This window comes from Gossypium hirsutum, chromosome D05 (genome assembly GCF_007990345.1).
Source record: "Gossypium hirsutum isolate 1008001.06 chromosome D05, Gossypium_hirsutum_v2.1, whole genome shotgun sequence".
Taxonomy (NCBI): Eukaryota; Viridiplantae; Streptophyta; class Magnoliopsida; order Malvales; family Malvaceae; genus Gossypium; species Gossypium hirsutum.
This window is the reverse complement of record NC_053441.1, coordinates 12,423,076-12,494,104: the sequence shown is the minus strand read 5'-3', so window position 1 is coordinate 12,494,104 and position 71,029 is coordinate 12,423,076. Positions and strand designations below refer to the sequence as shown.

At 33.1% G+C, this 71,029-nt stretch overlaps 7 protein-coding genes, 1 long non-coding RNA gene and 1 pseudogene across 13 annotated transcripts; 7 read left to right on the top strand and 2 right to left on the bottom strand.

Moving 5' to 3' along the window:
* The first annotated feature begins 10,690 nt into the window (after positions 1–10,690).
* LOC107906030 (RING-H2 finger protein ATL3) lies at positions 10,691–12,646 on the top strand. Its single transcript, XM_016832871.2, has one exon. The coding sequence runs from the start codon at positions 11,418–11,420 to the stop codon at positions 12,306–12,308; it is 891 nt and encodes a 296-aa protein (XP_016688360.1). The 5' UTR covers positions 10,691–11,417; the 3' UTR covers positions 12,309–12,646.
* A 3,029-nt stretch (positions 12,647–15,675) lies between these two features.
* On the bottom strand, positions 15,676–21,795 carry LOC107906031 (pumilio homolog 23). Of its 3 annotated transcripts, none has more exons than XM_016832874.2 (11): positions 21,678–21,795; positions 21,156–21,323; positions 20,713–21,069; positions 20,187–20,489; positions 19,484–19,651; positions 18,602–18,745; positions 18,239–18,358; positions 17,881–18,066; positions 17,098–17,246; positions 16,667–16,849; positions 15,676–16,346 (listed from the first exon to the last, which is right to left on the bottom strand). In XM_016832874.2, exons 3-11 carry the CDS (start codon positions 20,824–20,826, stop codon positions 15,968–15,970), a joined length of 1,746 nt encoding a protein of 581 aa, XP_016688363.1. In that variant the 5' UTR covers positions 20,827–21,069; positions 21,156–21,323; positions 21,678–21,795; the 3' UTR covers positions 15,676–15,967. The 3 variants fall into 3 exon arrangements, with proteins under 3 accessions (XP_016688363.1, XP_016688362.2, XP_016688361.2); XM_016832873.2 differs by having other exon boundaries at positions 20,713–21,076; positions 21,688–21,790; XM_016832872.2 differs by having other exon boundaries at positions 20,713–21,076; positions 21,678–21,789.
* A 9,617-nt stretch (positions 21,796–31,412) lies between these two features.
* LOC107902709 (pectinesterase-like) lies at positions 31,413–34,987 on the top strand. Its single transcript, NM_001326922.1, is given in 2 exon segments — positions 31,413–32,469; positions 34,296–34,987. Coding segments are annotated over 2 exon segments (1,749 nt in total).
* A 4,183-nt stretch (positions 34,988–39,170) lies between these two features.
* On the top strand, positions 39,171–41,976 carry LOC107906032 (pectinesterase 3). Its single transcript, XM_016832875.2, has 2 exons — positions 39,171–40,455; positions 41,101–41,976. Exons 1-2 carry the CDS (start codon positions 39,372–39,374, stop codon positions 41,778–41,780), a joined length of 1,764 nt encoding a protein of 587 aa, XP_016688364.2. The 5' UTR covers positions 39,171–39,371; the 3' UTR covers positions 41,781–41,976.
* A 2,041-nt stretch (positions 41,977–44,017) lies between these two features.
* Positions 44,018–49,731, top strand: LOC107906033 (alanine aminotransferase 2, mitochondrial). Its single transcript, XM_041093799.1, has 15 exons — positions 44,018–44,510; positions 45,339–45,389; positions 45,673–45,723; positions 46,178–46,243; positions 46,328–46,389; positions 46,686–46,764; positions 46,847–46,951; positions 47,031–47,141; positions 47,413–47,550; positions 47,643–47,717; positions 47,821–47,941; positions 48,053–48,207; positions 48,594–48,668; positions 48,990–49,193; positions 49,417–49,731. Exons 1-15 carry the CDS (start codon positions 44,316–44,318, stop codon positions 49,531–49,533), a joined length of 1,605 nt encoding a protein of 534 aa, XP_040949733.1. The 5' UTR covers positions 44,018–44,315; the 3' UTR covers positions 49,534–49,731.
* A 145-nt stretch (positions 49,732–49,876) lies between these two features.
* Positions 49,877–51,817, bottom strand: LOC107906036 (uncharacterized). Of its 3 annotated transcripts, XR_005913904.1 has the most exons (6): positions 51,421–51,817; positions 51,164–51,252; positions 50,758–50,852; positions 50,570–50,666; positions 50,317–50,375; positions 49,877–50,235 (listed from the first exon to the last, which is right to left on the bottom strand). It is a non-coding gene; the product is annotated as an uncharacterized lncRNA (long non-coding RNA). The 3 variants fall into 3 exon arrangements; XR_005913903.1 differs by having other exon boundaries at positions 50,758–51,252; XR_001686650.2 differs by having other exon boundaries at positions 50,570–51,252.
* A 3,751-nt stretch (positions 51,818–55,568) lies between these two features.
* Positions 55,569–56,853, top strand: LOC107906035 (protein LURP-one-related 11). Its single transcript, XM_016832879.2, has 3 exons — positions 55,569–55,920; positions 56,027–56,266; positions 56,351–56,853. Exons 1-3 carry the CDS (start codon positions 55,693–55,695, stop codon positions 56,483–56,485), a joined length of 603 nt encoding a protein of 200 aa, XP_016688368.1. The 5' UTR covers positions 55,569–55,692; the 3' UTR covers positions 56,486–56,853.
* On the top strand, positions 56,489–60,419 carry LOC107906034 (translation initiation factor eIF-2B subunit alpha). 2 transcript variants are annotated; one of them, XM_016832877.2, is made up of 5 exons: positions 56,489–57,384; positions 59,118–59,270; positions 59,386–59,527; positions 59,702–59,943; positions 60,081–60,419. In XM_016832877.2, exons 1-5 carry the CDS (start codon positions 56,908–56,910, stop codon positions 60,285–60,287), a joined length of 1,221 nt encoding a protein of 406 aa, XP_016688366.1. In that variant the 5' UTR covers positions 56,489–56,907; the 3' UTR covers positions 60,288–60,419. The 2 variants fall into 2 exon arrangements, with proteins under 2 accessions (XP_016688366.1, XP_016688367.1); XM_016832878.2 differs by having other exon boundaries at positions 56,732–57,384; positions 59,705–59,943.
* A 5,224-nt stretch (positions 60,420–65,643) lies between these two features.
* Positions 65,644–68,529, top strand: LOC107906037 (subtilisin-like protease SBT1.5; annotated as a pseudogene).
* The last annotated feature ends 2,500 nt before the right edge of the window (positions 68,530–71,029 follow it).

Sequence of the window (71,029 nt, the reverse complement as noted above, 5' to 3'; positions counted from 1 at the left end):
TTTATTTATTTTTCTACAAATTATATTAAATTTTAAAAAAATATTTTATTAATTTTCAATATATCTTAAAAGAGGAATATTTATTATCATTATTATTCCCATAATGTATTTATCTTTTATAATATTTATTCATTTAATATTCTGTAAATTCAATAAATAATCATTCGTTTTGATCATTGTTATTCCATCCATAATACCATTCAAGCTATTTGTCCAACACTACTAACTTATGTGGTGCAAATTGAGATTAATCAATAATTCAATCAATAACACTTTTGGGCTACAAGTATTAGTTCACTCACGAGTCATGTTTTCTCTATAACCTTACTTCTTTAATTGTTTTGTTATAAAATTATTTCGTTGACTTAAATATCAAATATAAATTTTATCATTTTCTAATTTACTTTCACTTTATGGGAATCCAAAAATATTTTAATCTATTTCCAAACTTGATCCATAAACACTAAAAAGAAAAGATAAATATAATAATAGAATTTTTTTTTATCAAAATGAACATTTTGATAATTAACTACTCAACTTTATATTGCTTGCAAGAAAGAGTATTAATATGAGTAAAATCTAAATTTAAGATCTTAACCTAAATTTTATGTCACAATCATCATTGTTAATATGAAACTGCATACCCCTTATTTATGTCACAATCATCGTTTTCAATATAAAATTGAATGTCTCTTACTGATACTAAATACAAAATATTTTAATTATATTTTAAGCTATCAATGATATATTAAAATCGTTAATTTAACCATTAAATGACACATAAAAAATTATATGACATAATTTAAAATGAATATTTTTGAAAAAGTAAAATGTTGCCGCATAACAAGTTTGAAGACCAATTTAAAATGAAGGTCGTAGTATAGGGATGTTTGGTGCAATTAACTCAAAGAAAGAAAATATGTAACACCCCTAACCCGTATCCATTGTCAGAACAGGGTTATGGAGTATTACCAAAATAAACAGATTAAATACAGACATTTCATATTATTATTTAACATTCATGCCAGATACTATTCATAAAGTCCCTTATGAGAGCCCTCGAGGCTCAATTTTCACTTTAGAATCGAATCGGGACTAAATCGGAAACTCAGAGAATTTTTCATGAAATTTCAAAATTTTCCAATGTGCATGGGGCACAAGCCTGTGTGGTCAAGCCGTGTGGCTCACACGGCCGAGTGACAGACCCGTGTCTCAGGCCGTGTGGCGTTTGAAATAGAGCACACAGTCGTGTCCCCAGCCAGAGTAACTCTCTAACTTGCAATTCATTTAGGTGCAAGAGTAAAACGGCCAAGCCACACGCTTGTGTGCCAGGCCGTGTGAAAATTTTTGAGCATTCCGTTTTAAAATTTTAAGTTGCATGGGACACACAGCCTGTGTAACAGCCCAATTTTTAATGGTATCGAAATTAGTGATTTGGGATCACTAAATCCGATAAGTAAGCTTGAAATTTTAATAAATTAATAAATTTGGGTCAAGTTTGAATTTAGGTGAATTTTGTGATTTAAAAAGAATTTAGTTGGTAAATTGGGTCTAAAACGAGGTATCGAGACCTCGAATTCATAAGTCGAGCCATAAATATTTTTATAAATATTTATAGAGTGTCATTGAGTTACTATAAAAGTTTCGTTAGAAAATTTTAACGTTTGGATAGTCAATTAATTAAAAATGATTAAATTGAAAATAGTGCAAAATTTGTTAAATTGTGATTAAATAGTTTAAGTGACTAATAATGAGGGATTTAAAAGGCAATTAGGCCTAAAGTATATGGGCTGGACGGTTTGGGCAAGAAAATCAGCAAGAAAACAAGGAGAAATAAGGGAAAAATTGGAAATTTTGCAAATTAAACATATAAAATAAAGACAACATTGAAAAATCTAGAGATATAATCATTTTTCTTCAGCCAAAATGCCATAGGAGAGAGTTTTAAAGCTGGTTTTTCATATTTTTCATCATGTAAGTTCAATTCTTGCTTTTTCTTTGTAATTTTTCATGGTTTGTGACTTTTACAATTAAGTCCAACTATTGAATTGATTTGTTTTTGATTCTATGAATGATTTTGAAAGTTACCATGTGTGAGTACTGGAATTTTAATTTATGATGAATTATCATAGATTTGAAGCTTTAATTTTATTATATTATGATTTTATTAAGTGAATTTAGTAGAAAATGATTTTTAGGACTTAATTGTGAAAAAGCTAGGAATTGGGGTTTTGTGATGAAATTATGAAAAAAAGGTTGTATAATAGCCTAAAATTATTAGATAAAGTGTTATTTGAGGAAAAAATTAGTTCAATTCAAGTGTTAATTGAGTAGGGACTAGATTGTAAAAACTGTAAGTTTTGGGGTAAAAGTGTAATTTCAAAAATTGAAGGGCATAAATTGTGAAGTGAATTAGTATTGAGTTATATGCTAATGAATGGAAAATTTTATATTATAGATCAGGAATTTGAAGATAAATGCAGAAAAGAGAAAGTATCAAAATAGTCTCTGAACTTTTACAAATCCTACAAATTGGCCCAGGTAAGTTCATACGGCTGGATTTTTATGATTAATTGTTAATGTGGGAATGATATATTGTATCAATTTGTATATTGTTGTTGAATTATGATTATGGTAAAAATGAGAAAAAAATGAGATTGTTAGTTTAAATTAAGGGATACGCAGGATTGAGTACATACGTTCTGTAATCAGTGATGAATTAACGAATAAGCCCATGGTGAATCCATGGAAAATTGTGAAATGTAGGTATGGTGTTTCAGTGAAGAAAATCATACTGAGTTGTGAAAAGTAGGTATGATATTTCAGTGAAGGAAACCATATTGAGTTATAGCATTGTAAAATATTCAAGCAAATTGTGGTACTCGGGCAAACGATGTACTCAAATCCGTAAGACGATCCTTAATTTGACAAGTATTTGTAAGTGCAATTGAAGCTAAATGTTGGAATATAAGTTGATATTTGATATTGAGCTCAATTGAGTAAATTCATTGTTTGAAATTGTGGTTGGGAGGAAATGTTGTATTATACTTTGAAATTTCATGAATGCTATGGTATGTTATTTTATATGAATGTTATTAAACTGAAATATTTGTGAAAATATAAATGTTTGAATAAAAGTTCTAATTTAGTGGAACATTGGATTGAAATTTCATAAATGCTATGGTATGTTATTTTACCATACCTGCTTTTCACAACTCAGTATGGTTTTCTTCACTGAAACACCATACCTACTTTGCACAACTCAGTATGGCTTTCTTCACTGAAACACCATACCTACTTTTCACAAGTTTCCATGGATTCACCATGAGCTTATTCGTCAATTCATCACTGATTACAGAACGTATGTACTCAATCCTGCGTATCCATTAATTTAAACTAACAATCTCATTTTTTTCTCATTTTTATCATAATCATAATTCAACAACAATATACGTATTGATACAATATATCATTCCCATATTAAAAATTAATCATAAAAAATCAACCGTATGAACTTACCTGGGCCAATTTGCAGGATTTGTAAAAGTTCAGAGACTATTTTGATACTTTCTATTTTCCGCATTTATCTTCAGATTCTCGATCTATAATATAATGATATGTTGTATCAATTCGTATATTGTTGTTGAATTATGATTATGGTAAAAATGAGAAAAAAAATGAAATTGTTAGTTTAAATTAAGGGATACGTAGGATTGAATATATACGTTCTGTAATTAGTGATGAATTGATGAATAATCCCATGGTGGATCCATGGCAAGGTGTGAAACGTAGGTATGGTATTCCAGTGAAGAAAGCCATACTGAGTTGTGAAAAGTAGGTATGGTATTTCGGTAAAGAAAACCATACTAAGTTGTGAAAAGTAGGTATGATATTTCCGTGAAGAAAACCATACTGAGTTATAGCCTTGTGAAATATTCAAGCAAATTGTGGCACTGGGCAAACGATGTACTCAATTCCGTAAGACGATCCTTAATTTGATAGGTATTTTTAAGTGCAATTGAAGCTAAATGTCAGAATAGAAGTTGACATCTAATATTGAGCTCAATTGGATAGATTCATTGTTTGAGATTGTGGTTGGCAGGAAATGTTAAATTTTTATTTGTTTATTAATATTGTTAGTGAAATTTTGGTAAGAATTTATTATGAGCCTATGAACTTACTAAGCTTCCTGTAAGCTTCCTTGTGTGTGTTTATTGTTTCTTGTAGATTGACATATATATTTATTTTTGGAGGATCGGATCTACATCAACGATCACACTATCCAGATTTACTCCGGTATATTTTGTTAAACAACTTTTTAATTTATATGGCATGTATAGGGAGCTAGTCAGTTTGTGTGTATTCTTATGATATGGCTAAGAAGTAGCAAGTAAATATTTGATAATGACTAACTATTGAATTGACTATATAAGAATGTGTTTTGGTATTGTGTATGCTTAAATGATAGTTAATGAAAATAAATTATAAAAGAGTAAAAATTTGCAATGGAACAGTTTTTGGAGAACAGCATTGATATGATTTTGAAAAATCATTAAAAATGGTGGAAATTGATTTAGAAGTTGAGTGAGATATGAAATTAAAGATGAATGAGTCTATTTCCTCATGAAAGAAATAGAGTAAGCAAAAGCATTGTATATTTTTAGATATTTTAATTTTAGTGAGATAGGGTCAAAATAGATTTTGAAATCCCCTGTTCTGAATTTTGAAAATAATTAAAAATTGTACAGAAAGAATTGAAAGTTATAATTTATATGTCTAGATTTATTAGTGAGTTTATTTTCAATAGAAACAAACGAGAATGTTATCCAAATTTTGTACAATGAGATAATTAATTTTCAGTGAAGAGGGGTCAGAGCTGTCGAATAGTGAAATAGGGAGACTTTAAAGAATAAACTGTACTAATTGGATAAACCAAAAATTTTGAAAATTTTATGGTAAGAATATATATGAGTCTAGTTTTAGGAAAAATTACGAATTTAAATTTCAAGTTTCTTAACTTGAGTTATAATCAAATTAGTGACTGTTGCACAGGTGGACAGTTTTATAGTGAATAATGAAATGAATTGTTTTAATTTGTTTTAGTATTTGAAAAATTATTAATGTTCCTGGTTTGGACTCGATTTGTTTCTATTGCATGATTTAGGGTCTCGAGATTCCTTTTTATGGACATATTGAATGAACGTGAGTGAATTAATTTTTTGTAAAAGCAAATTTTTATGCTTCGAACTAGTAAGTTAAGTTAGGTAATGCCTCGTGCTCGACTCCGGCAACGGTCTCGGTTAAGGGGTGTTACAGAAAGCTCTCTCTCAAACATTATAATAGGAAGCTCATTGAGCCTTGTAACGGGAAGCTTATTCGAGAAATATAACGGGAAGCTCACAAAGAGCCTATAACGAGTAGCTCCAAAGAGCAATTAACGGGTAGCTCCGAAGAGCAATTAACGAGATGCACTGAATAACCATATAACGGGAAGTTCAAGTGAGCACTAACGGGAAGCTTGAAAGGGCTTGTAACGGGATGTTCTTTCAAGCTACGGTACGTCCGCAACATCTGCATGAACACTACCATTTCGGGAAATAGAACCCTGTATCCATCGAATCTCGTTATCCAAACGGGACTTATTTATTTATCAGGAATTTTCAATTAGAAAACCAATGACATACACATATATGACATTTACACAATTTACATATTCAACACTCAATATAAGCGTATAAATGTACACAATTAAGTTACACGAACTTACCTCGACAATTGTTCGTGACTTATAAACTACTAATCTGATACTTTTTCTTTTCCACGATCTAACTCCATTTTTGATCTATCCGGATCTATACAAGTAAATTTAACATCAATTTAATATAATGTACATTCAATTCAATCCAACTCACATCTTAGGCAAAATTACCAATTGCCCCTATACTTTTAATTAATGATAATTTCGTCCCTAGGCTCGGAAAATGAAATTTATGCAATTTAATCATTATCCCAAGCCTAGATATTTTCATATATATATCAATAGAATCCCATGAATTCCATGAAATTTCATAATTTTCCATGAATTCAACAACTTTTCAATTTAATCCCTAAATCATGATTTCATCCAAATTCCTTTAATAAAATACCTTTAAATATCCATCAACATCTCAATTTCATCATCTAATAACTAAAATTATATAAAATTATCAATGGTGTCTTCCAAAACTTTCAACAAAATAAAAAACTAATAAAATGGTTAGTTGGACCTAATTGTAAAAGTCCCAAAACATAAAAATTTCAAGGAAAGAGCAAGAATTAAACTTACATGAACCAAATATTGAAAAAACAGCTTAAAACCTCTTCAATGGCTGTTTTATAATTGAAAAATGATGATGAAAATGTTTAGAATTTCAATTTCCCTTTTATTTCATTTAAATTTGGCAAAATTTATAATTTTGCCCTTATTTCACATCAATTCCTTGATTTTCTAAGCTTATGCTGCCTCAGCCATCCCATGTGGGTCCAATTGCCCTTTTAGTCCTCCTTTATTAACTATTTAGGCTATTTAATCACTATTTCTTTAATTAGTAAGTCTTGTACAATTTTCAATTTAGTCCTTTTTAATTAATTAACTACCAAAACGTTAAAATTTTCTAACGAAACTTTAATACTACCTTAACGACACCCCGTAAATATTTATAAAAATATTTACGGCTCAGTTTATAGGATCGAGATCTCGATACCTCTTTTCTAAATCACTTAACCTAATAAAGCCTTATAAAACACAAATTACTAATTCCAAAATATTTTAAAAACCATATTTGGCTCGTAAATATTAAATAATAAAAATTTACTAGCTTATTTTCTAGATTTGGTGGTCTCGAACCACAGTTTCTGACATCACTAAAAATCGGGCTGTTACAAAATATGGTAAAATATATTAGGATTATAAATTGAAATACAAATATTGAATTGAAACATTCTGATAATGTAACTTAATTAATCTGGATTACGTTGTAAGAATTGCCAAATCTTCAACAAAATCCCTCAAAGTGAACTACACCTAATGTCATCAAACAAATAGTAAGTTTACGTTGTGGTTATTTATCTTTAAAAAATTATAAAATGTTCATTGAACTATTTGAAAGTTTCCATTTAAGTCACTAACTATTTGAAAGTTATTATTTAAATCACGAGGTGGTTAAGTTATTTTTCTTATAAAGTCTAGCTAAAGAGCTCTAAGCGACAATTTAATAATGAATATATTGGATTAGTACCCATTAACAAGTAGAAGAGCATACCTTAGATTTGAGTCAATTTGACGATTAGTGTTAAAGGTCAGATGAAGAAAGTTGTTTGGATTTTGATTTGCTGATTTGTGACATTAAAAAATGTTTCATGAAAAAAAATTAAACTATATAAGAGAAGGAGAATGAGAGTTTTTTTTATTAGTATAGGCAGTGTAAACAAAGAATACCATATAATAGCAGTTTTAATAGCTCAGTGAGTTAAATGAAAACCTTTAAATATTTTAGTGACCATTTTGTAACTTTTTAAAATTATGTGATCAAAATATAAAGCTACTAATAGTCTAGTGAGCTTTAGTGTAATTTATCCTCATAAGAACTTTTCAATTTGCCTTTTGCGCCGCTGTGGTTTTGACTTTTGACCCGAGAAACTTTTTTTGCTTTTAACGTTTTCTACCGCTTTTTCTTTTTATTTATCTATTATTTATTTACTTATTTCCAACTAATAGCTCTTTAATTGAACAAACCTAGAAATCTAAAGATTAGATTTGAAATTAGGATCTCCTTTCATGATGTAAAATGGTGGGTTCTAAAGATGAAAGGTAAATAGTAGATTTTTGTTATTGAAAATAATATAAGTTTTTAGTTTTACAAAGTAAATAAAAATATGTTAAACATACATGCTATTTTATTGTAAAATTGAAAATTTATAATAAAGAATAAATATAGAATTTTTATAAGATAATATGATAGAATTCTATAAGCGAATTAAAAAAAAATCAGGTCAATTCTTATTTTTTTACGCATAATTCATAATTATATTTTAAAAACGATCCATTTATCCACGTCAGTATTTGTGTTTTACAACTTGATGTCATCGATTGGTCATGATGAGGAGGAAAATCATTGGGTGTTCATCATATTGTCTAGCCTTAATTTTCATTATTTTTGGGTATTCTAAAATGTTGAAAGTTTAAAAGCCCCAAATCGTGGACAAATCATGGTGATTACTAGATTGTTTGATGTGGCAACAGCGGTTAATTGCACGCCGAACGCTCTCATTACTTTCCTCTTCTACAAACAAAAAACTAAACCAATTTTCTAAATGTTGGAATGGTTTTGGAACTTGATTGGTTTCAGGTCCCATTCCTAAATTTGTTTACAGTTTATTAACCCCCAAGACAACATCATGGCCTTAGCTGTTATTACACTGTTCTGGAGGTGGATTATTTAAAAAAAAAAAATCATTTTGGATACATATATATAAACAAGTAAGTTGAGTTTTTAAATTTAAAAGCTAAACATCATTTAGATCAAGTAATTTCAAAACCTGAATTTTATGATATGCTTAAAGATATTAGTTGAACATTCAAAATAAAGTTTGAATCCCGACTTTCTCAGAGCTTATGAAGGGTGGCTAGAGATCTAGATTTTAGTTGTAAGATGGTGCTTAACATTGTATTTCAAGTCAATGGAATTCAAGTTTGATGAATTAGAAAAGTCAAATTAAAACTAAGCATGCCAACTTTAGGTTGGCTGAACATCTTTGATTTTTCTTCGAAGCCACCCCATCATTTAAATCCTTGGCTGGGAGAAAATGAATTGAAACTCCATTTGCATAATTTTCGTAACCCATGTGGACCATACGAGTAACCAAGTTTCAGGGTAGTTATTTTATTACTCTGTGTACTTCACCATTTACTCTTTTTTGTTGATGCCCATGCACCGGAGTAGAATTCTATTAATTTACTGCTGGCTTTTGAGTTAACAAATCTTTAAAACAAGTTATAATTACAACTGTATATCAATAATGCATTCAAATCACTAATGCTATGCTAGAAGAAAACATTATCAAATATGGTATAAATTTTAATATAATATAATATATATATGATGAGATTTGAGAAAAAAATAAAATTCGAAGAGGTTAATCCATACATAATTTACTCAAAATAAATTTTGCACTTTAAATTTTAAAATTTTCTGAAGCCTCAATTTTTTTTTAGTATTTTTCATGTCTGTTATTCGAAGGTTTATGATTGTTCCTCTTAATAATATCGTCTCTACAATTAAAATCCGATTTAATATGACTTACTATTTCATCCAAAATCTAAAGTTGGATATTAAACAGAAAAGAACTGCCCTTTTATGGTTTTTTTTTTTCTGTTGAACGAACTTATGTTGACATGTGGGATAAGATATTTTGTTGCCGAACTAATTGCTCCGAAAAAATAGGGTTCAAAAATGCAATAATTTTGAGTGATACTTGACCGAGTTAATTGTTGCCCTAAAATTGACCGATTCAACTGGTGAAGCCATAGGATGCGGGTCGGCGCTGCCCCTGAGAAGGGTCGTCGCAGTCATAGTCGTGAGTTAAGTCTTGCACTTCAAGTTGGGGTTTAAGACTTTAAGGTTGTTAACTGTTAGTTCACCAATGCTCCAATTATGAAGTTTTTTTTCTTTATATATATAAATAAAATAAAATAAAAAGTGATTGTAATTGGAGGATAAATAAATTAGTTAATTAAATTTGGGTTTACAAATCAAATAGATTATATTTAGATTTGACAAAAGACTGTATTGTTTACTAGTCAATGACACAACCAGAGTCAAAATTTCTTTGTTCATAGACAAAAAACAGGAAGAAGAAGAAGAAGAAGAAGAAGAAGAAAACGCTGACCGTAGCTTTTCTTGTAAAACTTGTGGACGTTATTTGTTTAAAATCACATAAACAAATTACTTTTTGGTTTCTCCATTGTAAAAATCAATGGTTGGTGCGCATAAATTTGACTTTGAGTCCTCCCCACTTTTTATGTTCGCCATGACTCACGTAAAATGGATTTGCTTAGACGAATCGTAAAATGGAATTTGATTCTATATATAAACTAAATAGTATTAAGGTGAAGGAAAAAATGGTACCCTTTTAATTGAGCATTAACTATACTTGAGAAAATGAAGAATGTGAGATAAGAGGGTGAAGAGATGATGGAGAGGCAGTTTCCCAGAAATTGACTTTGATGTATGGAATTGACATATGATACTAGTAAAGTTGAAAAGAATGAGAGAAAGGTAAGATGTAAATAGAAATGGAAATTTTGTTGGTGGGAAAGAGGATCCATTGTCAAAAGAACCAGTATCTGTGGTGAAGTTTCTTCTTGTTTTGGATTATTCCCCAAAACAAATGAGTAGTAGTTTGATGACCTTTCTCAACACCAAAAGTTTGAAAAATATTTTAAGTCACAACAAGAACTGGGATTTTTGAAACTTTGAAACTTGGGGTGTCATGTAATGGCATGAAATTTCTTTAAAATGTGATTAAAGCTTTGATAAAGACAGGATTACAGTAATTTAGGGAATACTTTATTGTTTTACCCGAAAAGGAAAAAAATAAAAAAGAGGAAATGGTAGAATACAAGTGCCTCATACGAAGCCAATCATGTTTAAAGGTCATTAACAAGAGTCATAAAGTTGGACCGAAGAAGCGTCATCTTCTTCACGTGTTGCAGCTCAACGCCCTCTGCCCAACTTCTCTTTAGAAGGCAAACTTTTTTTTTCCTCTTCTTCTTTGATTCTTTCAGCATCAACTAGTCCCCAAAGTGGACGTTTTCTTTTGGGGATCCCTTCTTTGAATTCTCTTCAAACTTGTATCTACATTTTCCTTAACCCTCTTTTAAAACCCCACTTCTCCAAGTTGCTCTCCATTGCCTCTATTGGCTTCAGAATTTGAGCCCATTTTTTTTTTCTGATTTGTAGTTTCCCTCATCTTTCTTTCATTTCTCTATTATATATTTGATTACTTTGTTTACTTGTTTAATCCCAGTTTGATTAAGAAAGTTTATACCTTTTCCCATCTGGGTTTCCTTTCCTTTGCTCAGAAAACAAAATCTCAGTTGAGTTCTGCAGTTTTGGACTCTCATCTTTCTTTTTTAGGCAAAATTTTACTTAAAACTCTCGTTTGGGTATCTCTCATTTTCCCCAGGAAACAAAAATCTCACTTCGATTCTTCAATTCTTTACTGTTTCTTTTATAGTTGGATCTTATTCGTTTGCTTAGTAGAAGCAGAAAAACCAGTTTTTTTTTTTATTTTTTGCAGAATTTCACTCAAATTCTCATCTTATATACTCTCATTTCCTGGAAAGTTAAAAGCTTTTTCGTTTTTTTTTTCAAGTCATGGATAAACCCGGGTTTAATGAATCAGCAGCGGTGGCAATAACAGGGAAAATCATGATCATAGCCATAATAATTCTCTTCGTAGTGGTGGTTTTCGTGCTCTTCCTTCACCTTTATGCTAAATGGTTTTGGTGGCGCATCGAGGAACCAACTCCTCCTTCGGCTTCACGCCGCCGACGTCGTTTCGTTTTTGCTCCGGGGCAAGATACTGCTCATCCTCTGCGAGCAACAAAAGGCCTTGATCCCACAATCCTTGCTTCCCTTCCCGTTTTAATGTTCCGCCAAGAAGACTTCAAAGACGGACTCGAATGCGCGGTCTGCTTGTGTGAGGTTGTAGAAGGAGAGAAAGCAAGGCTGCTCCCTAAATGCAACCATGGCTTCCATGTTGAGTGCATTGATATGTGGTTCAAATCGCACGCCACTTGTCCTCTTTGTAGAAACTCTGTTGTTAATGCTGAGGCTGAGAATTCTAGTTCTGTCATGTCGAGAGATGAAGCTGTTAATGTTCATCATCTTCAGTCTCCTTCACATGATGGTTTGGGTTCTGGGTATTCGACAGATTCTCCTAGTTTTCCGACAAATGTGTTGTTTTGGGGTGATCATCAAGGTCAGGTCAGCAGCGGCGGTGCCAACGTGGAAGAGGGTTCATCGGCATCAGCATCAGCATCAGCATCAGCTTCTGGTGCTTTCGCTTCGTCTTCAGTGGCATCGGGTAGTGGCAGGCAAGAAGGCATGCTGGTGATTGACATTCCAACGAATGTGAACGAGAATTTCCCAGAGGAGGAATCAAAGTCACCAATGCCAACAAGATTGAGGTCTTTAAAAAGGCTTTTAAGCAGGGAGAAAAGGACGATCCCTAGCAGTTCAGGAAGCAGTTCCATTGATGTTTAAAGTCACAAAATTAGATGATCAGAATGGAATCGAGCATCCCTTAAGAGTGTTGGAGGTCTCTAGGGAACCAATGGCTTTGCTCAATGATGTGCATTTTGAAGCATTGAAACTAGTGTACAAAATGTTGATAATTTTTGTTACTTACTGAATGTTTAGAATAGGTGGTGGGTGTTAATGAAGAAAAGAGTGGGGGGCTTTTTCTGCATTTGAAGGTGAAAGAATTGATCTTCTCCGGTCAAAAAACAATTTCTTCTGTTGGTGAAGACTTTGTTTTCAGTTTGAATTCTTCTACTGTAAAGCTATTAATCCAATTTCTCAATATATTTTTTTGTTGCTTATTTATTGTCCTAGTATTGATTTTCTTTTTAAGATTTACCGACTATTGGATAGAATGTTAATATAAAAATGAGGTGGGAACTGGAAGTTCAGCTCAATCGATTAATTGAGGAAACAGGAGAGAGGGGTCAATGGTTTTACATGATCAGCTGAGTTGCTGAAAGTCTTAGGGATCTCAAGTTTGGTATGGAGTAGTGCAATTGACTTATGTGATGGACAAAGGCTTATAAAATTAACGAATGCCTGGTTTCATGGGATAAGGTTTGAAAACCAGTGTAGCAACTCAATTAAGTTAAAGGCTCTAATGTCTCATTCTGGTAGACATATACCGACATTTTTTTTAAGGCTGTTTTCAGTCACAACACCAACTCAAACTTTCCCTTTCACATTCCTACAATATCATGTGCTTTGGTTTAAGACACCCTTTCTTTTTTTAGTATTACCTTTTATTAGTTTTTGATGAACAGTCTGCATGAAGGCAGAGTAAACTTATGTTATAGGCATATTATATTATAAATAAGGCATTTTTTTTTGTTTCGAGATTTATGATTATTTTTTCAATAATAGAAAATGTGATTGTGTCTAATAAGTAGCTTGGAGACAGGGGCGAAGTTAGAAAATCTTTTTTAGGGGTCGAAATTAAATTATAATTTTTAATAGCCTATATTTTTATAATTTTTAAAAGATTAAATTAAATTTTTTATTATTTTTAAGGACGGTCAAAAGTAATTTTAACTCTATTAAATTTAAATTTTTAAATTTTTAAAATACGTAAATGAATAATTTTTCATTTTAAAAGGGTCGGGCTCCCCCCACCCCTAATACGCCACTGCTTGGAGGATAGTGTAAGTTAGGTGAAAGTAAATTGAGAGCTCCTTTATCATAGTGAACTGATCAAATTAGTCCTACTATTAAACAGATAAATTTAGTCTATATAATATTAAAAAGAATCAAATAATACCAAATTTTAAAATAGTGAACCATTATTGTTCTGAAAAAATGTCATTTACTGATCAACATAGTAAATGTTTTTAATGTTTTTATAGTTTTATAAATGAAATATTTTGTTTGGAGTTGAATTGCAATTGAAAAAAAATAATTCTTTATGTTATTTTTTAAACAGAGAATAATAACTCTATTAAAATTGGACTTATTTGATTCTTTCTAATATTATATGGGCTAAATTGATAGATTTAATAATAGAGGACTAATTTGATCAGGTCCCAATAACAAAGGGACCTCCCCGGCAAGTTCTAAATTACCAAACACAGAAACGTATACAAGAACCAGTTTAGGCAGGTGGGGCGAGATTTTGTTGGCGAATCTAAAGCGGAAGCCCCAAGGTCAAATCTTGTGTAATTGATACACTATGTCACCAAATAGACAAAGTCCATGGTCGTTGATATGATAAAAGATGGTAGGTTGGTGAGTAAGTTACCTCAGTCTCTACTTGTGGGGTTTGAGAAAGATGGAGAGTGGCCCTGATGATGGACGCCGGGGGCGGTGTATCGGCTCCCCTGGTGGAATCACAACCTTTAGTTGGCTTGGAAATATTATGACCATCCACAGGATGGGAACTTGTTTTGTTCCCAGTCCCACCATGACAAGACACTACTTTTCCATGATCTCCTTTGCTTAAATCCTTGGATCATGAAGCTGACCGCTGGAAGTTTATCCATTCTTTGAATGTTGTGTTCTCTTTTAGAAACTGATCAATGAGGTCAAAGGAAGCTAAAACCAGATAAAAGTAAGATAACCGACAAACACATATGACAACTTCTATTGGCAGACAACAAATCCTATAAAGATCATTATATAGGAGTTGTGATTCTGAAGCATCTTAATTCAGAACAAATATGTTTTTTTGTTCCTTCTTTCAGTAAGAAGTGAAAGATTCGTCTTCTGTCAAAATCAGGGCAGTTTTTTTTGTTGCCAAAGAAAACTGTTGTGTTTTTTTACCCGTGAAAAAATCAGCAGAAGGATCGAATTCACAGCAAGCATTTATGTATCACATGTACTGGAGATTTGCTTATGGTTTCCTACAAGTTTAAAGGGATTAATCCATTTAGATCATCTCAAACCTGTTATTTGGTTGAATACTATAAAAGCATAAATGAACAATTTATGAAGGCCAGAAAACAAGGAAAAGTGAAATGGTATAATATGCCCACCGACAACCATGTGATTTGTTGGTAAAATGCTGAATTCTTAGTTACATTGTTCAAGGATCAAATTCAGCAAAGAAAACAAATTTACTATATGTCAATCTCTAGAAAGAAAAGTCAGAAGCATTTACATGCGATTGCCATGTAAAGTACAGCAGTGGGGTAGATTTACCCCCTGTATTAAATTTTGTAACCTGTTAGGTAATACCAAAATCTTAAAATGATGCTGCAAAAAAGAAGGTAGCTCGCCAGTCAGCTGTGCTAACCAACTTTTTAACCAAAGAGGAAAAACAGATCTAATGAACGGAATGTAATCATAAGGCCTTGCCCCTAATTCAGGTACATTTGAAGAGGGGATATTTACATTTCATTGCACCTGAAACAGACCATTACGTGACAGATTTATTTACAGAATCTAAACTTGAAACCCCAAACAGCGGCTACCTTCTTTTTAAGGGTTTTAGTCACCATTTTAGCTGAAAAACCATCCAAAACGGAACTTAAAGAATCATGTAATGGAGAAAATGGAAAACGGAAAATGTAAACTGAGTCCAGAGAAAACATACTACATTTTTAAAATGATTAAACGAGCAAACTCTGGGTTCCAACTTGGAAGAGACCTCCCAAGCTATTCAAACCCTATACAGAACAAGTAAATTTTATAATTCACGTAAACAGTTCATGCCTTCGTACCAATCGCAGCTTCCCTGTAGATAGATTATTTAAATATAAAGTTTTTTTTTTTCCCACTAGGTCCAACCCTCCACTTTTAAGGAGATAAATGAAGAAGATAACAGGATCTCTAAATCATTAATTCTTTTTCTATTTAAATAATTTCTTGTTGCATTGGCTACTAATAAGAGTCATAGCTTAAAGAGAAACATGTATTGAATCCCCTTTTGGTACCGTAATCTGTCAATTTCTATTGCCAAACTGCCATAATTTGGTATAAAATGATAGGATACAACAAGAAAGGTTCCCACTTTCCCAGGAAGGTTTATGTTTTCTACCCTAACCAAAATGCTTGGCACACCCAAAATTTATCTCAACTTGGAGAATGTAAACAGAAGCAAAATAGCTTTCAGTCTTAGCCTATAACATGATGCAGCTCAAGTCGGCTATCAGAAACGTCAGCAAAACGCATTGTATCCTAAACGTTCAAATTTTCAGTCTCTGGTTTGAAGCATTGTGCCGTTTCTTATCTGGTGTACTGGATGAGAGAAAATTCTTTACAGCCTTTTCTATTGCCCTGTTAGAACCAACTGCATCCTCAGAGGCCACATCTCTTTTTCTCTTCTTTCTTCCTTTCTTCTCTGAAGAGGTATCATCAACCACGGAAGTGGAAATGAGAGACCCGTCTATATCTTTCTTTATGTTCAATTCTTCATGCTCTGATGTGTCCATAGAAGCATTATAAAGGAGTTTGTTACTTTTTGTTGATTTAGATTCGCTAGAGCCAAAGGCAACAAAGAATTCATTATAGGCTGATTGTTTTGATGCTTGTTTTGACCTCCACTGATCAGGTTTGGTAGCATATCTGTCATGATGGAGCAAAGATGAAGAAACGTATGATACAAATAAAACACAAACGGCAACATTTCTTGAAGAATGTAGCATATAGATGGGACAACATTTTTCCATGGAGCAAACAAATATGTGACAGATGAATCAAACCTCTAATTCAGTAATCTAAATAAACAAATTAAAACATGAACAAACAATTGAAATTTATTTTGTTTTTCCTATCAAACTTGAGCCCAAACTAGTCTAAGCTTCAGCATGCATTACATTTTAGCCTGTGACATAACAAAAGAATTAATCTCAGATTACCAGACCAGCAAACTGAAATTTACTTACCTGTCAATATCTAATGTCCTAAGCAGATGCGGGCCTTGTTTGGTCTTGGAGAGTTCAGTTCGTACAGCTAATAGTTCAGAAGCTATGGCTTCCCTTAGTGACAAGTTACCAGCATTGAAGCATCTTTCAACAGTAAAAGAACCAGATAGGTTCATTGCAAGCTCCCCAAAATGTCCACGTAACCTTCATAGTTAACAGAAGCACTGGGGTCATTTACATTTGATCATGCAACAAAATAACAGTTGGAATCTCAGGAAAGCAGAATATTATTCCATTTAGAAAAAAAAAAAAGGGCCAGGAGGCCAGGGTTTTTTTTTTTGGTGCAGACAAGTTCCATTGATGTCACATTAAACCAATGGACCAAATGAAACAAACACCGAGAAGAACTTCCATAAAAAAAATAAAACAGCTGAAGCAGTAGCTTGACATACTTCACAACTAATCTGCGCTTCTGCTTTGTTGAAGCATCTGAAGCAAGAAATGCTTCGATAACCCGCGCTCCTCGAGCATCTTGAGCTGCCTCAAGAACATGCTCAGCGTCCATGGATGTAACACTCAGAATATAAGGCTGTATCCATTCCTGTAAACAAGAAACAAGAGATAGCATACTAAAGTTAGAAGCCAGATATTCACACTTTTGTTTTAAGTAACCCCAACATCATAAAGATTTCTCAAGTTCCAAAAACAATCAAGATACAGATGAACTGATCATAACTAAAGTATCATATCTCTCCTCTGTAATGCCAGATCATATTTCTCACTAGAATATCTTGTTCGTCATTTATGATCAAACTAAAAACACCAACATATAGGACATTGGTTTAGAACTGAGAAGTTTTAGTGAGTAATATCCATTCAATTCAAGAATTCAAACTACAACCTCTAATCAGTCAAATCATCCGGTATTTCACCTTTCAGAAAATTTCATTTAAAGATGATCAAATCTGCTTGAGTATCAGGCTATAAGCTATATAAATAATTTCCAGCACTTACTGTTTAGATATTGCTACACTAATAAAAAAACTCAGCTTAAATTTTGCAGTACTATTACCATATACACACATCTTAATCAGAAGCTTGAAGCTCACAACTTTAGTTTAGTTAATGCAAGCAAAAGTGGCAGAAACTTACTGATAGCGCGTGATATATCTGAGGCCAATAATTTAATTGGATAGAAAGAGAATGATACAACATATTCAAGAAAAGAAACATACACTTTGGAATTTAAAAATAGCCTGCAGAATCAAAGAACCCATAACATGCATCTTAGCACCGCCAGGCCAGCTCCAACTAGACTTATCGTCATAGCTGAAGTAACCGTCAAGAAACAGTATCCGAGGAACAATGAACTTGGAAGTCTCATTTTTTGAACCAACAGCGGTAGCAAGTGCCTCGCAACACTGAAAAAAAAAGAGGGAAAAGTCAACAAGGGTTAGGACAAGACATCTACATCAAAGGGAAGTTTTAGTATGATATAATTTCCATTTAAGAGTTCCTGCCCAGCTGTTTCTGACTCACATGTACAGAATTACTAAACAGCAAGCATTAAAGGAATGAATCTAACTACCAAACCTTATATTCATGAGTTTGAAGCCTTTGACAAGCAGCAATAAGGGAAGCAATAACTCCTGATCTCCCCATTCCGAGAAGATCTGCAAATTTCAACCCAAGCTCTTCCCAGATCAGCTCCATCTAATAGACAAAATCAAGGGAGGTTTTTTTCGAATGTCAGAACAGAGCTTAGCAACACATCTAGCACCAGAATAACCTCCACAAACTGAAGAATTAAACAGCAGTCAAGGAGTAAAACAATGACGAGTAAATATATACCAATAACAGAATTTCATAGATGGAACACTAGCATCAATTGCAGTACCTTATTTCAACAAATAAGCATTAACCTAGAATCTTGTAACGCAAATAAAGAATACGTACTTGATCTTTTGTTCTTGCATGGGAAATTAATGCTTGAACAACAAAGTTTCCACAAGGATGGGATGAAAGCTCAAACAATGAATTCTTCAAAAGCTTTGTCAACATATTATTATACAGGCTTTCAGGTGCGACCTCCAGAATTACCTGCATTTTGCAGAAAAAGGAGCTAAGACCATGAAATAAACAAAAAAGAAAAAGCGTAAAGCAGATTATTTAACAGCAACAAGCAAAATAAATGATGAAGTGAGGAATCAACTGCTTTTTTCTCTGCTTCATCTTTTATCCAGTTGTGCTTCCAAAAGAACAAGACTGTTTGGAGAATAGATATCACAGTGGTAGCAGCTCTTGAATCTTATGTGAAATTAGTATAGCAGGAGTGATGAAAATATCCCACTTCACTGCCAACTTTAATCATCGATTAAGGGGATTTAACTAAAAGAAAAGGAAAATTTGACTCATCTAGAACAGTGTCCAGACAGTTCTAACTACAAGAGTTAACCTGTAGCCTTGCAATTACGAGCAGAAGACATCTCTTGGAATGTACTTTATAACAAGCGACAACATTAATGACAACCAGAGGTTTATGAATAATATAATTATGAGGCTACAAAGGAAATTAGGTGCAAAATTTTATGTTTGTGTCTTGTTTTTTTAAGACTAAAGTCTAAGATAGCATTGTTATTTGGGTTCATATCCTTGAGGAGCTAATCAAATGGCTGCCTTCCAAATTGCATTTTTATGACAATGGTTCAATTCAAATGCAGTAACACCTCAAACATATAGAGATACGAACAACATTATGATACAGAAAAAGAAAATGTTTCATAGGATAAAATATAAAGTACTGCATAAATAAACTATAATCTATTAGAAGTTGCTTACTTCCATTAAATGGCTAAATGCGGGTTCTTTCATTGATTCTACAGTTTCACCAGCAATGATCATGTCAATGAACTTTCCTTCAGCTAAATTTTCCTTGTTGCAACCAAGAAGAACTGGAATTATGTGCAGCAATTCTTGATCATTCCCGGCTAATAACTTCAAAGCTGTCTGCCAAGTGAGAAGAACTAAAAGTTCAGTGGCACGTCAATTCATTACATTAAAACCTCATTTAGAGAAAAAACACCCTTCAAGGACAAGGGTAAGAACTTGAAAACTCATGGAAAGGCTACAAACACCCAGCAATCCATCAACACTCCACATCGCATAAAAAGAGAATAAACAAATTAGTCATATGCAATAGACAATGTTTGTCAGAATCTACAAGAAAAATCAAAAGAAGTAGACAAATTAAATGAGAAATTACCCGAAAAATGAGAAGTGTCATTAAGTAGAATGCAAATAATGAAGTTTCAATAAACCAATTAATCCAGGAATTAGTTATCATCTTCTGCAACTCAATACATGGTTGCATGATCCAATAATAGATGGAATATCTTAATACTTATCTAACTGTGCTCGTCAACAGTGCAAAAAGCCATAAGGCAAGGGAGTCTACACTTACAGATTGCTTTTGCACACCTGACACTATATAGTAGTGACAAAATTAAATAATATAAAATAACTGGAGAAAACAAAAACATGCCTGCAGAACCAAACTGCTATACTGATCAACTTGTAGGGTCTTCATATCTTCTTTTGTACAGTTCATCATCCCTGATACAAGAAATTTCAATAAACTTGGAAATCCTTGCTGGAGGTGCTGGGAATCATTCCCATCCAGGTGAGATACTTTTAAATTTAACCGCTCTGCTAGAACTTTCGATCCCTTTGCTCCATGAAACTCTGGGGAGTCCAGTGGTACTCCTTTACAGAGACAAAGAAGACTTCGAAGAACGTGAGATCCATAGCAATTGCACATTAAATCAAGGGGATTGACAACAATAACCTGAAATGGATCAAGGAAAGATTCAGAGCTAAGTAGCAAAATTTAGCACATTATCTTAGTTTGCCTCCACCAAATAGAGTCTCTTGAAATATTTAGTTGTATCTGCTAATACACTGAAAAGAAGGGTATGTCAGGCAGGCAAGGCCTCCAGAAGTCCTATAACAAGAATATGCGACAGAGTTTGTTTCATTTGCCATTAGAGTACAAATCAAATACTTGATACCTTGCATATCATTTTCAGAGTCTCTTCAATAATGGTGTAGGCTTCTGTGTCCTGAACATGCCTGGCTAATGACTTAAAAGCTGTCTCAGCTACATGAGAACCAGACCTGTCCATTGCAATAGCAGGAATGATATTTGCACAGCCTCGAAGGAAACTGCATAGATTGTCCAAATTACAGCCGTCGAGTAGAGTCTGAAGAGTATTGCTTATGATATAATCTGTTGCTAGTTCAAATTCCTTTCCCCTAGCTTCTTCAAGAGCATTACCACAGATAACTGATCGCTCCTCCACATCCACTCCTTGGCTTTCAAAAAGGTTTGCAATCTCCGAAAAGTACTTTGCTGTTTCAGGCTCAACCTGTTTCCTAAAAGGGTAATCATATCAGTTAAACATTCCAAAACACAACTTAAAATTTTTTAACTTGGATCACAAAGTAATGATACCTGATAACTGGTGCTTGTGAGTCCGAATTCTGGTGATGCTTGAAAGATTTCTTAAATTTCCCAGTCCCATCAGTCACCTGGCTCGTTGCATTCTTTTTATAACCATTATCATCAAAACCACTATTTCCTTTCTTTGCTTTTTTCCCCATTTTCATTTGCTTCCAAAGCCTATAATAGTTATATAATATTTAGGGACTTTTCAGGTCCTCTAGCCAGTAAAGCTATCCAAAGTCCAAACCATAAAAATAAAAAATAAAAAAACAAAAAAAAAACTATACCTTCCTCAATGCTTTTCTAATGAAAAAAAAATTATTAAGAAATTTTCAACACAAACAATAGTTTTAACAACTAAATTCACAGTTAATTCACTTCATATATGAGAGAGAACCAAAAAAAAAAGAAGCAAACACTGTCCAACGCAAGTTAGAACTGTCTCAGCTATATCATTTTACGTGTACGATAACATTAATAACAACGGACTACAAAAAAAAAAGGAGAAGAGAATTATTTAGCTTAGCTTACTTCGACTTACAGTGAGAGGCTAATTTCCGGTGCTGAAACCTAACAGCAACAGAGAGCGAGCGAGAGAGAGAGAGAGACTTTAGTCGTGCTCCAAAAACTAATATATATATTTGGTGGGTTTTGATCTGTTGTTTCCGGCCATTTGGATAAAAGATGTTGCAACACCCAATGGCTGGATCAGGCTTTGGAATAACGAAGTCCTATGGGTTCTAATAGGCCAGATCTTTAAGCCCATATTGCCTCGGTGCATTCTCAAATCTCAATTCCAATATATTTTTAATTAACAACTGCTCCTGTTCTCCATAAATAGAGCTGATTTGTGCGTTAAATTAACATAGCTTGATATTAAAATATTTGGAATTATTTCATCCAACTTTTAGCTCCAATTACTCTACACGGATGTAAGTAATGTTAGCTAAAGGATACATATGCGGCATTGTTGTTAACAAAGGTAGCTACATTACTACACAAAGCCAGCTATGGTTTCCATATCCTTTACTCAATTTCACTCATATCCATAATCTATAACTATATATTTAATTAAACCAAGATACAAAGCGTGCCGTAAAATTTAGGCTTCTAAATGCTGACACATTTTCACCTTCTTCTTTTTTTTCTTTTCGGAACGTAGGGGAGGAGAAAAAGTATAATTACCCGTCACTCCCTATACTTTTTTAACTTTTATGATTTAGTCATTTTACTTGCTTATAGTTTTAAGAACTTAATCTCTCTATTTGTTACAAATTAAAGTTCAATTGATAACATTGTTAATTGGATTCTATAAATTTGAATATGAGTTATCAATTTAACTTTTAACTTTAAGAATTTAGTTCCTCTATTGGTTAAAAATTAAAGTTCAATTAATAACATTGTTAATTGACTTTTATAAATTTGAATATAAGTTATCATCAAAAATGATAGAAGTCTAACAAAAATGCTATCAATTAAATTTTAATTTTTAAATCAATCATAAAGGAGTTAAATTCCTAAAATTAAATTTCAAAAGTTCGAAGAGTATATGACCGAAAAGAAAAAGAAGAAAGGGAAAGCAATGTTCAAATTTTTTTCTAAAATATTTATATGCTTTTTTTTGTTAAATAATGGGTTTAAAAGTGATTAGTTTGGATGTTAATTTGCAATTTGATTTAAATTTGATATGTGTTAGATTATTTAAGATAAAAATTATTTAAATATTTTTTGAATAAAGTATTTAAATAATTTTGTTTGTGCATCTACTTTTAAGTCATGAAATATACATTCGATGTGCTTGTAAACTAATTTGTTTGTTTGTTTTTAAGATTTTTAATTTCACAAACAAAATTCTATGTCGAATATAATTCTTACAAAAAATCTAAATCATGTATCTGATAGAATCAATCTTTACATGCGGATCGAAATAGTATCTACTCATTCAAAAAATAAACTTTTTTTTATTTAAATTAATTAATTTTTATAAATTGAATTTTAAAATTTAACAAAATATTATTATATCATTAATAGCGATTTTAAATCTATACGTAATTTTGATGCAATTTAAAAAATAAAATAGTTATTGTGTTGATGTATCAAGATGAATTTATTTGGGAAGAATTTCGTTCTACATTATGACTTAAAGATTAAGTAGATAGTTTATTTAAAATGATTCTCTTTTTTTGTGATGGAATGGATTTAACAGTTATTTTAACTTGATATTAGAATGATGATTCCGTTTCAAACATTTTCTCTTTTCTGTTGATTGAATAAGATCATAAAGTAAATTTTATCCATAATCTTTTGTAATTCATCTGAATTTATTTTTCATGGCATTAACTACTGTAGAGATTGTTTGGTTTTTGGGACCACTAAAAGTAAATTGGAGTTAAGAAGATGAGACTCGTCCAATTGCATTTTGACACTCAAACTACAAAACAATTTGCATGTATGAGAGAAGACAGCACAACAAGATTGACTGACATATTTGATAAGGGAGAACGTTGAAGAAGGGCTTACTCAGACACATCGTGTCGCTTCAAGAAACACTTGGCGGAAATTATGAAGACAGCACTTGGAGTACAGACAAATTTAGAGTGAAGGTATATTAACATAGTATAAATAATAATCCTCTAATTCACTTAAATTAAAACTACTATCGGGTAAAAAAGGTGTTCCAAAAATCCACAATGGATATATCTTTTTGACTACTAATACACAATAAAGCAGTTGCTTTTCTAACAAACAAAAAAAAAAAATCTGCTTGCCGCCCCTAGACAACTCAATAATTGCTATTATTAGAACATTAGTTATTAAAATAAAATATAAAGAAAATGAAAATGGGACACTGTAATGATGATGATCCAACTGGTTAAAGAAAAAGCAACATACTTTTTTTTTAAGAAAAAAAAGAGGAGAGAAATAAAAGCTTTAAATTTTTCTACATGAATGCTAGTACACCTTTTTTTTTGTAAAACTACATTTAATGTCATAGTAAATTTATATTTTGGTTATTTAATTTTAAAAAATTATAAAATAGTTATTGAATTAGTAGAAAAGTTTCATTTAAGTAACAAAATTATTCGAAAATTTTTATTTAAGTTATTGGATTATTTAGTTTTTTTTAAGTATGGTTTGTAAGCTCCAGGTATCGATTCGACAATTAGTACGGTGAATCAATATCCATTGATAAATAGAATAACATAATTTAGATCAAAGTCGATATAACGATTAATGTCAGAAATCAAAGAAAAAAACTGTTTGGATTTTGGTTTGTAGATTTGTGACGTTCAAATGTGTTTCATGGAAAAAATTAAGTTGTAGAATAGAAGGGGGATAAGAGCTTTCAATTGGTGCTCTTTGGCAAAACTTAAAAGAAAGAAAAACTTAACAACCCCATAATTTAAATTAAAATTTTTGAATAGTTCAGTAACTTAAGTGAAAATTTTTAAAAAATTTAATAATCAAATTATAATTTTTTAATTAAGTGATCGATATAAAATTTTACCCATAATTTAATCATTAATAGTGAATTTACCCTAAAATATACTTATACTTTGATTTTTTTTTAATTTAAAACCTTGTGTTCCGTATCATTTGCCAATTCGGACCAAAGACTATTGAGAAGAAAAAAACAAAGCGTGATTTGCGATGAGAATATGAACGGTGTCTATTTTTTATTTTTTATTGGTGAAATGAGTGGTGTCTATTTAGTTAACAACGAAGCCGGCAATCCACGCTTAACTGTCTATTGATTTTGATGTTTTTTTCTTTCTTTAAAATTATGCTCAATGACTCGAAAAGGTTTCTAGCATTTAAAATATAGGGTAAACTATCAAAATAGTCATTTTTATTTGACTCAGGTTACATTTTAGTCACTTATGTTTGAAATGTTACGTTTTAGTCACTTACGTTATCGTGTTGTAACATTTTAGTCACTGAGTCATTAATTGCCGACAATGGTGTAAGGGTAAGTTAATGTGGCACGTTAAATCATCATTTCAAACGAAAATTTTAGGTTAAATTCTACAATTGGTTCCTATATTTTTTTCATTTTCAACAATTTAAAAATTTGATTTTATGTTCTTCTAACTTTTTTTTCCATTCTCTTATGCTTCTCCCTCTATTTTCCTCCCTTTTTCATTTCTTTTAACATAGTTTTTTTATGCTTTCCATTTGTAACTTGTCCACAAGCTCGCCTCACTCTAAAAAATTAAATTGTTCAAAAAATAAAGCATAGAAAAACTACGTTGAAAGAAATGGAGAAGGGAGGAAAACAAAGGGAGAAGCATAAGAGAATGGAAAAGAAATAAAGTTAAAAAAACATTAAAGAAAAAAATAAATTGCTCCAAATGAAAAAATATGGGGACCGATTGTATAAATTAACCTAGGATTTTTGTTTGAAATGATGATTTAACGTGCCACATCAGTTTACTGTTACATCGTTAACAGAAACTAACGGCTCAGTGACTAAAATGTTACAACATGATAACATAAGTGACTAAAACGTAACATTTCAAATATAAGTGACTAAAATGTAACTTGAGTCAAACAAAAGTGACTATTTTGGTAGTTTACCCTAAAATATATTATATTAATATTTATATATTTTATAAATAAATATAAATATAAATAATTTTATTTATTATAATTTTATTTTGATCCGATTCCATATTTAACTAGGCTTGACTCAATTTAACTAGAAATAATTCATAGAATCGAATGAATTATTGGATATGGTTATTTACAAGTAAGATTATTTTGATGAACTTTGTTATATCAATAAATTCAAATGTTTCTCATGAAAAGCTAGAGTAAATTATGTAAATATATCCTGTTTTGATCACACAATTTTAAAAATTTTCAATTTAGGTATTAATGTTTGAATTTGTTCCCGTTAAGTTGACAACAAGAAACTTTTCTCTAACTAATATAGTAACACATTTAATCCTCAATACTTATATATTCTATCAATTTGATCCTAATTCTATATAATTCAATAAATTTAACCTTTCACGTTTACAAATTTTATCAATTTAATCCTTAAACTTCTTAACCAAAGTTTTCAACCTTTAATTAAAACAGAGACATTCCACATCTTATTAGCTAAAACTTCTATTTAATTATTTTATTTATGATTTAAATTATTCAATTCGGTACATAACCCTTTTTGCTTATATTTTTAAGAAGTTATAGTTAGAAATTAACTAAAAACATTAAAATCATAGCAAATGTAAATTTTAAAATTCAAATATGTAATAAAACTATATAAATAACTTAATATTTGTAAAAATATCAATTTTTCATTATGATTAGCATAATTTTAGTTTTTAATTAAATTGACAAATAATTTGATACTAAATCAAATTGTTAGTGATATGTATTGTTGATTAAAAAATTAAAAACAGATAATTAAAATTAAATAGAACACATAATAATCTCTTAATTGAAAAGTTAGAAAAAATTTTAAGTTGAGTAACCAAAACAGAAACATGAACATAGTTAGATGATCATTTTTATAGTTTATCCAAAAACTAAAAATTAACAATTTTATTTTAAAACTAGAATCAACCCCACTTCGCTAGGGTTTTTATTTTATTAATTAATATTTTTAAGTTAAATTTTATTTAAAAATTTAAAATTAAAATTACAATAATCATTTTTTCATATTTTTGTGTTACAAATCTATATTATTTATGTGAATCTTTTGATATATATATATTTAAATATTATTGTTTAACATATATTTTTTTACAAGAGGAAAAAAAAAAAGATTGAAAATATTTGTTCACATAAGTACTTGTAAGTAAATTTTTGTTTCTGAATTTTTTGAGCTGATTAGGTATGAACAGCTCAAGATGTGCACAAACTCATTTAAATATATTGTCTAAAAGTAAAAATAAAATATTTAATATTATAATATGATTTTTAGAGTTTTCTACTATGAAGGCTTAGTATGGATGCTAAACCGTTATGCATGTAAATGTTCAAATCACTCTCACAATAGTGACCTTTAGAATTTAAAAATTAAAAAAAAAATCTATATTTTTTTTTCAAAGAGATTGAGTATAAATTCCAACGAATATATGGTTTAATTTGAAAATAAAATAAAATAATTTAAATTTTAAAAATTAAAAGAATAATTTTAATTTTTATATTTTCCAGCGGATACGACAGATACCTGAAAATCAACTTGAGTGTATCATTTAAAATACATAATTTTAAAATAATACAAGTAAACTTCGCAATTATGATTTGCCTTATTGGTAATGATAAGTTGTGTTATGTATATATAGATTCAATCTTCTAAGAAGTTTTGTAAATATAAATACAATATAAGTTATTAAATTAATAAATATTTAAAATATAAATATAAATATTTTATTTGTATTAAAGATATTGTATTAATTAATCGTGATGGAATAAGTAGACTCATGTTTATTAACTTAGTATAATGTTTTACTTCGGACTTGACCCTTCATTACGTAAAGTGTCAACTACAGCTTAGATAATACTTTTGTCTAAACTCAGAGAGAGCATACATAAAATTAGCTGAAAAGCAAGATGCTAAATTTCCTCTTTCTTTTAGCCGGGACAAGTCCCTTTCCCAGTTATCTTTTTAATGATACGAAGCAACGAATATATACACACATGAATTCATTTTTATTACACTTTAAAATTTTTGTAATGAAATTCAAACATTAGCACGTGTCTTTCTTATGTTTTGATTAGTTCTTTTTTTTCCATTTATTTTAATATTTTAAAATTTTACATCATGATATTAGCGTGGTTTATGGAATTTAAGAACCCTACTTGTGGTGGTAACGTTTTTTTCTTTTTATGAATTATTTATACGGACAAGAATGAAATATCCAGTTCATGGTGTAGGTTTCGTGTCTTTTAGCTTTTGTCCCCTTCTCTGGCACAAACCGACGTGGGATTTTTTTTTAAACGTTTTCTTGTTTGGCATCCAATAAGGCATCATTATAACAAAGTTTTGGATAATATTTTGGGTTATTATTCTATCCAATAGAATTTTCTCACTCCACAATTTTTTAATTACACATCACAATATTTAAATATGATCAATAACCTAAAAGAGTAAGTGATTTTAAGATTTAAAATTGTAATTTTAATTTCACAAATAAAAATTCAAATACTATTATATATTCCATTAATTATTTTAAAAATATTTTTTATTATTTTCTGTCACCTTAAAAGGATATGTATCACTCATTTAATATTGTTACAATATATGAAATGATTTTTGGTAGGGAAACAAATGATGATGCATAGATTTTATTAAAAGGTCAAAAAAAAAAACCGTGATTAATTAACTTAAAAGTAATATGGGTTTGATGTATTTAATTCAATGCTTGAATTGGCAACGGAACGAGATTATCTGTCGTGGTATAAAAAAACAAAAGACATTCTACCTACTACTTTGGGAAAAATAAATGAGGAGTAGATTATTTAAAATTAATGTTTTGATTTATTTAATTGAGATCAGGGATATGAAATCTATTTATTTAAAACTGCAAACGGCTGGCCACGTTCCCTTTGTCTACGTTGTTCTGATCTCTTTAGGGCAAGTTGTGTTGTAGTTTTGTTTCTTCTAGAATCCATGGCTGCGCTGCTTTTGTTTGACTCATTTGGAAATTTAAGGCTGGTTCAATCAATCACTCAATTCAGGCGCTAAGCAGTTTGGATTTAAATTATTACTATAATCTTCTTTTTGTTGACATTAACGTATAATCTTAGTGGAATACAATATTAATTAAGAGAATCGAATATACATAATTGAAGATGTTAAAAAAATTTTTTATCACCGATATGGAAAGTAGGATAAGATGAAAGGGTGATTAGGGGGGGTCATGTTAAAATGAGAGTGAAAGAGAAAAGTGGAGAAAAAGAGACGAGTGGATTATTATTTTTTTTTTAAAAGGTAAGAATCGTACAAATAGTTATTAGCACCGACACTCTTTGAAAGAGGCATACACGACCCTAATCTGGTAACATGTTGGTTTCTTTGCAAGACTACTTCAAACGGAAATCATGTAATTCAAGGGTTAAATTAGAAATCTAAAAGGGTTTTTGAGCCTGAGTGAAATTAGTAAATAACATATTTTTCATTTTTTAGGGAATGAACCCTGGAAATGGGCGAGAAATCAGATACTACTTATCCAAGAATCCAAGGACAATCAAAGTTCTCTGCCATTCCAGTAACCCATAAAAATCACGTTAAAAAAAGGAACGAAAACCACGTGAATGTGATGCAAGAAAAAAAGAAAGGGACAAAAGTACCAATGAATTTTTACTTTAATATTTCAGGCACCCGTTTGTTTGTTTTTTTGTAAATAAAATCATAATTGCAAGTTGACAGTATAAAACCATTGCAAGTTGTGTCCGAGACTTTACTATTGGAAAAAAAAAGAGAGAATTTAGTAGTTTAAGGAAAAAAGTGAAAAAAGTAAAAGATAAGAGTACCGAAATTAAATAATAATAGATTACTAGGAAGTCGATAGTTAAAAATTTTGGACAAAGTGGAGTGTAGAAGAAGAGACTTATAAAGTAGTAAAAGAAGAGAATCCTACATTTCTTTCCAAGAGAACTTAATGGTCAATTAATGAAGTAATTGGAAGGCAAGTGTCTCATCAATCTTCAATAATTGAAGAAGACAAGAGATGCATTCAACCCTTCGGAGTGAAATGAGTAAAGGAACGTAGAAGAAATTTCTTCATCTTTCTTTATGACCGAAAATGTGCAATGCATAATATTTTCTTTCTCAGAGATTCCCAGTAAAATGACAAGTTTTCTAATATCTTACAGCAGCCTATCCAAAAAGATAAATAAATAAATATAATGAAAAAGAAAACCAATAAAACTAATCATTAATAAGAAGAGAAATTATCTCAGTTAGGGTTTTAAGATTTCGTTCCGGTGATTATTTGGAGTGAAAAAACATATGTTCAGATTTGAATGCATTTTATTAATCATTATTTCAAACAAATCTCATTTGAGATTTTAATAGAAGGAAACTATTTATAATTCCCAACCAATATTATATAACAAGGATAACGAATCTTTCAGCCATTGAATTTGGTAAGTAGCTTCAAATTTGTTCTTGAATTTTTTTTTATCTATATTTACCTTTGAATTTGAAAACCATTATTTATTCAAGTCTATTTTGTTAATGACCTGAAAAAGAAATGGAATGATGTAACTTTTGGCCATTGAATTTAGCATGTAATTTTTTGTACTTGATAATTAGATTCACTTTGGTACTTGTAATTTTTTGTTCACTTTAGCACCTGAACTTGACAGTTAGGTCCATTATAATCCTTGAACTTAAAAACTCTAAAAGTTTGATGATGTGACACTCTAAGTTCGAAAAATATTTTTTTTAGATGATGATATGATGCAATATCAAAGTGTTATATATTCAATGTCTTAATAACCGAATCGATTGTTGAACATGTTAGACCACCATTTCAACCGTTAGACCAATAATAATTAATTAAATAATTGAAATTTTATAAAAATCTAAAAAGATCAGTTTTACTTATCCTTTTAGATTTTTATGAATTTTTAATTATTGTTGGTTCGACAATCGAACTAGTTGAATTGAGAACTGATGGTCTTGTTCAACCATGGATTTGGTTATTAAAACATTAAATATCACATTCTAAGATTTTACCACATCATCATCTATTTTTTTTAACTTGAAGCGTTACATTATCAAACTTTTAAAATTTTCTAAGTTTAGTGATTAAAATGGACGTAATTGTTAACTTCTAAGTGTTAAAGTGAAAAAAAATACAAGTACCAAAATGAACATAAATGTCAAGTTTAAGAATGTGAAACTTAAGGACCAAAAATTATTTTTTTTTATTTTTTTACAATATTCAAAAAGTTACATTATCCCTATATCATATAGATTTATAAACGATATCTAAGACATCCCCTGATCCCCTCCTAGTTTTAAAAATTTTGCAAGTTGCAAATATTGTAAAAAATTTCATGTTGCATCATGTGTGTCTGAAGCTTTAGGAGTGAAAAAAAAGAGTGAAAAAGTAAAAAAGAAAAATAAAAGACATGTGGACTTATTAATCATTGAAAATTGCAAATAATTGAAATGCAAAAAAGAATATGCGAATTACCTGTGCTGAGTGTGCACTCAAAGCTCTTTAAATCCTCCAACCAGGCTGCCGCTTCTCTTCACAGTTCACCCTTCCAACTTCTCTTCTTTGTAGCCAAAAAGAAAATATGAGCCGAATTAAAGAAACTTTATCCAACATTTCTAATTCTGCCAAACACATTTCCTTCACCAAGAAACACAAGAAAATTTTCTTGGCACTATTTGCATCTTTAGTCATTGTTGCTGCTATAATCGGCATTGTTGCTGGAGTGAGCTCACGGAATAACTCCGATGAGTCCGATACTTCCCATCATGCCGTTGTGAAATCAGCTTGTAGTGGTACGTTCTACCCTGATTTATGTTTCTCGGCTGTTACTACCGTCCCTGCTGGTACTGCCAAAAAGGTGAGGAGCCAAAAGGATGTTATCGAATTGTCTCTTAACATCACCACCACTGCTGTCGAACACAATTACTTCAAGATTAAGAAGCTGTTGGCTCGAAAGGACTTGACGACGCGTGAAAAGACGGCTCTCCATGATTGTTTGGAGACTATTGACGAGACCCTCGACGAGCTCCACGAAGCTGTTGAGGATCTTCATGAGTACCCCAACAAGAAATCTTTGACCCAGCACGCGGATGACCTCAAGACCCTGATGAGTGCCGCAATGACCAACCAGGAAACTTGCTTGGACGGGTTTTCTCACGAGGGTGCCGACAAGAAAATCCGTGAGGTCCTGATCGATGGCGAGAAGTACGTCGAAAAGATGTGCAGTAATGCGCTTGCCATGATCAAGAACATGACGGACACTGATATAGCAAACGAGATGATGCTCAAGTCATCGAACAGGAAGCTGAAGGAGGACGAAAGCGGCATTGCCTGGCCAGAGTGGTTGTCCGCTGGCGACAGGCGCCTGCTTCAGTCGTCTTCGGTGACCCCTAACGTGGTTGTGGCGGCCGATGGTAGCGGGAACTTCAAAACGGTGTCGGAAGCGGTGGCCAAAGCACCTGAGAAAAGCAGCAAAAGGTATATTATAAGAATCAAAGCAGGCGTCTACAGAGAAAACGTGGAAGTCCCAAAGAAGAAGAGCAACATAATGTTCATCGGAGACGGGAGAACTAAAACAATCATCACCGGCAGCAGGAATGTGGTCGACGGAAGCACCACTTTCCACTCTGCCACAGTTGGTAAGTCTATTTTCATTTCCTATATTTACATGAATTTACCTTTTCTTTTTCAATTAAATTTCATTATATTAATTTTTCAATAAATTCTCTAAAGTTCCCGGCCACCATTAATGGATCGTCGGTTGAACTACTACTGGCCAAACTGATCATTTACTGGCCTCAGATTATTAATTTAGCTGGGTTGAAGAGAGTTTGTTTTCTTTTCAAAAAATGGTTAAAATATGCCTGTAGTTCCTGTACTTTTCAAAAACTAGGAATTTAGCCCATATATTTGTATTTCTATAAATTTAGTTCCTCCACTTTTCAAATTTTAAAATTTAGGTCAAACCATTAATACCTTTAAATTATCCGTGTTAACAGTTGAATTTAAATTTTGAAATATGAAAATTAGAGAATTTAAATTTCTAAAAATACAAATATATGGACTAAATTCCTAGTTTTTGAAAACTACAGGGATTATTAACCTTAAATATTGATAATCAACTCGGTTAAGTACGAAATATCTCGAGTCAGTCCCTGATCACACTGGAGCCGAAGCTTGGGCCCCTGCTTATCTCTTCTCAGTGATTCATGTTGTCAAATCATATTGGTTGAGCTTTCCTACATTATCTCATTAGATTTTGGGAGCACATGGCCCGGTTCACTAAAGGTCAATTATTCAAACAGGATATTCTATTTTATAGACAATATTTGAATATAAAAGATATCATCAGCAAAATGGACAAATAATCCTACGATTGACTAGTTGTCAGGTTACAACGTATGCTCCTCGTTTTGCCCATCATTATTGGAATAGATCATAATCAACCCCGCCATGACATTTTTCAAATAAATCCTTTCTCCTTAATTTCGTAGATAGATGGATAAATAGAGAGGCATTGAGTTAACTGAACACTCTACTTCCTGTTTTCACCCAAAATAACAACAGGGAGGTTAATTTACAGCTGACCCTGGAATTTTCTTTTTCTAGATAAGCTTTTCATCTATTATTATGTTCAATGAAATTTGATTGTGGGGACTTGGTGGCTTCCCTCTTGTTTCATCTACTTGTCTCATTGGGTCATATAACAACTTTTTCCAGTTTCCTTTCGTGGATGGTAGCTATTATTTTGACTAATTATCATGAATTCAACATCGCACCAGGCACGCCAACCCAACGTGCAAATAAATTTGATTATTTTATTTATACAATTTTAACCCATCCTAGTAAGGGGTGTTGAGCTCCAATGACTGATGTTTGAAGGGCCCAACACATGCTTGGACGAAGGGAATCGACCAACCGATTTCCAGTTTTTGGCGATGTTACGGTACACTTATTGTGCACAGTTGAGCAGCTCCGTACTGCATCATAGCAATAGCTTTTCTAAATTCCTTTTGATTGGTCCCCAACTAAATAGTGTCGTCCTTTGCTGATGCGTAAGGGTCGGTGTTGGTTTACATAAAGCAGCTGCCTTTTCCAAAAGATACCAAAGAGTATTACTTTCGTTGCAAATTGGAATAGTTCAAGCCTTCATAGGAGTAGCTAGCTTCGCTCTCCTCGTAGTCCTGTTGCCGCTGAAATCATAAAGTTCAATAAATTGATTTGGTGCTTACCAATATTTTCTTAATTAGGCGGCTAGCGTCATTAAATAATAGAAACAAGAGTTGTTGAGCCAATTTATAGTTGTACATTACATAATGCAGAATCACATGGGTGCTCATTAGGTATTATACGCCAGATAAAACGTTGAATTATTACATTGGTAGTTTAATGTTATATATTTGAAGTTTGAACTTTATGCTGAACATGCTTAATATAATACATGTTCCCATGTGGTTGGTTGCAGCTGTGGTTGGTGAAAAGTTCCTTGCCCGAGATATAACCTTCCAAAACACAGCAGGTCCCTCCAAGCATCAAGCTGTTGCCCTCCGTGTTGGCTCTGATCTCTCAGCATTCTACAATTGTGACATGCTAGCATACCAAGACACTCTCTACGTCCACTCCAATCGTCAATTTTACGTTAACTGCCTCGTAGCAGGAACAGTTGACTTCATCTTCGGAAATGCCGCAGCCGTGTTCCAAAACTGCGACATCCATGCTCGGAAACCAAACTCAGGGCAGAAAAACATGGTGACAGCCCAAGGCAGGACCGACCCTAACCAAAACACGGGCATTGTGATCCAGAAATGTAGGATAGGTGCCACTTCTGATTTACAGCCTGTTCGTAAAAACTTCCCAACATATCTTGGCAGGCCCTGGAAGGAGTACTCGAGGACTGTGGTAATGCAATCAACAATCAGTGACGTGATTCAACCTGCTGGTTGGCACGAGTGGAGCGGGAGTTTCGCCCTGAAAACACTGTTTTATGCCGAGTACCAGAACACCGGGGCTGGTGCCTCAACTTCTGCGAGAGTGAAATGGGGAGGGTACAAGGTGATCACTAGTGCAAGTGAAGCTCAGGCTTTTACTCCTGGCAGGTTCATTGCTGGAGGAAGTTGGTTAAGCTCTACAGGCTTTCCTTTCGCTCTTGGGTTGTAATAATTTTAAAGATTGTATTGTCAATGTAGCCACCTGCCGACTTCATTGTTTGGTTTGAGATTTGCTTTGCGGCCATGTATCTGTTAAATTATTACTAAATTAATAGTAGTAATAAGCGAATGCCAAGGTTTTCTTCAAATTTATCTGGTGACACAGTTTGGTTTCATGTTAATTAATAATCATCGTCCAAAAAAGAAATCAATAGATCATCAGCCCTTGGGAATGTCGGCAATGAGTTAAGGGCTTGACGTTAAGTTCGCGAATGGGATGGCTATGAATTCGGCCTTTGTCAGAAAGAGATATCGAATACCCGAGGTATCTGGTTCGATGTCGACACTTGGCCCAATGCTGGCACCTGGTTTTCAGTAGGGGATTTCCAAATAAAATTCAAGGGAATCAAAAGCTAATTTAAGATGGAAACGACACTTGGAAGGACAAAATGTTAAATCCCAATTGGCTATTATTTTCATAAAACCAACCATTTGTCAAAGGAATTGATGCCCCACAGTTGCCCACAAATCTGAGTACAAAGCATCCCTCGAGATAGACTTTATTCAAAAGTCCATATGTTCATTACACTGTTTGCAGGTTATTTCTTTCTTTTGAGGAGCACTTTCATTGGTCGGGGCTATTTTCCAGCTATGGAGTTTTGAATAACTCAAAAAAAATTTATCGGAAACGCTTAATAAATATTGACAAATGGAACGTTGAAATGCTGCCAACATCTACATTCCGAAAATCATGCCGGAAAAAACACATTTTAATTTTTTTAATATTCGCTTGGAAGAGTGAGCTCATGTTCATACATTTTATATACCTTATTCAAACAAAAATTAAGTAAAAAAATTGATAACGCCATTTTTAAAAATTACTTATCATGAGAAAAGAATATTCCTTTTGGCCAAAGAAAAAAAATTATTGAGAAAAAATGTTGGCGCAATCAATGGCATAGCAACGCGTGATGATGTTTCACATTGTATAGCACATAGTAGACTTGTCCATGGGCCGGGCGGCCTGGCCCGACCCGACGGTCCCCCCGAAATATGGGAAGATTTGGGTAAAAATATAGGCCCGAAATATGGGCTTGGGCAAAAATTTAGGCTCGTTTAAAAAATGGGCCGGGCCTCCGGCAAGATTTTTTGGCCCGGGCTCGGCGCAAAAATATTAAATATATATATTTTATTTTTAAAATATAATAGTTTTTTATTTAAGTTTATTTACTTTTATTTCCTTGACTAGTGTTACAAAATAATAATAATAAAACATCAAGTTTGTTTTACTAATCAAATATTAGATTTTGTTACAACAATTAATACAATTAATAATTTGATAAGTTTACTAATCAAATGTTAGATTTTATTACAACAATTAATACAATTAATAATTTGATAAATTTACTAATCAAATGTTAGATTTTATTACAACAATTAATACAATTAACAATTAATAATTTGATAATTTTACTAACAATTAATTTTAATTTTATTAAAAAAATAATTTTAATTTTAATTAAAAACGGGTCGGGCCGGGCTCGAGCCCCATATATTTTCTCCGGGCCGGGCATGGGCAAAATCTCAGGCCCATATTTCGGGCCGGGCTGGGCCCGGGCCTAATAAACGGGCTAAATTTTTGTAGGCCCGGCCCGGCCCATGGACAGGTCTAGCACATGGTAATCACCTTTAAATACGTCCAAGGGAGCAGGACAGACGGACGGACGAACCCAATCCAACACGTAATAAAAATCTTTTTGATATATAAATTTTGATTTGGAGTAATTATATATATATATATATGATATTTTGATTATGATTCAAATATATATATGAAATTTTAATTTTAATTCAATTATATAAATTTTAAAAAATAAATATATCAATTTATTTTTAGATTGGATAAACATAATTATTTGTGTATGTAATATATAAATATAAAATAATGTTATATCAATAATTGTGTTAATAATTTGTGAGAATTTAATCAAATCAATATTTCATGTACAAAAATTGCACAAAATTAAAGTTTATGTATAAAATTGCACATTAAACCAAAGTTTATATATAGTTTTGAGATTTATCTCATTGTATTAAATAAAATTAGGGCAAACTACACTAGTATCATCCAACTATTAGTAAATTTTTCTTTTATCACCAAACCATGAAAAGTTACAAAATGATTAGTCCATTATTCAATTGTCTTTTTTGTCACAAGCTGACTAACAGTGGCAATTTTTAAAATTGACATAATATCAATTTTTATCAATTTTAACCCCCAACATTTATAAATTATGTAAATTTAATCTTGATTCTAAAAAAAGTAACTCTCAACATTTACACATTGTGTAAATTGGTCTCTCTCTCTCTATAGTTTTAATTTTTTTGTGACATTGAAGGTTAATTTTAAAAGAATGAGAAAGAATAAAAATTATTATCTTGGATTTTTTGGTGTTTCTATTTTTTTTGTATATTTATGATAAATTTTAGTTGATGATTTTGTTTCTTTAGCTTTTTAGGTGAAAGGGTCACAAAGAAAAACAAAACTACAAAAAAGATCACATTAGACAATGTGTAAATGTTGAGGGTTAGATTAATTAGAATCAATACTAAATTGACAAATTGTATACATATCAAAGGTGAAAATTGCTATTATCCCAATTTTAGAAGTTGTCACTGTTAGCCAATTGATGACCAAAAAGATAAAATTGTATAATTGAGGAACCATTTTGTTATTTTTTATAGCTAAATGACTAAACAAATTATCAATAATTAGGTGACTATTAGTGGAATTTACCCATAAAATTATATATAGTTTGACCTTGGGGAAATTAGTGCCATCCAACTACTACTAATAAATTTATAGTAATTTGATGAAAGGGAAAAATAAAATTTAATTATAATTAGGTGACTATTAGTGGAATTTACCCATAAAATTATATATAGTTTGACCTTGGGGAAATTAGTGCCATCCAACTACTACTAATAAATTTATAGTAATTTGATGAAAGGGAAAAAGAAAATTTAATTAGTTTGATCCAACAAAAATAATGAGAGTTCACATGCTCCAAGTGGTGATTATGGGGGCTGACTAATTAGAGGTTCACATTACATTTGCAGCTGAAGCTTCCTTGCATATCAAGTTTCTGTCCTTTTCTAATGGGATTTTGTTAGGGTTAATCAAAACTTGTAAGAAATCTTTTGAGCAGGAAAGAGGGGCTGTTACCTCATGATTAAAGTATTTGAGTAGTAGATATTGTCTTTAAATTGATTTAAAATTTCTTTCACTTTTTAACTTCACATCCACATATTTTAAAAGTATCTATTAAGTATTAAAAAAGGAATCAATTTATTCATACTTTTCAAGTTTAAGTATATTTTTTTTTCAAGGGTAATTTGATTTTTGGCTCTTAAATTTGGTAAAGAGGTTTACTTTGATTGCATGACTTGAAAAATATAAAAAATTTAAAGATGCACATTTTAAGAACGTGTCACATAATTCCTTAAAAATAAAAAATATATATAAATTTTCAGGTGATCATATGGTACAATTTTAGAAGATCACATCTAGTGTCTTAATAATCGGACCGGTGGTTATAACAGCTAGACCACCCATTCCTGATTCAACCGGTGTGACCAATTCGACTACTAGATCAATAATAATTAAATAATTAATTAAAATTTCATAAAAATTATTAAATCGCTTGTTCAATTGCCGGTTTTTGTACCAATTTTTATTTTTATTTTATCAATTTCAAACATTTTCCGATTTAATCAATTCAACCTCTTTGTTCGAACTATTATATCAATCAATTCTCCATCCAATTGATTGATTTGATCCTATTCTAGTAATATTGGTCATATTATGTTACTAGATTTAAGTACCAAAATACACAAAAAGAGTACAGATACAAAAGTGAATTTAATTAACAAATTCCAAAATTTGTACTACAGTTTTAATTACATTTTCCACCTCATATCTCCCTCCAAAATGATGAATCAAAGTAACATGTTGGTAATAAGATGACAACTGCCAACAGTTTTGATGATTAAAAAAAAATGGGATACTTGCAACTTTAAATATTAAGACTAAAATTACAAAGTATGATGTACAGTATGAGATTGAAAGTTGAATCTCTATAAAAATGAAATATATTTGATAAACAATTTACGTCAAGAAATGGTAAACTTGATGTGTAATTATGGCAGAAGCAATTTAAATGCCAGATGTGTAATTATGGCGGAAGGAAAATAATGATGTTGATTGTATAATAAAATAAAACAATCTATTTAAATAAAGATCATTAGTACTCTTCCCATTTGATCGAGTATAATTGTCATATTTTAACAAAGAAGCATCGAAGAGAGGTCCTATCTTTTCATCTCGTTGGGCAATGGATTCAATCAAGTCTTTCAAGGGCTATGGCAAAGTAGACGAGGCTGAAGAACGAGCTTTCAAGCGAAAGACACGAAGGCGTCTCATCATCCTCGTCATCTCCATTATCGTGCTGTTAGCTGTTATCATTGGCGCAGTTGCGGGGACTTTGATACATAAGAGAAACAACTCGTCTCCCGATACTGCATCCCCAACCGAGCTTACTCCAGCAGCTTCATTGAAGGCGGTTTGCGAAGTGACTCAGTACCCATCTTCCTGCTTCTCCAGCATATCCTCTATTGCATCGTCGAACGCAAATGACCCAAAGATCCTCTTCAAGCTGTCTTTGAAAGTAGCTATCGACGAGCTCTCTGGGTTGTCACAGTATCCCAAGAAGTTACAAGCTGAAACCAATAACAGCCAAGTGAAACACGCTCTAGATGTATGTGGAACCGTGTTTGATGACGCGTTGGATCGACTCAATGACTCGGCAACTTCCCTCGAAGTTGGGGAAGTAGAGAGCTTGTTGTCGGATTCCAAGATCGATGACTTGAAGACATGGTTAAGCACAGTCATAACTGATCAAGAAACATGTTTAGACGCCCTGGAGGAACTGAACACCACAAAGAACTTCAACGCCACACTGTTCGAAGAACTGAAAGCGGCCATGCAGAACTCAAGTGAGTATGCCAGCAACAGTTTGGCCATCGCTGCTAAATTCTTGGGTTTGTTGACCAATTTCCGTATCCCGATTCACCGGAGGTTGCTTGGGTTCCAAAAAGCTGCACCTTCAGAGTTCCCAGCTTGGGTTAGTCCCACTGAAAGGAGACTGTTGCAGGAGTCCAAGCCTACCCCAAATGTAATTGTGGCTAAAGACGGTTCCGGCCATTTCAAGACGATTAACGAGGCGGTGCAATTGGTGGGAAAGAAGAACCAATCGAGATTCGTGATCTATGTGAAGGAAGGCAAGTATGTTGAGAATGTGAATCTCGATAAACACAAGTGGAATGTCATGATTTACGGAGATGGCAAAACTAAGACTACAATTTCCGGTAGCCGCAACTTTGTTGATGGAACTGCCACCTTTGATACAGCAACTTTCAGTAAGTAATTTTTCAATCTTCATTTACCATGATACTATTTAGATCCTTAGTTTCAATTAGATTTGATCATCTTTATTGTCCTTGAAAGACATTAATCGATATCCAAAAGCAAACCCTCAATTTCTTAAACTTTATAAACCATGATGAAGCTTAAATCAGCAGACTGTGTGGTAGATTATGAATAAGATTCAAAACACACACATACACACACACATTGTGCTTGCGTGTTATCATGTGGAATTGTTGGGTTACACTTCCCAAAAAAATTCTGCTTTTCCCACTTTAAAGTTGGTTTCACACCACCATGTGCCTGTCTGGACTGTGATTTACAAAGATCTGGCCATGTGGTCCCAGTGATCTAAATAATTTAAAAGGCCTGCAACTGATACATTCTACCATATGACTAGGTCTTGGTGTATTTAAAGATAATTGACTAGGGTATTGGTGTACCTAATGTTAATTTTTCTTCAATGCTCCCCTCAAGTCCCATCCATTAGATAGAAGATCTAAACTGATCAATTTGTCTTATTTTGATAGCCAATTGCTCACTTTAAATGATGTCATTGGAAGCCTGAAAAAGGTTTTGAATAGCTTGCTTTTAATTAGATGAATGAAGAATATGATAGCTCTTGTGTGAATCACCAGCTGTGGCAGGAAGGGGATTCATTGCAAAGGATATAAAGTTCGAAAACACAGCAGGTGCAGCGAAGCACCAAGCAGTGGCTATGCGGTCCGGTTCCGACCGCTCGGTATTCTACAGCTGTGCATTCGATGCCTACCAGGACACTCTCTATGCTCATTCCAATCGTCAGTTTTATAGAGAATGTGACATTTTGGGTACAATTGACTTCATTTTTGGGAATGCAGCTGTTGTCTTCCAAAACTGCAACATCCAGCCCAGGCAGCCTTTGCCTAACCAGTTCAACACCATCACAGCTCAAGGCAAAAAAGACCCTAACCAAAACACTGGCATCTCAATTCAGAAGTGTACAATAACTCCATTTGGCAACCTTACTGCCAATACTTACCTCGGCAGGCCCTGGAAAGAATTCTCCACCACTGTTATTATGCAGTCCAACATTGGGGCGTTCTTGAACCCTGTGGGCTGGAGAGAATGGGTCACTAATGTTGATCCACCCAGCACAGTTTTCTATGCAGAATATCAAAACACTGGACCTGGATCAACCGTGGATCAAAGGGTGAAATGGGCTGGTTATAGGTCCTCCCTCACAGAAGCTGATGCTGGAAAGTTCACGGTGGCTAACTTTATACAAGGTCAAGATTGGCTGCCTGCTGCCACTGTAGCGTATGAACCAGCTTTCTGATTTTCATAATAGATTCAAGGGTAGGGTTGTGAAAAGGTCGAAGATCAAATATTAAGATGTTGTTTTTATTTACCCTTTTTTTGACATTAAAATTTCTCTGTAAGACCGATATATTATATGTATAACTCAAATGACACGAAGAGGAGGTTTACATACCATAAATTTGCAATATATTGAACCATAAAGATTGAACAAAGCATTTTGGGATAAGGATACATGGATGGATGAGCTAGCTGAGTTAGCAGCCTCTGTTCATTGTACTGAACCAAGTAATAACAACTTTCATATTTAACTGTGAACATGGATGATGAAAATTTTTGTCCCCGAAATGCAAAATCAATGCCCACTCTGTAAACTTTCTTTGTGGAAAAAGGGAGCAAAGCCAAATGAGGGTTGTAGTTTGGGGATGAGGTGGAAGGTTAAACCTACGTGATAGAATGAAATTCCTCTCTGAGATGCAATTGGCATATTGTGCATACGTAGGATGGAGAGTGGAATGACTTTGTCAAACCAATCAATATTATAATAAATTTTCGTTAGAGAAAGTAGTTAATTGATAGGATAAACTATTAAAATACTCATTTTTGTTTATTTTAAATTATATTTTAATTATTTATATTTGAAATGTTATGTTTTAGTCACTCATGTTAACGTGTTGTAATATTTTAGTTACTGAGCCTTTAATTGCCGTTAACGGTGTAACGGTAAGCTGACTGGCACGTTAAATCATCATTTTAAACAAAAATTTTAGCTCTTTTAACTTTTTTTCCTTATGTTCTCTTTATTTTTCATTCTTTTCTGCTTCTCCCTTTGTTTTCCTCAATTCTCCGTCTCTTTTAACGTAGTTTTTTTATGTTTTCCATTTATTAAAACTAGTCCCTATACTTTTATTTTTAAACAATTTAATTATTATTTTTATTTTTCTTTTCTTCTTCCCCTTTAGTTTTAACAAATAGAAAATATAGAAAAACTACATTAAAAGAGATGGAGAAGGAGGAAAACAGAGGGAGAAGCATAAGAGAATGAAAAATAAAGAAAAAAAAAGTTAAAAGAACATAAAAGGAAAAATTAAATTGCTCAAAATGAAAAAAATATGGGGACTAATTATATAATTTAACCTATTTTTTTTAATGATGATTTAACGTGCCACATCAGCTTACCGTTACACTATTAACGACAATTAACAGTTCAGTGACTAAAATGCTACAACACGTTAACGTAAGTGACTAAAATGTAACATTTCAAACATAAGTGACTAAAATGTAACTTGAGTTAAACAAAAATGACTATTTTGATAGTTTACCCTAATTTTTAATGTGTTCTTAAATAATGCTTTTATTAAGGGTTTTTTTTTAAATAAATGAAGACTTATCTTATTATGCATCTGGTAAAGAGCAAACTTAATACATCCTAATTCATGACCAAGAAAAAAGAAGCATTTCCCTTAAACAGATGCATCAACGCTAATTGATACTTATATTTATTTAATATCGAAGCTGCAAAATTAGAATCCAGCGTGTCTGGAACCCAATCCGAACATTGACAATCCTTCCTCCTTTGTAATCTATACAAGAAGGCTATGACATCAGATAAGATTTTAAAGCTGAATAGATTAACATTTGGACACCATATCATAAATTCTCAAGAATGAGCAAAAGATAGAATTGTCCTAAAAAGATTTAGTTGTTTATTCACTTTGTTCTTATCTCATTCCTTAGTTTGTTTTTTTTAATTAAGAGTTTATCTTCTTATGTGGATCTGGCAAATAAATACATCCTAATCCGTTTCCAACTATGGCTAAAACAATTTCATCCATTTTATATCTTTAATCTGTCAAAGCTAAGATGTTAGGCATGTCAAGAGTAACGAGCTTTACAACTTGGGTAAAAGGTCTTTGCATTTATTGAATAAAAAAAGGAAAAATAAAAACGAACCTTAAATCTCTAGTTCATCGTCCACATGATTAATGCATTTCCTAGCTATTTGTAATAATGATATTGGACTTGTCAAAAAGATTGGCTGCAAGGACCAAAGAAAAGCTTGCTCAGTTTTTGGTCGTGTTGATAACATTGATGCTCTGCAATATTCCATACCACAAATTCAAGGATTATTTCTTCTGATTCACAATGGGAAGTTGAGGATTAGGCCGGATAAAATAAATGCCTTGGACTTGCATTCTTATTCTAACTCAATAAAACAGATCATCACATCAGCCTTCGTTACTTTAATTCTAAGTAGAGTCAAATTTACCATGTGCTATCAGTTCTTATTAAATTTGGTAAATGGTAAAAAAATAAGCCAACTCGAACGAGCTACTTGGGCTCAGGGAGAATCAAAATTCTCAAACCGTGGGCGAAACGGAAAGTTTAACTATAGTTTCGATTCTTTCGAAAAAAGTTGCCCCAAATTGCTCATAGAAGGACAGCATAAAATCTCTATATCTCTTTCCCTACTTCCAAAAAGTAACTCTACCATTTTTTGCCTCGTCTCTGATTTTGTTGACGAGTGTGGATTTGTCTATATAAATAGACAGATATGCGGAGATTTGTGATTGGCAGTGCTAGAAACCTCATTGAAAGTTCGCGTCAAAAGTATCAGTTTGAACGGTCTATACTCTCTTCTCCATATCGTTTCTTATCCTCCTCTCCTGCTGCTGATTCCCCTTCTTCTTCTTCTTCTTCCTCTTCAACAATGGCTCATCCAGTTTCTCTTAATACTATTAACCCCAAGGTATACTCTCTTTTTAACCTTTTTTTTTATTTCATTTTGGAGCGGTTCTGAATCTGGGTTTCTTTCTTTCTTTTGTTTGATTTGATTGATGTTGGGTATTGATTTTTTTTTCTTCTTTTCGTGTTTCTGAATCTGGGTTTTATGCTTTGTATATTTTGTTTATCATGTTATTTCAAAAAGTCTATATCTTTGACCGTGAAGACCGGGCTTTGTATTTGTTTCATTCCTATCCCATTCTCAGCTCTTCTTTCTTTTTGGTATCTGTTAACTAAGAGGCAGCAATCGAGTTGCTTAAGGAGTCAGGGGAGTTTTCCCTTTCTAATCACTGGTTTCTTATAGCCATCTTTTTGTACTCAAACGATGACATTAATGTTGTGCTTGTTTATTCGTTTCCTTTTCTATTGAGTATTGATGTGCAAGTATCCTTTAATTCCTCTTCCTTTTGTAGTATTTGTCTTTCAAAGGAATGGTTCATTTTTTTTTCTTTCTCTTGCATGCAATATGATGGTTGCTTTACAATGAGCAGGGATCTATTTTTTGTACATGCACTGAATTGATGTACTCCTTTTGAGTTCAAATCAATCTTTATAGTGTCTATTTAGCACGCCAATTTGGTTAAAGCTCACCATTTGCATATTAGAAATGGATTTGCTAATTTTTGTGATTTTAAGAAAAAAAAAAGTAATGGCATTAAGTGGAGAATTCGAGTTTCTTAACACTTCTGTGTTTTCGTTTAGGATATAGAATATTCTCGTTCTAGTATGAGCGACCTTCATACTTTTTTTATGGTCGGTCTTTTCTTATGGCTAATTTTCTCTTTATCATCAGGTCATAGAGTGCGAGTATGCTGTCCGTGGTGAGATTGTCACCCTTGCACAGGTAGTTTGCTAATCTGCTTCATCTTTGATGTATTTTTACAATTTATTTCTTGAAAGATATATTCTCATGCTTGTGTTCACATCCGAGTATAATTGGAGAATGGATTAAAAGGTGACTTTTGGGTAATTAGCCATTGGTGTTAATGTTGATTGACTGTTTTCATTACGTTTTTAGAGAATTTTATGTAAATGCTGCTGATTTAGTCTTGTATATAAGCTGGATGTATTTAGTGTAAAATGTATGGCATAGTGCTTTAATTATATTTTCTTAATACCTTTTTCAGAAATTGCAAGAAGAGATACAGACTAAGCCAGATGCTCATCCCTTTGAAGAGGTATATTTTTTTAATTCCTTGACAGTTTTGTAGTGGACACTTGGAGAATCAATCTCATTTATACTTTCTTTGAGACAATATTCTCCTCCACTTTACTTTTGTTCTCCATGGTTGAATAGCAATGTCATGCTGATATCGTATTACCATTTGTGAATGATGGATTCTGCAAAGGTTTGCTACAGTTGCAGTACTATAAAGAGACTTCTTATGTTGGTGTTTTGGATTTCATCTGGCCAACATAGATGGTTGTGGAACTCTGTTGGCTGGATGGTGTTCTCACAAAGAAGTAATTAGGTGTATCTGAACACCTCTTGTCTAAAAGAGGCACAATAAAGGTCCTGTAGAGAAGTGGAAATTGGGGGGGGGGGTTGATTGTAATACAAGAACGTTTATTTGACACTTCTAGTTTTATTATTTTATTTATTTGGCATTAAATGTTAATCATCTGTTACAGATACTGTACTGCAACATTGGAAATCCACAATCTCTTGGTCAGCAGCCGATAACTTTTTTCCGAGAGGTTGTTTTTTGTTAGTAGGTGATATTCATTACAATAAAGTTGCATGTTAATGAAGCCATTCTAACTAGGGCATCTCTGCAATAGGTTCTTGCATTATGCGACCATCCAGCCATTTTGGACAAAAGTGAGACACAGGGTTTATTCAGGTACAGAGAATTACTATTGGCCATCAGCTTTGTGGTTGTTTCTTTTAAATTCTATTATTGTTTCATTTGTTTTCTTTGACCTGATAAAGATTTCAGGTTTGTGTTGGGTGTTTAATTTGGCTTATCCATGGCTTTAGTTACTCTTAATTTGGCTTATTCATTAAGCCCAGTGAAAAGGCAAAATATAAAGCGATGGTCTCTTTTGCTAACTGTAGAATCTTTACTTTGGCAGACTATAAGTTTTCTTTGACTATTGTTCCTTTGCCTCATGTAATTTGGCTTGTGGCCTTTTGCAGTGCTGACTCCATTGAACGTGCTTGGCAAATTCTTGATCAAATTCCTGGAAGGGCAACTGGTGCCTACAGTCATAGCCAGGTTGTGATCATTGCTCACATCTTGGAACTTTGACAATTTATGCTTGCATGTTATTCATAATTTTCCATTTTTTCGCTGTCAGGGTATCAAGGGATTACGAGATACTATTGCTGCTGGAATTGAGGCTCGTGATGGTTTTCCTGCTGATCCAAATGATATTTTCTTGACAGATGGTGCGAGCCCTGCAGTAAGTTTCTATCTCAAAGCTGAATGATGAGTTTTTCATGAAAACTTGTATAACGGAATGGATTTTATCTCATCTACAGGTGCACATGATGATGCAGCTGCTGATAAGATCTGAGAAGGATGGAATTCTCTGTCCCATCCCTCAGTATCCTCTATACTCTGCTTCAATTGCTCTGCATGGTGGAACTTTGGTATGCATATCATATGTCCATGTATTGTTTAGAATTTTAGGTATTTATAAGCTATCTGGATTTAGCTGTCACTGAAGTACTTTTTGCTGGTTATTGGCCAAGCTTTAATTGACCAAAATCAAGTTGCTTTATGTTTCTTGAGGATTAGTTTTTATCTGCCTTTCTTTGTAGGACTTGTACAATACTTGGAAATAGAGAATCTTTTATTATTCAAAGATTTGTTGTTGATCGGCAAGTTCTTGTGTTTATAGCTTTCTTTTGGCTTGTGCAGGTTCCATACTATCTTGATGAAGCCACAGGATGGGGTTTGGAAGTATCTGAGCTAAAGAAACAACTTGAGACTTCTAGGTCCAAGGGCATCACTGTTAGGGCCTTGGTTGTAATCAATCCTGGCAACCCAACAGGACAGGTAACAGATAACATGTTTTTCAAAATTATATTTAGATGAAGAAGAGTCCTAAGTTTCATTTTTACTTGATTTTATTCTCATTGTGGTTGCAGGTTCTTGCTGAGGAAAACCAGAAGGCAATTGTGGAGTTCTGTAAACAAGAAGGTCTTGTTCTGCTGGCAGATGAGGTAGATCAATTTCCATATATTCTGGCTTTGCCATTTCTTGCCAATGGCTTTTCTTTCTAGGTTTGAGTCCCAAGGGTGATATTAACCACCTATGGTTTTACAGGTTTATCAGGAAAATGTCTATGTACCTGAAAAGAAATTCCATTCTTTTAAGAAGGTTTCCCGGTCCATGGGTTATGGTGAGAAGGATATAGCCTTAGTATCTTTTCAGTCAGTCTCCAAAGGTAAAATTTTGTTTTGTCTTACTTCTATTATCGCAGTTATAGAAGGTAAGAGAGCTTATGCAAAATTTGGACTTTTGACATAATGAATATACAATTTTTTACTGCCTCCAGGTTACTACGGAGAGTGTGGAAAAAGGGGAGGTTATATGGAAGTAACTGGGTTTGGAGCTGATGTCAGGGAGCAAATATACAAAGTGGCATCTGTGAATCTGTGTTCCAACATCTCGGGTCAAATTCTTGCCAGTCTTGTCATGAGTCCACCAAAGGTCAATCTTTTGCCATTTAAAATCAATTTTCTGTGTTTATTCCAATAACATTGGATGTTTGGCATAAATATAAGAATATAAGATGCCATTGGTAGGACGAATTGAGAACTTTGCCTTGCTGCTTGTAAGCATTGGTTCTTATAGAAGAAACACATACCTGCCAATAACATTAAGTCTTTGAACTGGTATACTTTATCGTGGTTGGTTGGTAATTTGGAGGCTGTGTGGTACACAATTTGGGCTTTAGGGAAGGGCTTTCCTTGGATATGAAATATTATGTTTAGATGGGTGGAATGTAAAAGCTCGTGTTGATTGAACTATGTCATGCATGCCTTGTATATGCATGTGATATTTGTAGCCAATGATAAAGCAAATGACACTTGCAGGTTGGAGATGAATCCTATGAATCATACAGTGCTGAAAGAGATGGAATCCTCTCATCTTTAGCCAGGCGTGCAAAGGTTAGGCCTCTCTTAGGTTTGATTCGTTTAATTTATATGAGCAAAGGGGCATTAATATTTAATTGTAGCAAAAGTGAAAGCAAAATTCCACATTCTTACATGGTGCTTTACCAACAAATTTTGGAAACTTGAAGTTGATAGCCATTGTAGCAGAGTCTGATCTAAATTATATTACTAACAAAATTATTTCAATTAAGTCATACTCAAATGAAATAGTTGGCATTTTTTCTATTCATCGTCCCTTTTCACCCGTTCCTCAATTCCATCCATTCATATCAGCTTGATATGTTTTTGTTACAACGGTTGTTATTCCAATTGCAGACACTGGAAGATGCATTCAACAAATTGGAAGGTGTAACATGCAACAAGGCAGAAGGTGCAATGTATCTGTTTCCCAGAATTGACCTTCCTGAAAAGGCAATCAAAGCTGCCGAAGCTGCAAAAAAAGCACCTGATGCATACTACTGCCAGCGCCTCCTCGCTGCTACTGGAATTGTTTTTGTTCCTGGTTCTGGCTTTGGGCAGGTGAGTTGGTTATTGCAATTACATTGGCTTTATCCGGTTAGGTGCTTTGTGGACACTTAAAATTGCAGTTGTTTTCTGCTTTCAGAAGTTAACAAATCTTTTAAGGCTCCTCGACGTATCTATTAGTTGATAATTATCATTATTTCTTTGGTTCATCAAGAATTTATTTTATTTTACTTTTTAATGCCAGTTGATATGCCCTTTTTGTATATTTGTTCCATAGGTTCCTGGCACTTGGCATTTTAGGTGCACAATACTCCCACAAGAAGAAAAGATTCCAGCAATCGTCACCCGTCTAACAGATTTCCATAAAAGTTTCATGGATGAATTCAGAGGCTGAGTCTAAGGGAAAGAATTCAGCTGAATCAGACGTGTCTCTTTTCCTTTTCATACAGAATAAATCGACCCTGTGTTAATGCTTGTACACCCAAGTCTTCAATTGTAGCTGGAACTGTTGTTGCTATCTAGGGGTCAATATGTCAAAATATGCTATTTGTTGCTGCTCATGCTGAAAGTAGAAGTTCTAATTTAATGCAAATGCTGAAAGGTGATGTTTGATGCCATAAAAACATTAAAAGGTATTCTGAGTAGGAGACTGCGTTGAACCATCAAACGAATCTACATAATTATGACCCTATAACATTGATATCTCATATATGAGATTGGACTGACATCAAGGCTATTAGATTTAATCCCTAATAAAACTCAGTATGACATTACATACATCCCTAACAAAACCATCAAAGCTGTTGAGAATTGGTACCGTTACTTTGTTTTAAAAAAAAACCCTCTTTGAATTAATTAGATTTTAGTTAAACAAAATTTTACAGTTTAATATTAAATAAAAATTAAGTAAAAATAAAAAAACGAAAGGTCGAAAAGATGGAGGAAATGGAGAGAGAGAATGAGTAAATGGCAGCACAAGGAGATATGCATCCCTATCAGTACCATGGCAGCCAAAATTTTGAATTGAGTTTACCAGGAGCCGTATGCTGCTTTCTCACGTGTTTTCTATAACTTACAAGCTTGGGATCAATTATCCCTACACATGTTTAACAGAAATGTCAGTCCTAAAGGTTTAACCATTTATCTTTCTCGTGTTGTTAAATAATTGCATACTTACAAGCTTGGCCCATTCTCATCATGACCAGCAATGAGAGGAGATACCCCGAATGGTCGAGACTGCAAAGAAAAATGTTATTGTATGTGAATTAAGTATTTTCAGATAAAGCTATTGAAACAACCCTATATTAAATGGCAAAAGACACTGAATGCATACAAATAGATGTCATACGGGGAGTAGCCCCGTCTTTATTGGTTGCTAAGGTGAGCAAAAAAGAGCATAGACCAAAAAATCAAAATAGCTGCAACCATACAGAGAAAAAGATATGCAGCTGCACCATGGATTCTTCATCTCGAAGGGCCAGATCACAACGAGCTTTGTGTTGGGTCATTGGTCCACCATATGAGAATCTATGGTTCCGTGTGAATCAAAGAGGTATCAGCATAAAGGTTCATTGAATTACAAATAAAAGGATAACGGCAATAACGACAACTATAGTACCTGAGTCTCGACTAGTGCATCAGTAATTAACCTACTCATAGCACATCCTATATACTCTTATCAATTTCCATAATCTTCTCAACAATGCTGGGTTCCTGAAATAGAATCCAGTACCTAAGAGGTCTGAGATAAGTCGCAAGAACTACATTCCCACAAAATCTAATATGCATGAACATGCTTCATACTGAGAGATTTCAGTACCTAGAGGTCTGGGCTAAGTTTCAATCCTAGAGTATTGACCCAACCACTCAAATGTTTGCAACTGAGGTCTTAGTAATTTGTTAAAACAAACCCCCTAAGACCCTAACAGCTAATCATCATTTCATTATTATTCATGGAACTCTACATCTTAAAAACGCTTCCTTTATAGTAAATGAATAACATTAGATAAAGTAAGAGTGCAGACCAACAGGGGTGAAGTACTGCGCTTCTCGACGGCCAGAACGACACCGTCTTTGGTCTTTATTCCAATTGCAGTTGAACCCAGCTGCAGTTCTTTAAAAAAAAAAAAACCATTTACATTAAAACACGAGTAAAAGCAAAAGACTACACTTAGCTAGCTGACATAAATATGATAATAAAAACAAAATTTTCCCTTGAGAGAACTTTAATCAGTAAAGTGATTTTCCAAAGAAACAAATAGAAAAAAAAAAGTAATTTTACATTGATGGCCTCCATAGCATATTCCACCTTCCCTGTTCACCCCACCGCCCTACTCACTCCTTCAGTTCAGAGAACAATTACCAAAAGAAATTTATGAAAATTTAACAATAAATAAATATGCTTTTATTTGGTGAGAAACATGTCGGATCGACTAGATTTATACCTAATCCAACGAAAAACTACTACGTGCCCATACAAAGAGAGAGACATTCGTGCTTGCTTTTGTCGTGAAAACAAGCCAGGTTAAAGCCGGCACCGTTTTAATATAGTAATTTCTACGTTGATATACTAACGGAGAAATGTACCGGTTTAACTAATAAGTGGGTAAGGGTTGAAAAAATATGTTGGCAGAAGTCATTTTCTTTCCATCTTTTAACGGAAAATCAACTAACCTTATTTATACATTATAGAGAATTTAATTATATTATATAACCACCTAATTAAATACTAGGAAATTTTGGTTATTATAGTTTAAGAGCAAATTTGACGGAAATGATTTAAAATTTGATAAATTTATTATTAAAAAGTAAAATTCAAAACAGAAATTAATAAATAAAATATTATATAATAGATTAAGTGTTAACTTTTCTCAATTTATAATATAATAAACAAATATATAATTAAAAAATATATGACTCGAATAATTTAATTCATTAAGATTGATCATTATTATTTTATTTTGGTTCAAGTAAATGGAATTAATTTCATTAAAAATGAGTTAAAATTATGAATATCACATTATCACCCGAACGTATAATTACCTAAGCAAATAAGCTTACTAACTTAAGAAAATGATACAAATCTGATATTAGAAAACCTTACATTCCTGGGATTAAACACAACCTTAAAACAAACTAACTAAAAAATACATATAATTACAAGCAATTCTAAACGGCAGAAAGAGAAACAAATATAATTTATTGTGATAATTGAGTTGCAAAATAATTTGATTAAAAATATTTATTAGTAGGCCTTCGAATTCCACCTTTCACTTGATCTCTACTAAATACAGAAGTTTGAAGACATTTTCCTTGTTTATAAATATTAAAAACATGAGGTGGGTTTAAGATTGGATAAGACGGACTTCAAATATATAAAATCTGTTGAACCTATCAACCTTAATGATAATGGATTAAAGTTTATTATCTTCAAACCCTGACCTAATTAATGCCGCTTGATGATGGCCACGGTCGCGGAGCAATGCCTTGTTGCGATCTCTAATCATCATAACCACGTACTTAGGGTTTAATTAATTAATCAATTTAATGAGGTAATGCTGCAAGGTTTCAGGTAAGGGATAAAGTCGAAGCGTGATTCACATTCCTCTGTTCTTTTTTGGCTACTACATTATTCTTCTTACTGTTAGTATTAAAAAATGGACATAGGATTTCAGACAAAGATTCTACTGTTTTTTTGGCAGTATCAGATGATAAACTTGGTTAACACAGCAAGTACGAGTACGCTTTATTCCCCCCTCTAAATGCTGATTGAGGTGTAACGCACTTCTGCTTTTAATCTTAAGTTTTGGGATTAGGAGTTAGTTTCCAACATGTTTTTCTTTTGGGTAAATATCACATACGGTCATCCAACTATCAAAAGTTTCATTTTAGGCACCAAAAGTAAAAAAGTTTGCAATTTGAGCACCCACGTTACATAGTTTGATAATTTTAGTCACTCATGTTAAAATCACATGCGGCAAGCTGATGTGGCAGTAAAAAAAGTTGGTATAATAACAAATTTAGCCTTCACCTTTTACATATTATATCAATTTAGTCATAATTTTATAAAATTAGCCCTCAAAAATTATAAATATTCTCAATTTGATCCTAATTCTAAAAAATTCAAGAAAAATACATGAATATTTTCCATAAATATAATAATAAATTTAAATTTTATATTTATATTAATGTTAAAAAAATAAAATAAAATAAAATAAAAATATTCTCACTCCTTCCCCCTCCCCGGCCGAACCTCCTCCAAGCATCCAAACATATGAAAGAAAAATTAAAGTCAAATAAAGCATAAAGTTTTACAATTCGAAGCAAAGTTTTTTTTTTTATCTTCATTCCTCTTCAAATATGAAACAACCAACATTACAAATCGTGTCTCATTTCCACCCCTTCTTTTTCCCATTCACAATCTTCAATGCCCCAACAATATCGACTTTTGTAATGGCAATTCTAACCATTGCCTTGGCGCAGGTTAGTGAGGCGCCATCACCGTCGTTGGATGCTGGAGCTGGACTCTCCGTCGGCATTTCTACAGCCGCCATTGGCTTCTCTTTGATCATTTATTTTCTTGCTTTCTTCAAGTATTAAATTTATGGGCTTGTTTGGCTCTCCTCTCCAGTGGCGGAGCCACTAAGAGACCCGGGGACCATGGCCCCGAAGTCTAAGATTTTTCAATTTCCCCATTTATATACATATTATGACCCTTCCAAATATAGAAGTAGACCCTTCAATAATTTTATACTATTAAAAAAATTATCCTTTAATAAAAATAAAGAGAATCTTTTTGAAGAAGTTAAAATTGAAGAGTAAAAATTAGAATACGAAAAGAGCCATATCACTCTTGGCACTCAAATTATTTCTCTCGTCCCTTCTCTTTGTAGCTGTCTCCACTTGCAAGTTGTGGAGATTTCGTTCCCACCTTAGTCCTCTCAAAGTTAACATTCTAGTTCCGCCACTGCTTATTTTATGTGGTTTTCATATTTATGATACTAATTTTTTAGTTGGTTAGATTTATTGTAATGAAGTTGATTCTTTGAATGAAATGTTTACGTTATCATTTATGTTTTTTTTGTTGAATTTCTTTATTTTTGCAACGTGAAAGAATTTATTCTCATTTAGCGCAATAAAAGCAGAAATTTAAATAAAAGCAAGATTCCATAATGAGAGTAGATTGACGAGGCCGAGAGACGCTGGTGGGGAGTTCGGAAGGGGATTCTTATTTTATTTTGTATTAATATAATTATATTTATTTAATATTTATATAAATTTTAATAAAATTTAAATTTATTATTATAATTTTTTAAAATATTTATGTATTTTTTAAATTTATTAGAATTAAGATTAAATTAAAAATATTTGTAAATTTTGAGAGTTAATTTTTTAAAATTATAACTAAATCAATATAATATGTAAAAGTTAAAGAGCTAAAATTATTATTATATTGATTTTTTAACTGCCATGTAACTTTATCGTTTGTGATTTTTAACCGGAGTGACCAAAATGACCTAATTATATAATGTGAATGCTCAAGTTATAAATTTTTTATTTTGAGTGTCTAAAATAAATTTTTTTTATAATTAAATGATTATCTGTATATTTTACTCTTTTATTTTACAATTATAATTCCAAGTAAAGGTTTTCTTGAAAGGTGAATATTCAATTAATAAATTAAATACTCTAGGTTCCCAAATTTTTTAAATGTTTGAATAGAATGAATGGTTGATAAAATTTTACATGAATTTAAATATATAAAATAAAAATTATTAGAGTTGTAATAGAAACATTAAATAAAAAAATAATTCGATTCGAATTAAAATTTTTTGATATAATAAATTTAGTAATTAATTTAAATATTTCAATTCGAGGGAATTTTGAGAGTTGTCTAAGTTCATTTTCAAGATAAAATAGTGAAAACGCTACCTTTATGAAATTCGATGCAACTGTGAAAAGTAATATTATTTGAATCGGACCAAACCGATAAGTTAATTCAAGAATCGGTCGGGGTATTAATCTAAAATGTACTTTTAAATTGATTAGATCAATAATTGACATGAAACGATTAAACCAATTAAAAGTAAGTTGAATTAATAAAATAATCTAAAAATTAATTAAACTGAAATATTTTAATTTTTTTAATTGAATGATGGGACCAAAAACTCAATAACTTGACTAGTTGAACCAGTTTAAGAAACATGAGTGAAAAGATAAGGTTGAAAAGAATAAAATATATATGTCAACAACATTCATGAATCTTAATTATATCACATTTTTTCGAAGCTTTATCTCTTAAATGTTTAAAGAATATAAGTCAAGAAACACAAAAACACTCTCTGAAATTTAATATACTTGATATGGCAAAGTTGAGTTTTAACTCAAATCATTTATATATATATATTTTAAAAGATACTTGCATTTTTTGAAACTATATATAGGTATTTTTCTATAGAATAAACATTACCCCCACGAACTAGTGCTCTAAAATCTGTATAAAACGTCGAGAGGTTTTTAGGACAGAAAGTCCAAACCAGTAATTTTATTGCAGATGTTAAAGATCCATCCCCAATATGTCCCATATGTTCCTTTCACCACATCAACGGAAGAAACTTTCACGATTTGGATGAAATCTCTGATTCTTAGCGGCAAAGGCTGCACCGTGTTCGACTCAAACGGCCGGATAGTTTATCGTGTTGATAATTACAATCGCAAGTACTGCGATGAAGTTTACCTAATGGATTCTACCGGAAAAGTTTTGTTCACCATTCGAAGAAAGGTGAAGCATTATTTTCTCAGAATCATATTCAAAATCGTTGGACATGATTTTCTGAAAACTATATATAATATGGAAATCAATTAAGTTATTTCTTTATGGGTTGCAGAAATTTAGGTTGATTAAATTCTGGGAAGGATTTAGAACATTCAGTGGAAGAGTTAACGATGAAGATAAAAACCCAGGTTTTGAAGTACGAAAAAGTTGCAGGATTTTAAGATGCGACTCCATCTGTGAAGTTATTGTCAGGTTACATGGGGATCAACCGTGTCAACATTACCGGATTGAAAGCTGTCCAGGCAAATCAACGTTCAAGATTGTAGACAAGCTCGGCAGACTTATTACGGAGGTAAAACTGATAACAATAGCTATAATTATTGAATGCTTTAAAGTATTGTTGATTAAATGGTGTTATTGCATGACGATGAAACAGGTGAAAAGAAAGCAATCTAAAAGTGGAGTTAGTTTAGGAGAAGATGTATTGACAATGGTGGTGGAACCCCACGTCGATCAGTCTCTTGTAATGGGCCTTGTTGTAGTTTATAGTCTCATCAATGGTACAATGTGAAGTAGCCATTCTGACCCTTGTTCATGTACATCTTACTAATGTTTTATATATCTAAATCAAATCCAAACTACAGTGTTGTTGTGATTAAAATGTTGATAATCACTTTATCTTCTATTATTCTATCCAAATCTACCTTTTGTTTAAAATTATGTAATAATTACTAATGCTAGCGAATTATCATACTTTAATTTTAAATCTATTAATAACATAAATAATCGCCTGATTACCTTTCCTAAACAGTAAACAGGCGCATAATCAGTCTCTCTCGCTGCCTTTACCGATAAGAGAGCCTAGTTTTTTTTTTCTTAAATCTCCCTAATTTTCCTTCAAATTTCCCGGAGAAACTAACGCTTCCAAATACCAAAAAGTCATAGTAACGGCCTTAAAAATACGTATCGAACAGAACACACGAATTTTATTCAATGTGGTGGAGATCGGCTTCTTTCATTCTGGACAGACAGCAACATCAAAACCGCACCGTTGCACCGAGTCCCGAATCCTTCCTCCTGTCATCTCCTCCTCCCATGGCTGATTCTCCCCTAAATCCTAAATCTAACATTTCTGCCTATTACCAGACCCGTGCCGCCCACCACGCCGTTGTAACGAGCGATTGGCTTGCTCAGGCCCAGGCGGCTGTCGGCCGTCATTCCGACGACGATGGTTCGCTGGGAGATGATAAGGGAGCTGCCCCGATTGGAGGAGGAGGAGGAGGAGGAGAAGAAGAAGGAAGCGGGAAGGCGTTTAGTGTTATTGATGAGTTCAATAGCTGGAGGAAACAGCCTGCTTTGGCTGAGGCTGTGGCGGCTATTCGCGCCCTTGCGGCGGTTATTAGGACGAGTGAGGCTACCACTATGATGGAGCTTGAAATTGAGCTTAAAAAGGCTTCTGATTCGCTTAAAGTGAGTATTTTGGTTATTGTTTTCATTTTTTTAAAATGCCTTAAGAGAGTGGCCATTGTTTTGATCATGTCTGATGGATTTAATTATATTGCGAAATTTCGTGAAATGATAAATTTTAGTTTAGCTTTGTTTGTTTGAATAATTTTTAAGCTTATTATATTTATCATGCTTTTATAAATCTTTCAGTGGCATTTTTTATTATTTCGTCGTCGATAGGTACATTAGGATCTTAAGAGAATTATATGTATATTTCTGTTCCTCGTGGAGGTACAGTCAACATTGATTTTATCCGTTGGCACATGAATCCGTAGACAGTTTTCACTCATAATTTCTATGTAAAGGAAGGTGTGCTTTTTGCTAGTTTTCTGTGTCTATTGTTTATCGTATTTTCAGGAGTTAGGACGCTGAAATTTGCAAGAGCCACAATTTTTTTTGTGTGTGTGTGTTTCTACTTCCCAAAGCAATAAAATGGTAACACCATGATGCAGTATGCTTGTCAAGGCCTAATAATTGTACATTTCTGAGTTTATTCTTGAGTTCCCCATGGACATTATGAGTTGTATTGGCACCCTAGTTTCAGAAGTATATTATAAGTTTGTGTTTCTTGATACAAAAGCATTTCTCTTTGTGATTTTTTTTACCTTTGGCAATAGGCTTAAGTCCTTTAGAGTGGCTGGATAGATCTGGTACTGTTTGGCCAAAAGGATATGCATGTGACTAGTCCGGAAGCAATTCTTTTATGCTACTTCCAATTCTTAAATAATTGTTTGCTTAATCATATTGTTAATTATCCAGTTAAAGAATGCCTTTTTAGGTGTTGAGCATTATCAAGTGTTGAAGGGATGTTTTTGGTGGCATGCCATATCTATGAGGAAGTTTTGCACACATCTGTTGCCAATACTTGTAGTTATGAGTTATTGGATGCCATTGAATTTGTGTTAGATACATGTTATATGCTAACTCACTATGTTTTGGAGAATTTTAATGTCATGGTAATCAAAGAAGCAAAGCATTTTAATGGCATCAGCTTTTTTACAATTAAAATGTCCACAAGCTAATGTGTATGAACTTGGGATGTGGAGTTCAGCTTATTGGGATGTGGAAACTAAATAGTAAAATGTTGAAATTGTCCCAGTTAATACCACATTACGGTTGGTTTCCATGTTACAATACGAAATCCAATGGGAAAATTGAATTGCTGTCTGCTAATCATTTTCATTTAGTTTGCTTAATCATATTGTTAATTATCCAGTTAAAGAATGCCTTTTTAGGTGTTGAGCATTATCAAGTGTTGAAGGGATGTTTTTGGTGGCATGCCATATCTATGAGGAAGTTTTGCACACATCTGTTGCCAATACTTGTAGTTATGAGTTATTGGATGCCATTGAATTTGTGTTAGATACATGTTATATGCTAACTCACTATGTTTTGGAGAATTTTAATGTCATGGTAATCAAAGAAGCAAAGCATTTTAATGGCATCAGCTTTTTTACAATTAAAATGTCCACAAGCTAATGTGTATGAACTTGGGATGTGGAGTTCAGCTTATTGGGATGTGGAAACTAAATAGTAAAATGTTGAAATTGTCCCAGTTAATACCACATTACGGTTGGTTTCCATGTTACAATACGAAATCCAATGGGAAAATTGAATTGCTGTCTGCTAATCATTTTCATTTAGTTTGCTGTTTAAATAATGTTGCCTCACTCTCAAGCTTATGTTTGCTTTGCCAGTCGTGGGACACAACCTCTATCTCGTTGACAGCTGGTTGTGATCTCTTCATGTTGTATGTAACAAGAACATCAGCTTTAGAGTATGAGGACTTTAATTCAGCTAAGTCTCGCCTGATCGAACGTGCAGAGAAGTTTGGGGAAATATCTTGTAAGGTATTTCAGATAAATTGTGGCTTTTCTAGTAAATTGCTTCTCTACTGTTTCATTTCATTTTAATTATACTTGAAGCATTCCTGTTGTTGAAAGACATTATTGCCAAACATTGTAGGCTCGCAGGATTATTGCAATGCTAAGTCAAGATTTTATTTTTGATGGTTGTACCATTTTGGTACATGGTTTCTCTAGAGTTGTTCTCGAAGTATTGAAGACAGCAGCTGAAAACAAGAAACACTTTAGAGTTCTCTGCACAGGTTTTACTTTCTATGTACCTTGTCATGTGCATGCAACTATTTCTTAACAGGATTAAACCAAATGTGCTGTCATCAAAAAAGAAGTCTAGTCATTTTATCTTTTTTTTGCAAATGTTCTACTAAGTCATATCAGATGGCGGTGTTTATGAAAGAGTTCACATTGTTTTAATACAGAAGGAAGGCCAGACAGAACTGGATTACGATTTTCTAATGAGCTGGCCAAGCTTGATGTTCCCGTAAAGCTTTTAATAGACTCTGCTGTGGCATACACTATGGATGAGGTGGACGTGGTACTCTTTGGAGCTGATGGAGTGGTTGAAAGTGGAGGTATCATTAACATGATGGGGACATTCCAGATTGCATTGGTGGCACATAGCATGAACAAGCCTGTTTATGTGGCTGCAGAAAGCTACAAGGTAACTAAAAAGCTTCATTTCTTGCTCTTAAGTATTTGAATCCGAACAAAGAAATACGCTACATACAACGAACCTAGAAAGAAGGGTTCAGACTACCGGCTAGCATAACTCAGTTGTGAATTTCTTCTTCCTTGTAGTTTGCTCGACATTATCCTTTGGACCAAAAAGATATGAGTCCTGCGCGACGCCCCATTGATTTTGGGGTACCAATCCCATCCAAGGTTGAGGTAGAAACATCGGCTCGAGATTACACTCCTCCTCAATATCTTACTCTACTCTTTACAGATTTGGGTGTGCTTACTCCTTCCGTGATTAGTGATGAGCTCATTCAACTATATTTATAGTGAAGCTTCAATGTAACTTCTTATTCTCAATGTGAATGTCTGTATTCAATGCTTTAGAATTCATTTTGGGGCTTTTATTTTTTATGTATTTGTCTATTGTATTTTGAGCAAAACAGTAAAAATTTTGTTTAATCCTTATAATGTTGACAATTTTATTTTGGTTTTCTATGAAAATTAGTTTTGTACGTGTTAAGTGAAAAAAAGAAGTCTAGGTTCATCTCAGTGGTTTTTAATATCTTTTATTAATTTTTAATGATTTTAATAACTTATAATTATTAAAAAGTTTCTTTTATATTTATATTTTAATTTTTTAGTAATTATCAAAGGAATCAAGTTCAAGATGAGTCTGGATAAATAGTTGTCTAGATTTAAATGAATGTGGATAGTAGTTTATTCAGGTTCATTCTAGATATATTATTTTAAATAATTATTTTTTAAAAAATGTATCTATTTGTCAACGATTTTTTAAATATTTGCTTGAAGCCGCAAAAATGCCATGTCAATATGCAGTCCATGTGATATGTTATGTATCACTATTTTAGTCAAGTCAATAAAAATGTCACGATCAACGTTAGTTAAAGATTTCATTGATTAATTTTTTCAGCTACAAGAGTTGAATTGAAAGTTGAATTGATATTTTTATTTCTTATTGATGGTTTTTTTTTTTTTTACGATTATCCCATACTATCTTTGAGGGGTGATTAGACCAGAAGAAATAGTAAAGGTGGTATTTTAAAATGATGCTCTAAAGCTGCCGGGATTGATAGCATGTTCTGAAATATTGTAGGTCCTCTCAGAACTCAAGCATGCTTTGGTTTTTTATTGAAAGAATTTAAGATCGTAGATCACCCGTATCTTGAGGATGAAGGTAATGTCCAATTACCTCTATAATGTGGTTTATAAAATTTTAACAAAAGTTGTAGTGAGTGAGTAGATTGAAGGGGCTAGTCAAGATTGATTACACCGTAAGGGAGACGTATTATTGATAATATTTTCTTAGGGGTTGAACTTATGCATGCAATTAGGAATACAAAATAAGGGAAGGGAATTTTGGAGGAATATCAAGTTTGTCCATCAATTATAGAAAATCTTTATTTATATCTTAGTCCATTAAGTAGGAATCAATAAAAGCGGTGGTTTTCGAATATGTAAGAATCAAAAGCGTAAAGCGACCCCAAAACTCTTGGAATCTAGTTGGGATCCCTTTGTAACAAGAAAGTTTTTCCAACCCCTATTGATATATTGCAAAAATAAATGAGGACATTGGAAACCTTTATGCTTAAGGCAATGGTTGTAAGACCTTGCACCCGACCTGGTCGTTGGGTTCGAAACATGAAATGTCACATTTGTTGCCGAAGCAATTATGACTCGTTTTAATATCTAATCGACGATTCATACAAGCAAATAGGTTTCCAAAACTTAATTAAAATACATTAATTAAAACTCTTTTCAAATTAATGGTTAAATAACCATTTGGTCCTTTGACTAATTGTTAATTTGGTCTTCAAGCATTTTTCAATTTAAAATTCAACAGCGATTGCAATTTAACCCCTAAGCTTTAATTAATAATTTTCTCGGTTAAATTAATTAACCGATCTTTAATATATTTTTTATAAACTCCATAAAAATTATAATTTTATCATTTCGGACTCAGTTTACGGAAATAGAGTTTCGAAACCGTATTTTCTGACATTGACTAATGTCAGGTCGTTACAATGGTATACTCCCAATTTGCATCTCTCCCTTTATATTGATTGTCTTATGTTAAAGTCCCATGGTGTATCAATCAAAGTGCTTAGACTGGTTAGGGTAAGGAACTAAGTACTCTCCTAGTGAAAGGGAAAGATGAATTCATTTGAACACATTCATTGATATTCCTTGTGAATTCATATGAAGTCAGTGTATGCAAGCTTAGACAACTTCCCTAAACCCTAAATTCCTTATGAATTCATATGAAGGCATAGAAACTACAGTAAACTTTGATTGGAAGTGGTTGTGGAATAGTGATATTCCTTATGAAATTGTGATTTTTCTTTAGCACTTCTTTCAAAATGTAAAACTTATTTGTCAACTATGTAAGCAGAAGGACGAGGATGTGAATCACTTTAATAAAGGTTTGTTCGCACGCTGTATAGTTTGGACTGGGTTTAGGCATTGGAATGGGAAGTATAAACGTAGGCAATGTAAAGAATAGGATGTTAAGCTGAAAACAATGGAAAGGGGTAGACGATGCAACTTGTATATATAGTATCGGTGCGAAGACTATGTGGTTGATATGGAAATGCGGAATGAGGTGATATTTAAAGGTGCGAAACTTGATCTTTATAAACAAGGAATGAGGTTCAGAAATTGTCTACAACAGCTATGGAGGTATTTCAAAATAGAAGTAGTAGAAAAAAGAAGGTAGTTTGGTTATAAAAGGATGCTCTAGTCATAGCAACTCCAGTATAGATTGGTCAGGAATGAGTAGTAGTGATATTTGTTTAGTTGGCAAGAGTAAGATGGTACTACGGTAGGGATATATAGTAATTGCTCTTAGAGATTTTATGGATCATGTAATAGTTTGTCCGTCTTTTACTAGTATAAATCCAATTCATAGTCCCACCTTGTTTTTTGAGAGCTATTAATTAAGAATAAAAAACTTAACGTTGATTGCTGTGTTTGTTATGATTTTCACAATTGATGAGGAGGGTTTTATTGAGCAAGTGTCAAGGTACAGTGGAAGTTAGAGCCGATTAGCTTGGATGTTTGCCAACTTAGTCAACAATTAAGGGTTGTGATATAATAAAGACAACATCCATTATCGGAGTCTATGTACGGTTTAACCTCTTTCACAATCGATAAAAAATGTTTTTTTTTAATCTACCTATACAATAGAGTGCTATTTATTACTATCTATTGCATGCTTCTATCTTTTTTATAAAAAAAAATCAAAATTATAACTGATTGTGGAATTTAAATGTTAGATCAAGGAATTCCATCTCCCTGATGCCATTGAAATATGGAACATTTGACCTTTTTAGTTGTTAATTAAGTTGGAAAATGGTGAATTATACAATAATTGAAGGAAAGATTACTATATAGACAGCTTTTGTCTCTTCAATGTTCAGACAATCTAAAAATAACACTTTGTCATTTCAAAAGGTGTAGCTCTAGGGATAAGGCCATGACCATGCAAATAATATAAATTGAAAAGCAAGATTTGTCTTAATCATAAGCTTATGAAATGCTTTTAGGTTGCTTTAATTTAGATTCATATCAAAACCCCTTTTTGACTTGAGGCCCATAACCCACATTCGTCTCCCTTTTTTACACTAATATGTTGAAGTTAATAATAATAATTGCATTTGCATGTGATGTTTACCAAACCCCACTTCTCTCAACCTTGTTTCAAATTGTTTTTAGCATTCCATTGGGGCCTCAATGCCTCTCATTTATCCCTTGTTTATGGCAATTAAGATGCACGTAGCCGACATGCTTTATCCAAAATCAATAACACTACTCAGCTCATGGACTGGGTAAACACCCACATCCTCAGTAATTAAACCTTTATTAAAAGACTAAACTTAAGGTGTTATATAGAGTAAGTGAACACGTGGAATGCCACTTTATTAATTTTTGCATTTCATTATGACTGTAGATGGGAAAGAGAGAGGGCATATAAAATAGAAAAAGTGGGGTTGGAATTGAAATCAGAAATATTGAAATAATGGAAACTTTGTCTTGTGCACTGAAGAGAGTCAGATGAGTCCCCACCCAATGCCTTGGCTGTGCTGTGCTGTGCTGTGCTTCACAGAATGTGCATTTCACCACTCCCTCAACTATCCATAGATTTCAATTCATAACGCAACAAAAAAGTTTTGGTTTCATTATATTTGTATTTTTCATTATGATATCACACTGTCACTGACCTTTGATTAAAGGCATAAAAGCAATGATTCCGGATCCACTCACTTGCCTTTCTTTTTTATTTTCAAAATATTTACATTCATCTACATTTTGATTCATTTCATCAATATCTTAAAAGTGCAGATTTGTTAAAGTATATTTAAATTACATTTGCTGTATCAGGCTGTAGCATGAACAAGGCGTAACCTATAATCTCCCCACGTATGTCTATCAGCTTTTAAAGAGGAAAACCAAAACAAAAACTTTAAGCTACTATATGAAAGCAATTTAATTAATAGTTATCGGAAAGTGTGAGGTTTATTAGTAAAATAAAAGAAATTCGTTCATTCATTCGGATTATACAATTTGGGAGAAGCAAATAATAAGTTTTTGTGGTTAGCTCTATCTACACAACAAATGTTTCAGTCTCAAAATTAAATGAATATTATAATACGTTGATAATTAATTTTGTCACAACTCAAGCACGATATATTTGGAGTGATTGCAAGCATTTAATACGATAAGAAAATCAACCTCAAATGGTTCAAGATGGTGGAAAAAAACAACAAAAGAACCGAGCATCTACTAAACTGGAAAGGACAACGACAAAACCATCTTAAAATCATTTGTAAAAGTAAGACTACATGCATAAGCAAGATTAAGAAACGTGCTACATGAGCAGACAAAAGCTTCTAAAAACAAATATTTATTAAACAATGAAAAATTTTAAAAATATAAAATTTAAGAAAACATGAGTTAAAATTGAGTTATGAAATCATTTATTATTCTAAAATATTCTTAAAACAGAAACATATCATGAGATGGACGGAGAGCTTTCCAAGAGAAATTATTGGTAATCAATAGAATTTTCATGATGACAGACATCATCATTTATCTATTACAACTTGTGAAGACAGTAAATATATCTACAAAATAGAATTGTAAAACGAAAAGAGAAAAATCACATGAAATGAATGAAAAAAAGAAATAAAGAAAGAATTGGTGGAAGAAAAAGACGAGTAATAGGTAACGGGGACTAACACCGCGGTTGGGAAAAACAAAAGTGAAGAAAAAAGGAAAAAGGGTTTTAGAAATGGTATTAATTAACATTATATATTAGTTTACCTACCAAGTGTCACGGACCAAACTTGTGTTTTCGTTACTAAATAAAAATTATGAAGAAAATTTGTATATTTTATATTGAAAGTTAATTAATAGCAAGCAAGCAAGGTGGGTGAAATATAAGGGGACTGTGAAGTCACGTTAACATAGTATATGATGACATGTAAAATGCGGGTCATTCTTAATACAATGCAACATTATTAATTACATTTTTATTTGGATCTGATTTTAATTTCTTTTCAGAAAATACAACCATTTAGACTTATTTAATAAGATTTTGAATAAAATATAGTGATAGAAAATAATGAAATTAATTTATTTTTCTTGGCAAGAAATCAATAAAATTTTGTCGGATTTATCTCAAAACGTCTATGGCATTATGAAGATTTGTCATTGTTTTTGTAGTAAGGACATTGGAATGTCGAAGTTTACCGACAAAACAACCATAGCACCACAGCACAGCAAAGCCAAACCCCACCGCCATTACTGTTTCTCCTTCTACTCACTGCTTGCCCTACTGGACTCTGCATAGTAACGGCCACACAGTTCAAATCTCTCTCCTTTTTATGTAAGTTTTTGGTCCTTCCTCACTCTCCCCACTTCTCCATTAACGGACGGTCTCAAAGCTCCAACCTTTCACCCACCAAATGGGGTTCTTTCTTTTCTTTTTCCTTTCGCTTCTCTCTTTAGCTTCTTCAGCTTCCAGAGTGGATCAGAAAACTTTCATCGTTAGAGTCCAAAACGAAGCCAAGCCTTCCGTTTTCACCACTCACAAGCACTGGTATGAATCTTCACTTTCCTCTGTTCTCTCCCATCAACTCCTATCCAACTTCTTCACGTCTACGACAGCGTTTTCCACGGTTTCTCGGCTAAGCTTTCGCCGACTGAAGCCCTCAAGCTTCAAACGCTTCCCCATTTCATCGCCGTCATACCCGAACAAGTCCGGCACTTGCAAACCACGCGTTCTCCTCTCTTCTTAGGTCTCAAAACCACCGACAGTGCTGGCCTTTTGAAAGAATCCGACTTTGGGTCGGATCTTGTTATCGGAGTCATCGACACGGGTATTTGGCCCGAGCGTCAAAGCTTCAACGACCGTAACTTGGGTCCTATTAATTCTAAATGGAAAGGCCAATGTGTTACGACAAATGATTTCGGCTCCAATTCTTGTAATAAAAAGCTTATTGGAGCAAGGTATTTTTGCAGTGGTTACGAAGCAAGTAACGGCAAAATGAATGAGACCTCGGAGTTTCGTTCCCCACGAGACTCGGACGGCCACGGGACCCACACTGCTTCCATTGCCGCTGGAAGGTATGTGTTTCCAGCTTCTACATTAGGTTATGCTAAAGGAGTGGCTGCAGGGATGGCACCTAAGGCAAGGCTTGCAGCTTACAAAGTATGCTGGAATGCTGGTTGTTATGACTCTGATATTCTCGCCGCCTTTGATTCCGCCGTGGCTGATGGCGTTGATGTGATTTCGTTGAGTGTTGGTGGTGCTGTGGTGCCTTATTATCTTGACGCCATTGCGATTGGTGCTTACGGTGCTGCTGAGAAAGGGATTTTTGTGTCGGCCTCTGCTGGCAATGGAGGTCCTGGTGGACTGACTGTTACCAATGTGGCTCCATGGGTGGCTACCGTTGGTGCTGGGACGATTGATCGGGATTTTCCTGCTGATGTTAAGCTTGGAAATGGGAAAGTTGTGACTGGAGCCGGGGTGTACAATGGGCGGGGCTTGTCTCCGGGTCGGATGTACCCGTTGGTTTATGCCGGATCCGGTGGTGGTGATGGGTATTCTTCTTCTTTGTGTTTGGAAGGTTCTTTGGATCCCGACTTCGTGAAAGGCAAAATCGTTTTGTGTGATAGAGGGATTAATTCCAGGGCTGCCAAAGGGGAAGTTGTCAAGAAAGCTGGAGGGGTTGGAATGATTTTGGCTAATGGGGTTTTCGACGGTGAAGGCCTAGTTGTCGATTGCCATGTGTTGCCAGCTACTGCTGTTGGTGCATCAAATGCAGATGAGATTAGACAATACATTGATTCCGCATCGAAGTCCAAATCATCAGCCACTGCCACTATTCTCTTTAAAGGGACTCGGTTAGGTGTGAGGCCAGCTCCTGTTGTGGCCTCATTTCAGCTCGAGGGCCTAATCCCGAGACCCCAGAAATTTTAAAGCCTGATGTGATTGCTCCTGGATTGAACATCCTTGCTGCCTGGCCTGATAAAGTTGGTCCTGCTGGGATTCCATCAGATAACCGAAGGACAGAGTTTAATATTCTTTCAGGCACTTCAATGGCTTGCCCTCATGTTTCAGGATTGGCTGCTTTGTTGAAGGCAGCTCATCCTGATTGGAGCCCTGCAGCCATTAAGTCTGCCCTCATGACCACTGCTTACACAGTTGATAACCGTGGGGAAACTATGGTTGATGAATCCAACGGGAATACTTCAACAGTTTTGGATTTTGGATCAGGTCATGTTCACCCCACAAAGGCTATGAATCCTGGTCTGGTTTACGATATAACTCGGATGGATTACGTGGACTTCTTGTGCAATTCAAACTATACGATTAACAACATTCAAGTGATCACCAGGAGGAATGCAGATTGCAGTGGGGCAAAAAGAGCTGGCCATGTTGGGAATCTTAATTACCCATCATTTTCTGCTGTTTTCCAACAATATGGCAAGCACACGATGTCGACACATTTCATTAGGCAAGTGACTAATGTTGGGGACCCAAATTCAGTGTACAAAGTTACAGTCAGGCCGCCTAGTGGCACACTGGTGACGGTAGAACCAAAGCAACTTGTTTTTAGGAGGGGAGGCCAGAAATTGAATTTCCTTGTAAGAGTGGAGGCCACGGCAGTGAAGCTCGCTCCTGGAAGCACTAACATGAAAAGCGGTTCAATTGTGTGGTCTGATGGGAAGCACAATGTCACTAGTCCCATAGTCGTGACAATGCAGCAACCTCTATAGTAATGAGATTGTGCTGCCGTTTTCCTTCTATAGAACTCTCTCTATATAAATATGTAATGAGACTGCTGTCGTTTTCCTTATCACAAAACGGGTGGTGCTTGCATGTAATGCAAAGGAGAAGTTATAATCTGCACAGTCTACTGGACGGTGCAGGTCTAATATATATATATATCTTTATTGTCGATCCAGAAGAAAGAATGTTTTGTAGAAATCGTGTCTTGAGAAGATGCCGAGGATAGTGTATGAAAGAAGTTTCCTTCTTTTTTCATATTTGGGACTCAATTCAGTTTTTTAGTTTGATGTAAATTTGTGTATTGCTTACGTTGGTGAATGCACGTGGGAAGTGGGGGAAGGTGCGTCTAGGTAGGTAATTGTCATGTACTGTTGCCGGTCAAAAGTAATCTAATGCATGTAAATTTTAACCGCTCTACAGAAAGGCCATCATAACAATGACAATGGTTAAGACAAAAATCATGTGGGTGGTTTTGAGCATATAGGTCTGTCTGCAGGTATTGGTGGGGCTGTAATTTGAAACCAAAGAAGATGATGAGCAAAAACGAAACATCCTTCTCAAACTGACACCGCCTTTAGCTGCTCATCATATTTCAATCATTATCAATTGAAATTAGAAAGCATTGCAGTTGAACTATTTGGGAAATTTTCTGTTTTAAATGTTATGCATTAGTGGCACGCATGGAGCAAACCAAAAATGTGGAAACAAGCAAGTGTATTTGCCAAATATAGGAAGATCAAAACCAATTACTTGGGGAAGAGTGTTTCTTCTTCTTCTTTAAACAAAGTAATAAGGTGTGTTGTTGAATTTGTCAAAATCCATGGTGTTAAATTGGCTGCACGATCTATTAGGCTGCCTTTCTAAAAGCTCACATAGTTCAGAGGATGTTCTCAACGCAATCGGGCTTTTAGAAACATCATAATTTTATATACGATTAAAATGAAAAAATTATACGGATGCAACTCAAATACACTAATGAATGGTGAGACCTATCAAAATAGAAACCGATCACCTTAGATGGTGGAGGTATAACCATGACCGGATGCCTGAAACAGTCAACAAGTACAAAACAAGGTCCACACTCACATCCGTTAATTTAGAAATTTAAATTTTATAAAAATCATAATCTGTAATCGTGATGTCTGAGTTTTCACAATAACAATGGATGGGGAAGATTTTGAACCAGACTTAGCATTATAGTTATAAAGTAGGCTGCTTAATGTAAAACCAACAGAGCCTACATTGCTCCAATATCCCAATGATTGAATGCCTCTTGGAACGTAAATAATTGAATCCACCATATCACTTTACATCTAAATTGGGCCAAATCCAAGCGGTTGGCTATTTTTCTAATCTTCATATCTATTCTTTTTCAAATGATACCTAGATTACTTTTTTTTCTTTAAGTCGGTATTTTCGTGAATTAAATCTATTCCTTTTAAAAAAGATTAACCAATAAACTGATATTTAAATTATACATTTTTTTCTTATTTTGGTACCTAAATATTTTTTTATCATAATTGGTACCTAAATTATTTTTTCTAAATTGATACTTTTATTAATTCAATCGATTGTTGCTTATAAGACTTTTTTTTAAAAAAATAATCAAATAAAAATTGACATGTAGCAAACAAGACAAAAAATATTATTTTCTCTTAGATTTTTTTTTTTGTTTCTTCAAAACTAGACTGATGGTCAAACCAGTCAGGCCACCAATTCCCGACTTGATCTGTTCACTCAATTTAATCAAATAAATTATATAAAAATTCATAAAAATAAAAATAAATATTTAAAAAAATAGAAAAATCGGTTCAACTGATTTTTTAAGTTTGGTTCAATCAGTCTACACTGGTTCGCAAGTCAATCAGTGAGGCAAGAATTTTTCTCAACGAATATAACATTTTGATGAAAAATGAATAATGGAAGAATAATTAAAGTACCAACTTGGGAAAAAAATATAATCTAAGTACTAATTTGTGAGTTAAGACATTTTTAAAATAGATTTAACGGTCTGACTAACAATTGAACTAACAGATGTATCAACTTGAAAAAATTAGTTAAGTGCTACTTGTGACAAAAAAAAGTTTAGATACAACTATTGACGATAAATACCATAATTTTAACCCAAAAAAGAAGAGAAAAGTCTAATTTATGATTTAAAAAATGTATCCAATAAATATAAATTCAAATTTATCAAATAAACATCAGTGAAAAGGCTTGGAATGGTGTAGTTTTCCGCTTCTCATCAATTGGACTTGGGGAAATCGCTTTGAAAACAGCAACGAAAGTTGCATCATACCATGCATTTTTGTCTGTTTAAGTAGATATTTTCCTCGTATATATCAACACTTTGGTGTTGCAAAGCCGCCTGACGGCCGATCCTTTTGCCCAATTACCGTAAAAGAGTTTGAAGAAAACAAGTTGAATGCAAATTCTAGAGCTTGGTTTAATCAGTCAAGCGGGTATATATTTAGCAACGCATGGCAACTTTTTTTTATTTAATATTAATATTTATTCATTTTATATATATATTTGAAGCTTTTAGAATTAGGATTAAATTGAGAATATTTATAAATTTTAAAAATTAATTCTTTAAAATTACGACTAAATTAATATAATATGTAAAAATTTAAAACTAAATTTATTACTACATCGATTTTCTTTAATAGTCACGTCAACTTACCATTTGTGATTTTAATAAAAGTGATCAAAATAATTAAATTATGTAATGTGTGTGTTTAAATTATAAAATTTT

Bases quoted from the DNA above. Each gene is read 5' to 3' on its own strand.
- LOC107906034 (XM_016832877.2), top strand. From the start codon at position 56,908: ATGTGGTGGAGATCGGCTTCTTTCATTCTGGACAGACAGCAACATCAA. The intron at 57,385-59,117 runs GTGAGTATTTTG...TTGCTTTGCCAG, and splicing joins AGGCTTCTGATTCGCTTAAA to TCGTGGGACACAACCTCTAT. The intron at 59,528-59,701 runs GTTTTACTTTCT...GTTTTAATACAG, and splicing joins CTTTAGAGTTCTCTGCACAG to AAGGAAGGCCAGACAGAACT.
- LOC107906035 (XM_016832879.2), top strand. From the start codon at position 55,693: ATGTTAAAGATCCATCCCCAATATGTCCCATATGTTCCTTTCACCACA. The intron at 55,921-56,026 runs GTGAAGCATTAT...TATGGGTTGCAG, and splicing joins TGTTCACCATTCGAAGAAAG to AAATTTAGGTTGATTAAATT. The intron at 56,267-56,350 runs GTAAAACTGATA...ACGATGAAACAG, and splicing joins TCGGCAGACTTATTACGGAG to GTGAAAAGAAAGCAATCTAA.
- LOC107906031 (XM_016832873.2), bottom strand. From the start codon at position 21,310: ATGAAAATGGGGAAAAAAGCAAAGAAAGGAAATAGTGGTTTTGATGAT. The intron at 21,077-21,155 runs GTATCATTACTT...TTACCCTTTTAG, and splicing joins TCACAAGCACCAGTTATCAG to GAAACAGGTTGAGCCTGAAA. The intron at 20,490-20,712 runs GTATCAAGTATT...GATCCATTTCAG, and splicing joins CTCTGAAAATGATATGCAAG to GTTATTGTTGTCAATCCCCT.
- LOC107906032 (XM_016832875.2), top strand. From the start codon at position 39,372: ATGGATTCAATCAAGTCTTTCAAGGGCTATGGCAAAGTAGACGAGGCT. The intron at 40,456-41,100 runs GTAAGTAATTTT...GTGAATCACCAG, and splicing joins CTTTGATACAGCAACTTTCA to CTGTGGCAGGAAGGGGATTC.
- LOC107906030 (XM_016832871.2), top strand. From the start codon at position 11,418: ATGGATAAACCCGGGTTTAATGAATCAGCAGCGGTGGCAATAACAGGG.
- LOC107906033 (XM_041093799.1), top strand. From the start codon at position 44,316: ATGCGGAGATTTGTGATTGGCAGTGCTAGAAACCTCATTGAAAGTTCG. The intron at 45,390-45,672 runs GTAGTTTGCTAA...TACCTTTTTCAG, and splicing joins AGATTGTCACCCTTGCACAG to AAATTGCAAGAAGAGATACA. The intron at 47,718-47,820 runs GTAGATCAATTT...ATGGTTTTACAG, and splicing joins TTGTTCTGCTGGCAGATGAG to GTTTATCAGGAAAATGTCTA.